This window comes from Charadrius vociferus, unplaced genomic scaffold (assembly GCF_000708025.1).
Source record: "Charadrius vociferus isolate BGI_N301 unplaced genomic scaffold, ASM70802v2 scaffold126, whole genome shotgun sequence".
Classification (NCBI taxonomy): Eukaryota; Metazoa; Chordata; class Aves; order Charadriiformes; family Charadriidae; genus Charadrius; species Charadrius vociferus.
This window is the reverse complement of record NW_009648894.1, coordinates 1,413,419-1,467,653: the sequence shown is the minus strand read 5'-3', so window position 1 is coordinate 1,467,653 and position 54,235 is coordinate 1,413,419. Positions and strand designations below refer to the sequence as shown.

The window sequence follows — 54,235 nt, the reverse complement described above, 5'->3', positions numbered from 1 at the left end:
TAAAATACACTGGGATTTTTAAAAACTCAGAGAGAAAAGGGGTTCCAGGTTAGTCCCTCATCAACAACTGCCCACTGCCCCCAAAATTAGTTCCAGTAGAGTAATTGACTGTATATTTTACAGTCTAGTTGTCCAAACCATTTCAATGAAAAATTTTTAAGTTCTGATTTTGTATAGTATTTTTTATTACACTATACTCTCTATAAGATTTTTTTCTGACTATTTAAGGCAAAGATAAGATAATAAGCAATTTCATTACGCAAAACTCACTACTCACTGGTTTTGGTTACTAAAATGTTTCCTCCCTAATGAATCCGAGAGCCCATAAATGGTACACAATAAAACGTAGAAAATAAAATTCTTCCATACCTTTTAACAGGATGCTTCAGCATCCTCTCTTACTTTTCTCTTTTCTCTGCCCTTAAAGCCTGGAGCTATCAGCACACTTTCTGAATCAGCTGGACACTTCAGCAATGGGGACCACCTGTTATTCCACTTATTCACATGCCACTGCTGCTCCAGGCTTGCTCAGAACTGTCTGTCCATCCCATGAACACTTAGAGAAAATAAACCTAAACCGATGCTACATCTCTTGAAGCCAGTGAGAAACACTAAAAAAAAACCCCATAATTTGATTTTATAAATTTATACACTAGTGAGTTCTGTAAGAGTCCTAGTTCTTTGAGCACCTTCTGTACAAAAATATAAATAAAATAAAATAAATCTTGCATTACACATTCATTACAATAAATGCTGAGTTTTATAGCAATGAGTCAAATCAGTAAGGTGCCTTGGCAGAAATAGAGCTGATCTGGATATCTGACATCCTGATAGAATTTTAATGACATCTGCCACTAAGACAATCAAGGTTCGAAGTTGTTTTTAAAGATTCCAAATCATAAAATTTACTTCCCTTTTTTAAAGTACAGAATGGTCACTTCATCTAGAAAAGAGTAGCCTCCTTGTAACTGCATCAAGACCTAAAGCTAAAGCCTTTTTCACCTCCTTTTCAGAAAGCCTTTGAGGATTTTATCACAAAAGATTTCCTTGTGTTTTTTTATTATTACTATTATTCTGTAATAGCACCTGGAGCCACACTGTAGACTTAGGCTATTCACTGCATATTTATGCAGTAAATTGGGAAGAACAGAAAGAGGTAGAAGCTTAGATTACTATCTGAAGCAGTAATGAACCTTTCCCTGGTGATACCACATCCCTTTTCTGCTTTGAAATAGACATTGACAAATCGGAGAATAATCAGAAAAGAGTTGCAAAGACTAGTCCAGATTTGGGAAAGCTATTTTAGATTGAGACTATTTTAAAAGTTTGTTTAATGCAATTTAAGCAAGCTTACAGTCCAGAGTAAACTGTCTAATTAGAAGATGTTCGACAGCAGAAAGCTTTCTGTGTTGGTCAAATGCTCCTCCAAAAAAAAGTCAACTGAGAAGACAAGCATGTCAGCATTTCATCAGTCCTTTTTGTGACCTAAGACTATAAAAAAGAGGAAGAAGGCAGGGAAGAGAGTGCAGTAGGACTTTGAGTAGAAGAGGAAAGATGAGAGACAGATTATTGGTCTTAATATGTTATTATAGAACGATGAATAACTATTAATTTGATACTAAACTTCTGCTTCTCTTATTAAAATAATCCTAGTATTTGATACAAGAGGGAATAAAATTGCTTATCATCTCCAGTATTCATAAGTCTTCACTTTTTCTTAAACTGCAGTTAAAGCACCAATCCAACCCACTTTCTCTTAAAACAATTGTACAGGGTACCCCATATAACAGCTCATCTTTTCCTGCTTATTCAAAAGCTGTCTGTACCTTATCTTTCTTCTGTTTTTTTCAGCCCAGTATGGGGCCTGCAGCTCATTCCAGCTCTGCTGCTGGGTGAGAGCTGTAACTGGGGAGCATCAAAGACACTCAGGACTGTAGTAAAGGAGGGTAAGCAGACACTGTCTTCAAGAGTTGAGAATGAAGTCCAGAGAGTCAAACATGTTGCTGGTCAACATCTGCTTTTCAAATGTCAGTTCATGGCAACTTTAATAACCTAGATGGAAACATACCAGAAAGCAGGATAACTTTCAAAGACCGGAAGGTTGCTGGAAAATGGAGGACCATAGGATGGAAAAGCCACTTTATACTTGCTCAGCTCTTCTTCTCCTTCATGGATATCTGTTACTATTTCTTATGAAAAACAGGATACTTGGGTGCAATTTTTGGTCTAATTCCATACAGTCAATTTTAGGTAGAATCAAGGAAAATATAAAATAAAGAATGGGAGAGACATTAAAATAAAATGCATAGATATTCCTGGGTCAACTTAACTTACACATTTCTCACCAGTTTCTTTGGCTATCTTTTCTCTTGCACCTTTAATGCTAAATGAGCTCCATACCAGCTAACTAATTTATTCCCTTTTCGATTTCCGAATGCTTTCATGAACACTGACTTCAGAGAACTGTGCAGCCCCTGGCTAGAGTGAATCAGCTATTGCTGTCTTCAGAGGGAACAGATGTAGGCCAAGCTACGGCAGCCGTGCTGAGTCCACGCCATGCCACATCAATCATTTTTCCTTGGAAAGAAAAGGAACGGAGATTCAGTACCTGCACTCCGCCAAGTTGGCCGTATTTTCTTTTTGTTTAATACATTCTTTTCCCTTTTGGTTCTCATTAAAGATCAAGACAAGTTTATGCAAAATGACTGCACACACTTGAGAATCAGCAGCACTGTTTGTCATGAGGCAAAGGAGTAATTTTGTGCCACTACAGTTACGTAGTTACACAAAGGAGAAAACAGGAGTTGTTCCTAATCAGTTCCTCATCTGTTCCTAATTAGAAGAGCATGCCTTTATGCAAAACATGTTGTAATTCTGAACTTCATACTTAGATGAGTGGAATATGTGAAAGTCATGGTAGAAACTTGATTCTTAGAAGTAACATTCTAGCTGCTGCTGTGTGCACCACTGTAGGAAATTTCTAGAGGCCTCTGTCACAAGGCACTTCATAACCCGGCACTTAGCATTATTCTGATGCTACAATGGTATCTCATAAAGCTAATTTTACATATAAGCGACGAAACCATTAATTACAGGCTTAAACAACTTATTATAGAAAAGCTTATGTCCTTAAAAAGCTTTTGCTCCATCATCTATTTTCTAATACCTATTTTCAAAAGGCACAGTGGTTTCAGAAACCATTGTCCTACACCCTTGTCAGACATAACAGAATACCAAAGGCCCAGGAGCTGACTCTTGAAAGACTTTTTCTTGTAACTTCTTGGAATAAATAGAAAACAAACAAACAAGCGCTAAGATTTCTTTCTTTATCAGCTTCAAATTTTGTCTTAAATCTGGCAATAGCTTAGGGTTAGTCTGTCAGGGAATCAAGTGTGAATTCCAGTGAATTCCATTTATGAAGTAAAAAAATAAATACACTGGTTAGAGAGGAATCTAACAAAGTTCAACAAGGGCAAGTGTAGGGTCCTGCACCTGGGGAGGAATAACTCCATGCATCAGTACAGGTTAGGGGTTGACCTGCTGGAAAGCAGCTCTTCAGAGAAGGACCTGGGAGTCCTGGTGGACAAGTTAGCCATGAGCCAGCAATGTGCCCTTGTGGCCAAGAAGGCCAATGGTATCTTGGAATGCATTGAAAAGATTGTGGCCAGCAGGTCGAGGGAGGTCATCTTCGCCCTCAACTCTGCCCTGGTGAGGCCACATCTGGAGTACTGCGTCCAGTTCTGGGCTCCCCAGTGCAAGAAGGATGGAGAACTACTGGAGAGAGTCCAGCAGAGGGCTAAAAAGATGACAAGGGACTGGAGCATCTCTCTTATGAGGAAAGGCTGAGAGACCTGGGTCTGTTTAGCCTGGAGAAGAGAAGACTGAGGGGGGACCTCATCAATGCTTATAAATATCTAAAGGGCGGATGTCAAGAGGATGGGGCCAGACTCTTTGCAGTGGTGTGCAGTGACAGAACAAGAGGCAACGGGCACAAAGTGGAACACAAGAAATTTGATCTGAACACAAAGCAAAACTTCTTTGCTTTGAGGGTGACAGACCACTGGAACAGGCTGTCCAGAGAGGCTGTGGAGTTTCCTCCTTCTCTGGAAATATTCAAAACCCGCCTGGATGCATTTCTGTTCCACCTGCTCGAGGTGAACCTGCTTTGGCAGGGGGGGTGGACTAGATGATCTCTGAAGGGCCCTTCCAACCCCTACCATTCCATGATTCTGTGATTCCATGATTCTGCGATTCTGTTCCTTTATTAAAGGTGAAAAAACTGAATAAGTTGAAAAGGATCAGAACATTGAGGGACAACGCAATTATATCAGTTTATTTAGTACATCTTTTGTTTTAAATCGCACGGCACTTGGGCTATTCATCCTCATTCTTAAGTATTCATGCTTCAGCTTGGCAATATATCAATTACCGCAGTTTAAATTTGAGGGCATAGGTTAAAGGTATAAATGGAATATCTACCCACTAAGTAAAAGAGAGGAAAATAAGATTTGTGCATCTACAGATGACTGAGCTGATTCAGGGAAAAAAACCCAAAACCAAACAAAACATTTTGAATCCTTGCACTAATGGACTTAAACTAAGTTGTTGATCAAAATAACAGCATATGGTTCTTCCATTTCACAGTATCACAGAATGACTCTGCCGGCGAGGAACACAGTGGCTGTAATGGTAATTTCTGCGGCTGAGCACTAGATTGAGGTGGACGAGGGGTGTTCCCAGAGCCAGGAAAACCTAGGGAAAAGCAGAGAGCCCTGCCAGGAGCCGGCAGCTCTCCTGAGCAAGGCTGATGTGGCGGCGTGGGCATGGCCAGAAGCAACCATGGGTGATTTAAATGGCCCTAGGGAGCATGAGTGACCAGGGCGGGCAAACAGGCCATGGCAGTCAGGGAGTGGCGCGGCTGTTCATGCAGAAGGGTGAGCAGGAAGGGCCCTGCAGTCTGCTTGTTGGTCCTCAGCCCAGGGAAGTGCTTGAAGTCTCTGCCAAAATGGTGGGCAGATCATTTATAAAAACATCGAAGAGCACTGGCCCTAAAATTGAGCCATGGGGACCCCCACTGGTGACCAGCCACCAACCAAATGTAACCTCGTTTACTAAAGCTCTTTGAGCTCGACCCGTCAGCCAATTGCTCGCCCAAAGTATTACGGATTTGTCTAGCTGTGTGCTGGACACTTTGCCCAGAAGGATATTGTGAGAAACAGTATCAAAAGCTGTGCTAAAATCAAAAAATCCCACATCTACTGGTTTCTCCTGATGACAGGCTAGTCATCTAATGCAACTTACCGCTTCAAGCACCGTCAATATTGAATTCAGACCTTCCTGTAATAAGTGGCCTCAAAGTCAGAAAATACATTCAAACCCACTTTTCATATGGATGGTACATTTCTAAATCAAAAGCATTGGCATCAAATATTAACAGAAATTCCATTCAGCACATCAGGACATGTACCTGCTCAGCAAAAGAAACATCCTCTTTAAACTAAAGCACTCGCAAGCTACCCTCCTTTTCTTTCTTCGAAAAATTAGATGAACTTGCGTCATTGAACACAGAGACAAAACATATATGCGGGCTGTGCCAAAATTTACCTAAACAATCTTAAGCAAGTTTCTGTAGTACCGCAAGAGCCCAGTTCACAGTAAGTAAAGGAACTAGAGACATAAAAACTGATAGAAAATGTTTCAATTTTGTAAAAATTGTTTAATAACAGGAACAAAGCCACCTACTTGACATTCTGCACCCAAATGTTTCACCAAGGCCCCATTGGCTGCAAGCCAGTTGTCAGACAACAGACAACTATCAATTGTTTTAATATGAGCAACTTCCTTTTCTAGCACAAAAAGTTTTTCTAGCCAGAAAATGTAAGGACTTTTATTAAAATAAAACTATATTTTCATTTCCCATTATAAACACTGGCATAGAAATCCAGGTTTTGAATAAAATGCCATTAAAATCCTTTTAAACTTCCTACTACGTCTTTACTGCTAAATATCCTGAGACTGTTCAGCGATAATGGAAAGCCCTTGTTCCAAATGGCAGACATGCAGGGCAATATGTAAATAGGAGTAGTGGCAGAATGCTACAATTACTCTCTGGAAAATGTGCAAACAAATAATTTATTGCCTTATTATCTAATTAGCAAAAAGCTTTTTGGCTAATAACTTAAACACTGAAACATAAAAGCAGCTATGCCAAAGCTGAAATTGCAAAGCTTTGTGTCTTTTTGCTGCATGTTTCTATATAAGAATTTTTCTAGGAATGTAACTCAAATATCTACTAAGCACCTTGTTGTTTGTAAAGTACAAAAGTCCACATATAAGTTTAAAAATAATCCAAGAAGTTCAGGCCAAATTAATCCACCCACTAATAGTCACGTTAACCCTTTGACTTCCAGCAAAATGTGCAAGAAACCTTACTGGATGATCAAACTGGTCCCTCTATATTGACCGTTATATTTGCAGTATCATTACAGAAATCAGTTATATTTTACTTGTGCATTAATTCCCATATTTTCTAAGCTATAGTGTATATTTATTGTCAGAGAAAATCTATTTAAGGCATAAATAAATAGATGCATTTGGAACGTTGCCCAACTCCCCTTAAATCCAATGAAAAAGTTTCTAGTTTCTGTAATGGATTTTTAAAAGGCCACATTCAGGAATTTTAAATCTATAAAAGCTTGCAGTCAGCACTTAAAATTAATCTTCTGGTCTGCTAGCAGCCAATGAAACCCAATATATGAGGCTTTGAGTAAACTGGTCTAGTGGGAGGTGTCCCTGCCCACGGCAGGGAGGTTGGAACTAGGTGATCTTTAAGGACCCTTCCAACCTAAACCATTCTAAGGTTCTATGATTCTACGATTCTAAGTTAAAGTGGAAGAAGGACTAAACAACTGGTCTCACTGCTGAATTTTCCAGTGTTACATGCAAACAACAAGCTGTTCAGATCAATATTTATGGCATATTTTGCAATGGGATCAAAAATTTATATTTATGTGTTGAAAAAAGGTTTCAGGATAGACATTGAAGTCCTTCAAAACCACAATATATTGAATACATCTCTCTCTGTAATAAAGGCACAGTAACAAGAAATTATTTCAAATTCTTGCATAAGAAATATTTGTTGTATAGAAAGTAATTGCAAGTTTTTCATTATGCAACATATTATCATCAATACGACATTAAGTTTAAGCCTGAGAACGTTGAAACCTGTGCTGTTGACAATGGGTAAAAAGTATTCTTGTGTGCTACCTGAAACTTAAAACCACTACGTGGTAGAGCATTTCACAAGAAGCTGCTTAATAGAAACTGATATCAGGCCCAGAGCAGAAGGCAGGAAAATCCTGAAGCATAGCTGACAAAATAATGCTTTGGTGCCTCAGACTATTGTGTAAATTACAGCAAGCAGATTTAGGCATTCTGTTCAGGAAGAGCAATAGGGAGCGTGAGTATGTGCTAGAAAAAAATCATTAAAAGAAAATGAAATAAAAGCAAATGAGAAGTACATATGTAAAAAGAAAATGTATGAAAAAGGAAAAGTTGGATGCACAGATTGTCATCAGACTGCAATTTAAGATCACATTTGGATGTATTCTGTGTGCTGCTGTTACCCTCTCATACAACATTGGAAGTGAAAAAAAATTTAAATGCCAGAAATCAATTCTAACCACATATCTCGAGGAAGATTTCTTCAAGAATAATCTTAATCATCTTCAGACAAAACATAGTCCTTGAATTCAGTAGGATTTCCTGAGCTGAGCTGATCTCCCACTGGCTTCAGTAGAAGGACTTGATCTGAAACCTTGCAAGACCCCCCTCAGCTCCTGACCGGACCCCCATCGTCCATCATCTCGAGCCCATGAGGAGCAACCGAGTGCAGCGGGCTGAATGCACGGACTCAATGTTGTGAACCAAGACAAAGTTTATTAACATGTGCGGCTATTATATAGTTACAGATGCGGATCTCAACTATGCAGCCAAACAGGTTGTTTACGTCCTTCGCACTCTTTGTTCGTCACAACATCCATTCCCGCGCAACCAATGTTCTGGTTGTGCTCTTTTCCCCCCCACACACACAGAGCTGTGTACTTTTTCAACTCCTCTTATGGTCTGGCTGAGATCCAGCTCTGCTTCTTATTATGTCTTTGTTAACTGTTTCTCAGGCTCGTTAACTGCTTCTCAGGCCCATCCATGATGGTGCTATCTGCCTTGCATTCCAAAGTGCTGCTACACCCGGGTGCTGCGGGGCCACCCCATGCGTACATGCTGACCAAAGCTGCCCCTCGAGGACTACTTTCCCTTGGCGAGGGGGACTCTCCTCTACCTGGATGACAGCTATTAGGGAAGAGCTGACAGGTGAACAGACAGTAGGGGGTTCAGCTGCTTAAATACTGGTGTCTAGTGCCATTTATACACCCTGAGCACCCACAATACCCCCACGGAACTAGCAGATGTGACCCAGGACCTATTGGACACCATTCGCTTTTGGAGTGGCAGCTAGAAGCCAAATGGGTAATGTTAAAATATTGAAAATGACACTGAAAGCTTTGGCAACTGAATGTAGCTGGCAGTGTGAATATTTAAGTCTTGTTTCTCTACAAAATCAGGCTTAAAAAAGAAGAAGAAATGTTTATCACATCAAGGAAGAAAAAAAATCTGAGGAGTACTAAACATTTCCCATCTGAATGAGAAGATAACCAATAATTTTTTGTATGGCCCATCAGATTTTTACTTTTTTAGATGAACATCAGAAAAGTAACAGCACAATCCATAGTTTTACTTTATCTTATCACAAATTTTTTTTACATGTCTGGATGCATTTCCAAGTAACAAATATTGTTCTATCTAGGTTTCAGCCCACTTTCGCTTTTTTATATGGGTACTTTCCTCTGAGGAACGACAACCATTTTTACTTCTTCAGTCCTCTAAAATGCAACATCATCAAATGAAAAACTAAGCTATCATTATCTGCCAGTTATCCCATCCAGTGATTAAATTCAAGATAAAAATAGCCAAATAGTTTTATATATGATAAAAATTGGAAAAGGCAGATTGCTTATAAGATAAAAAGAAGAAACTATGATAAGTCAATCACGAGCACAGGAGATGAGAGCTAGTAACACCTATTGGTGTAATGAAGACTGACATGCCTATTACCAAAGTGGAACAATTTTTAGCAGCAAAAAGATTAAGCATGATGGCATGAAATAAAAAATTGACTAGACTTTATAGAACATGGAAGTTCAGGGGCTTCAAAAGGATTATTAAAATCTGCTGTGAACAGAAGCCTCCATGAGTAAAAAGAATCATAGAGATCATGCTACTCCGAATGCAAGAAAAAAAATTACTAACTTATCTCTTCTACATCCATGCAAGATACAGAGAAATTATTTATAAGTAAGAAATAGTAAAAGAAAGAGTGAAAAAGAATAGTCAGCTGAAAATTACTGCAGAAGAAAATGACAAAAGTTTAAGATTATTGATAGGCAAATACAAGCCTCAGCATTGCCAATTAGCAATCTGGAACTTGCGGAAGATTCTTTTTGCCACAGAAGCACCAAATATTAATTTATGGGACGGTATTTTAATGCGTTAGTTGTGGACTGCTGATCATCTTATCAGGAGCTGCAACAGGTATTATTTTGCTTTTGCACCTCCATAGGCCTTTGACTCGTATTGATATTGGATGACATAGTGAGCAAAAACTCCTCTATCTATCTTCAGAGCAGCACTTGAGCCCTCAAAGGATAAATGACACAGTCCCTTCCGCGGTGGTACCATGCTGCAACAGATTTCCACAGCACTGTGCCTTTTGAGACAGTAAGTTAGCCACACACGAGTAGATGGAGGCAATATTAAGGGCTAAATTTAGCTTAGAGATGCATCCAAAATGAACGTTTACCATTTTGTTCATTCTCATTCATACGCTGAAGACAGCAGGGCTGAACCACTGTATCAAACACCACGATACTTACACCACACTGATGGTACCACTCGAGGTACAGACCTTTTACGCTTCTTTTCAGATTTTATACTTTTCATTGAAGTTTTACTAAACTGCATTTACAAGCCTTTTATCCTAATATCTAAGCAACCATAGGAGAGCCATCACTATTATCTTTACACTTTTAGCTGTCACCATTTACTTGTGTTAGAAACAACCTTACAAAGTTTGACCAAAGCCATACATGTATTAGAACTTGCCTCTTACCATGGTGCATGTGTGCAGCTTTTGTTTCAGGCATATTTAAAAGATAGATCATAAAAATGGTGATGTATAAATCTTAGAATTTATTTCAGGGGGATTATTTTAAGGGTGGGTGGTAGCAGTGAAGAAACGAAGGAAAAAATGAACCTGGAGTTCCAGATTGATTCCCTTTCTGCTTTTTGCTGAAACAAGTAGATATGCTGGAGGACTAATGTGTAGAATTAGTGAAGTTTGATTTGATAATTGTAAGCACATCACAAAATTTCAAAGGCAGTGAAAAAAGTTATTAATGAAGATTTAGAGACTGCAACGCTATTTTCAATTGACAACCACCTAACATGGTGTCATTAATATCTATGATGCCAAGACAGAAAAGAATTCCATTTCAATTACTTTTGCTTTATTTTTCATTTTACTTATGAAAGCACACCTGTTAAATGTATCCCCTAATGGTACCAAAGGAGATTCACAGAGCAGTTATCAAGTTTTCTGGTTTAGTACCAACATCGTGCACTGCAAAGAGAATATTTATTAGGTAATACTCTGTCTTAATAAAACCTGTAGTTGTAAATCAGGTATACAGAAATGCTCTATGCATTGATTTGCTGTTGCAGAATTGTAGGCTTTCCATTTCAGATCATGACCTTTTAGTATATTAATTTACTTTGTTAAATTTTCTGTAGTACATATCAATACAGTATGAGCATTTCACGATGCCCAAGGAACCCTCACCTGCCTTAGGGAATATTATTCCTTATAAAAAGATCATTATTTCCACCTTTTAAAAAAATCTTCAAATACTTAGGAGTTGTACACAAATGCAGTAAATGAAGCATCTTCTTTAAGCCTACCTATTCACAAACCAAAACAAAAGCATCAAAAATAGAAAATATACACATCCCTTCCAATGGGATATTGATTTAAAAAAACTTATGATGGTATAGGATGGGATTAATCTGATTTACTATAAATGTCTACACCTGAGCTAATCACCCAAGATTACCTTCAAGCGACACCTAGTAGATATAGTCAGAGGAGGGCAGGGAAATAATCGTGTCATCCTAATGCTGACATTGAACACAGGTCAGGTAAATCACATGCTACTTCTTTCAGCGAACTGCAGAAGGACCATAGTGTAACAATAATTAACAACGACAATTATTAATAACAATATTTAAGTGTCTAAATTTAGGAGCGATGAATCTCATCCACAATGTCTACCAGCCTTTTTTTGTTGTTGTTGTTCCTGTTTGTATAGATTAATTTATCCACTCTTCATTGCAGAGCTGTTAATGCCCAACGAGTGCTGTCGCAAGTAAGGACTGGTGGAATCAGAGTGAAAATTTGAGCTGTTCTAAAGCTCTTGTTAGTCACAGATAATCAGTGCTTGACACTTCCCATTTCTGCAGAAGTTCACTACACCCTCATGCCTGGGTCTCTAAGTTTAAAAACGTGGGCTGAGAGAGAGATCAAACTGCAGAGATATTGCCCACTGGATTTGAGATAGCACATAACTGTTACCTGCAGAAAGAACTTTGTGTTTTGCTGAAATGGATATTTAAACTATTTTTTAAATCACAGCAGTCTGAATATATCTTAAAAAAGTGAGATTTATTTCAAGTAATAGATATTAGAAACCAAAGAACAACAACATTAAAAGTAAAATATATATATATATTACTATAAGCAACAGTCCTTTTTATGAGATTTGTTTAATTATTTTCACTGAAGATTAGTAGCAAACTTCTGATATAGGTATGTCAGATAGTAAGAGTAAATAAGAAGGAACACCAGGAACACCTTCAAATTAGTAAAAATATTGAGAAAAGAAATTTCTCAGTTGCCAAAAGAACACAATTGCAACAGCTGTTAGTGTCCGATTGTTTTTTAACTGTCAAGGTTATAGTCATGATGATACTTTGATATGTGTGTGTCCACTGGTAATTGTGGATCTAATGAGCACAGTTGTCTTAAGAACTTTCATAAACCCAGTAAGAGTAGGCTGAAACAAGCAACAGCAAATACCTACACAAAATAGTGTGTTCTTTTTCAAGATTCTGAGTGAAGTAACAAATCCCACTATGTGGCCTTTTTTTTAAATGGTCCTGGGGACACCTACTGCCCAGTCATTGCACAAACACCAGTTTTTCCAGAGATCCATCAGCAGCGCGCTGCAGAGACCACTGCCATTACTGACACAGTGGAAGTGGTTTGCGATATTCCTCTTAGAAAAAATAAGCCTAAGAAAGTAAGAAGCAATTTAAGCTTAACTTCAGCAATGTAGCCTATGACTACTAAAAATAAAGTTGCCTCCTTTTGCCAGAAGGGGCATTAAGTCCCCCTGAGCCAGCTCCAAGCAGGGCTTCATCTTCTCTTCCACACCAGGCTGCGCTCACGCAAAGGAGTATTCCAATGCAACGAGGCAAGTACAGTCATATGCATAATAAATATGTTCATTCTAAGTAAAGACAAATTATTTTCGATTTGAACAGGAAAAAAGAATTTTTCAGGAGACTCTGATAAATATAGGTTCATCAAGATAAGATCTGGGCTTTAGCTCTTGCAGCATATATTATTGCGTGATACTCCCGACCGCCTGATACAAAACAGGGTAAGGCTAAATCATTCTCTCTGTTTTAGGAAAGGTATGATCTAAGCAGACACCAGAGGAAAAACATATAATTTTATTTCTTTACATAGTATATGTAATGAGAAGAAAGCCCAACTCCATTGTTTCCAAATGGGATGTTTATATTCAAGCAAGAATATAAATGTGCGTTTGTAACATACCAAGCACTTTTTTTTTTTCCCCCATAATTTATTACCTTAAGAAATAACAAGGTAGACGTTAGTCAAAGAACTGTAGTCAAAGAGGAGTGGCTGACAGGTATTTCCTGAGTAAGCCCACAGCTAAGAAATATAATTATTTTCTTTATGTTCACAGTAACTTTCCTATTAATTAAAGAAAAAAGAATATTAATCCAATTGGAACTGTATAAAGGAAGAAAATATCAGCTCTAGCTAATTTTCATTGACATTTTCAGTCATTTAGGAAACATACATTAGCATTTGGCATTAAGATGTTTAATAAATAACCTTTATCTATTTTTTTCTTTATTTTTTTTTCTCTGTTTTCAGAAAGGTTCTAAAGCTTTGGTTTGTCTCATTGCAGAGATTAGGGTATAAAACCTACATCACATCTAATACGGGTATCTGAAAGTTCTTTCAGTTCTTCGGACCTTCCTGTGATGCCTTTGACTGATCTGATGCAATAGTGTCTACTAAAATACATAAGAAAGCTAAAACTTGATAAGTACATGAAAGTTGTTTTGTTAAGACACCTTGGATTTCTCTCTTTCTCACATATAGCTGATGTCATTTTTGGAAAAATATCTGTAGTGTAAGCTCAAGATGCATGCAGTTACAGCAGCAGCATGCTATTCAGCATTACTTTTTGCTACCATCATGAAGAAAAAGTAATTTTAGCGTCATGTTGGCTGAAATTTTTCAGCAGTTCATTAAGCCAATAAGAATTCTCACAGGGACCTCTCTCTCTTCATGAGAAAAGAAATAAGCAAAAGTAACTTTTAACAGCACTAGCTTTGCAATCAATCCTCCCATTGATTTTGTGTCATGATCTGAAGATTGAAAAGAGAGAGTTGTTATACTACTGCATTATGTTGCTGGACGTCCTGAACATCTGAGGACCAGGATAGCATCTAACCTGCAAAGATGAGGGATGTTCCTGTTGCAAGTGTCACCGCTTCCTCTGGCTCTGAGAGGAGAAGGATGTGCATTCAGTGCTTCCATCTGGCTCATTTGGGCTGCCGCAGCCTAACCACGAGCAGGACTTGGGTACCGAAAGGAGCAGGTCAGACCTTTCACTGCTCCCCAGGTGGGTTCAGGCAGGAAGGTGGAATGCTAAGCTGGCAGGACAGCGAAGGCGGGGAATGGGCTTCGTTATTCTGTTTCTCATCCAGTGGCTCACTTTGCAATAAAATAAACCTGTCCTGTTCATATCAAGGCAGAGGACAAAAGAAGTAAAGAGCTTCCAAGGATTTTTCCTTTTAACACTGAAACGTCCGGGAAGGCCTTGGGATAAGCAGCCTCTCATGTCTGTGAAAGCTCCCGCATCAAACTTTGGGGAACTTCTCTGGGACAAAAGGGCATACCTAAACTACTTGAGATTTGATCAATGTTACATCTTTAACTGCAAACAGCAGGACTGAGAATTCATTTTCTTGTAAATGAACAGAATGAAAATTAAAAGCCTATTCAGTACCCACTAAAATGATGACTAAGTTTTATTAAGAGTAGCGGTGATGTAGGGGTTTCAGCAATAGATTCTGAGAAGAAAATAGCAATTGCAGCTCGGGGAAGACCGAATGAATAAATGCAATAATTCTCCCCCCCTCCCCCCCAAATGTTTTCACTACAGACTTGTACAATAAGAGGAGTGAGGTTTCTCTCCAACAGAGATTATGACAACCACTGTTTCAATGTTAACAATTTTATTCAGGCAGATCACTGATTCTGGAACAGGTCAGTAGATATACAGGGTAATTTGTAACCACTTTCTACTTATACACAGGTCAAAGCACAACATATGTTAATTCTAGAACCATGGCGCATTATGGACTGATGTACTATTGCTAGTGTGATCTTGAGGAAGAGGCTGTTGGGAAAGGTCAGAGTTGCAGGAAATGCTGATCAAAAGCAAACGGAAATGATAAACAGAAAGCAGGATGGGAACTGCATCAGACACACAATCTGGACCTCAAACACCTGATGAGATGTCACAGTTTCACTAAACATGACCCACAAGTTACCCGCAGTTTTGTCAGGGCTACTATGTTAGCTTACAGTGGTCCAGGGTTTCTGGGACATCTCAACAGCCTTTCTCAGACAGAACAACTATGCAATAGATTCAACTAGATTCCTGTTTGAAATGTGTATTTTCTCACTTTTTTTGTCAGAAAAAAACTGCATCTACAGTCCCAAAGTGCACATGATAATAGGAGAATAGAGATAGGGAGAGGAGGAGGGAGCAACATCTCTTGGGGTAGTGATGTTTTAGGAAGGAACATGCAGATTGGATTTAAAATCCCCTCAGCAGTTCTGCTGCACCTGTCAGCCTTAGTTCTCTCAGCAGTTTCTCAAGTATCATTATTCCCTATTTTTCAGATGGGGAAATCAGTCAGACAGGTGAAGCAACATTCATAGCCCAAGTCAGTAACACTAGTGGCAATAGGTACTATTACTAATATGAGGATTTTTAATTCAGTCATTACTGTAAATTTTTTCCTATTTGACTCTTTAGAAGGGATCAAGAAACTGTTTACACCTTTAATATTTACTTGCTGTTGAAAACCCTCTTGCTAGCCCAAGGGGAACAAAAACATGAGGAAAATTTATTTTAATATTTCTTCTTTTTCTACTACCTCAATAGCTATTCTTCCTTATTAGCAACAGAAATTTCTTAGAACAGCACAAAACACGAAGTCTTCAATGTGACATGTTGGGAAACAGCGTTTCAGCAATCTCACCTTGCATTCTGATTCAAAAAATTGCTTGTCTCTGACAAGCACCGGTTAGCCTTTAGCAATTTGGCTGCGAGCTTCAAACTAAAAACAAAACTCCGAAGATTTCCCTCACTGTGATTTTGCTATATGACAAAACATTAGGACGAGTTTTCTGAGCATCATGTTAATTTACAAGTTTATATTAAACATATAATTACAGACAAGCACTGCCTTGTGTGCTGCCCTTAATTTATGCAAAACTGCTCGTGACCTGTGGCGATCTATCCAAAGAGGTGTTGTATGACAGACAGAAGAGTTTATAAGGGCAGCCCAACCGTAGGACTCTTGCAGCCTAGCTGTGGCTGTTAGCGCAGTGCCCCGCTGGAGCGGGCGCTCTCTCACCATCTGAGGTCCCATTGAGCAGGGTGCGCTAGGACAGGGGAACTGGTTGAGGGCCCTGGGTGGGGAGAGCTTTACTTTTAGTGTGTTTGCAGATGTGAGGCCAGGCTGCTCGATTCTTTCAATTCTGACAGCCCATACCAGTCTACGTTTTCCAGTCTTTCATTCCAGGAAGGGAAGGCAGAGACAGCAAAGCCAAGAACTCCTTTATGAGGTCCACAGGCTAAGCCTTCTACAAAGGACTTGGCAACCTCCTCATGTTCATCTCTTCAGCCTGGTTTCAAAGTGAGAAACCTCTCCTCATTCACACAGCTCCCTCCATCACTCAGACACCTGCTAAAAACTCCTGCAGGCCATTCACAAAGACAGTCATCAGCTCCTTCTTCTATACCTCTGATTTTACAAAGTCCTCTTGCCATACCCACAACTCCAGCACGTATTTCCCCAGCACTCCGGTGCATATTTCCAGCTTTATGTCTGCAAGCCTTCCAAGCAGCCTGCTGTAGCGCTCTCACAGCGTGAAGCACCTCTGCTATGCCTAACAGGTGTTACATTAAATAATGGAAGCAGTGCAACACTCCTAGGAAATTATCCCACCCTGCTTAATTCAAGGCTTACGAAACAACACACCACTCCCGCCTCGGACATCACTGAATCCAATGAAAAAGTTATTTTGAATGGAGCTTTGAGTACAACTGTTTCAAATAACCAAGTAAGTATCAGAAAGGCTATATCATAAAATATTTACATTTTAAACCTCATCAAGTCAAATTAATGGGTCTTTTTTCCCTTTGAAGAATTGTACCTGTCTCCTTCTCTTCTTTTAAGAAAGATTTACATAATTCATTTATTGGTCTTTTTTTTCTACTTTCTGTTCTGTGTATAGTTCTATTTTCTTGTACTAATCCCTTATGCCCTATTTTCAGAAACTTCTGTCAGCTGGTTGTGAGAGAAAAGTTAGTCAGCCGAGAGCCTGTTTGTTTAACATCTCCATTTTACAGCACCTCTGTACTTTAAAACAAATAACAGTAAAAAAATTTTAAAAATCCCAGTGTCCTTTGATATGTAAAGATTACCTGTATGGCAAGTAATATTTAGGAAAGAAATAACAGTAGTTTTAGAAAGTATTCCCAGGGACTGATTCCCCAGTAGTAATAAGGGCAAATTAAAAAGTGTTGGTGAACTTCATCTTTTGGAAACTGGCGTGTTCCACATACCCTGTCTCCATTCTCCTACTTTCATTCACTCAAGATAAGTGGGGAAAAAAAAAAAAAAACAACAAAAAAAACCCAACCAAACCAGAACCCTAATTAAAAGTAAAACAACTGGACTCTGGGCTACAAGATATGTTACATTTTATGCAATGCAACAGCATGGGGACACTGAAGAAAACCAGGGTGGTTTGAAATTGTAGGTAATGATGAAAAACCGGATAATCTGGAAAACAAGGCTGTTGCACTGCAATCTAGGAGACAAATGCACAGGTTTAGGCTGTGGGCAGATTCAGGATAATGAAAATTTGTTACGTAGGAACTTCACTATAGGTGTTCTGCTCTACTGCACTTGTAATTGCCTCGTCTCTTCCATGGCTGACCAACGCTCGGGTAATGTCCTTGTCACTGTATCTTCACTCCTGGCTGCATTTGCCGTTTTCTGGCCCTCCTAAGCAGGGAGGTAATGGCTGCAAGGAAGAAACAGGCACCTCTGAAAGGGAGTCTGGAGCCAGTAGTGGAAAAGTGATGAAGGATAGGTAGTGAGGTACTAAATTATGCAGATTTTATGAGCATGTTGCAGACATGTCAACATGGCTGAGTCTCTCAGGGCTAGACCTCTGGGATCCATCCCACTTGGTTCAATGAAGGAAAGCAGTTTTCTGGTCTGAGGCAACTGCATTGTGACCAGATGCAGACACCTCACTCGGAAAAAGGGTAAGAATCTGCCCCTGTCCTAACCATTGGAGACGGCACATACTCCAGCCACAGCGGCTACTTATACATAATATAACACCAGTCATGTTCCTTTGCGTCTGAAATTCATCTGGTTGGCAAAGATAACAACCTAAATAATATTTGAACAGAACCTACAAAGTGCTGTCAAGCTAGTTAAAGGGACATTTTAAATGATGCCTTTCAAATATCTGTACTAGGCATACAAAGAAATCTATGAAACCAGTTGGCTTGGGATTATATCTGAAATAAAAGCCTACTCTCAGGAGGAATCTGATTGTTACTTCCTAATTTTACGTGACATTTTGAAGGAGATTTAATGTACAAAAGTAAGATAAGATACAATGAATAGATAGAACACTTCTATTTTACTGTTCCTTCTTGAGTGGTGTTCTAAGCTATGTACTTAACAAAGATAATAAAAAAAACATGACCTGTGTATACAACTCTGTAAAAAAAGGTACAATTCCTCTTAGGCAACACTTTTTTTTTTTTTTTTTTTTTTTTTTTAAATATTTCACCCTGATGATGAATGAGACTGATTTACTCAGAACTGATTTCATGGCAAGAGAAGCACATACAGGGCAGGCAGCCACTGAGAAAGCTTTTTCACAGTACTACTGTGCCAAACTGCAAGGTGGCATTGGCATATAGATAAATGTCCCCTGGGGACAAGTGTGCAAACTCATTTTAACTTGTGACCCAAGCCAGATGTGAATTCGAGCTGGTACCCGACTACACCAGGCTGGGAAAACTCCTCATACGCAATTCACTCCCCTCAGAGCAGCTTATTTCAGTCACATCAGGGAGGTCTTTTAAGCCTCAGTTGTGCCTGCAAATAACTCCTGACTGCTCTAAAGCCTTCTGATGCATAAGCTATATCTCCAGCCCTTTCACATGACATTTTCTTCACATTCTTTCATGTAACACTCGCTAGTATGAGGAAATGGTTGAATAAACATTTCACTGTGAGAAGTGAATGGAAGAGTAAGTAACCAAATTGGGAAAAGAAAATGAACTGAGCCATCAACATTCATACATAACTTCCTGAGCAAGAATTACAACATCACCAGTCTAGTCTGCTACTCCTTGTCTTAAGTCTCACTTACCAGGTAACAGTTATATTAAAGTAGTTCTCTCTTCAGAATAGGGATTATCTGTTAATATCTTCATGAAATACATCTTGAACATCCCTGTGCAGACTCAAAACATAATGAGCAATATTCATTGCTGATATGCTGGCTCTCACTTAGACATTTAGGAACCATCCAAGCAGCTTCAGAGACATTCCAGTGCAATACTTTCCCCATCCCTAGACCTACTAGCTTCCCCTAAGGCAATTGTACTCGTTTTAAACTTTTCATGCTAGGTCTCATGTTTTTGGTCAGGGTTGATAAAGACAGAAAGTCTTAATTTGCTCACAGAAAGTAGTGGAACCATTAATGTGTTTTAAACAAGGAAATAAAAGAATATCTTTGCAATTATCTCCTCCTCCTCTCTTAGGAGAGTGAAGAGACATAAACCTACAGGGAGAGACAGTAACAAAGAATACACATGCATACACAGCTGTGTTTGTTCATGATTTTGTTCATTTTTAAACACAATTTAAATTCTATATATTATGCATTTTTAAGGAAACATTATCCCTACAGATAGCAAAATCCGCAATCCCAAGAAGCTCAGAACAGCTGCACATAGTTGAAGCCACCACACATTTCAGATGAAGCTTTTTTTTACAGAAGGCACCCCCCATTAAGCAGACTCACTAGAGAGCATCCCTTAAAGCTATTCATTATACATTAGGTAGTAAATACAAGAAAAACAAACCCGGTTTTATTATTTGACATCTACTTAGTGTTTAAAAATGCATGCTTGATGTTTAGACAGTTTAAATGGCACTCAAGTTTCACACACTAAGTCAGATGCAGTACTTTTGCGAACTCCCAAAGCCAAAACACAAAAGCAATGTTGTTTGGCTCTGGTCTGTGTTTAGCAGAACCTTGAGAGTTTTAAGAGGGTTGATAACTGCTGATAAACATACTCTCTAGCTCAGTAAAGCATATTTAAGATACTGGAAGTAATGCAGCATATTTAATTTTCACAGGTTATATATCTCATCAACGTGACCTAAGTTTTTCAACAAGTGATAGAAGACTACACTGTGCTTTCTTCGTGAATCCGATTTAATTTTATTGCTTCCTGTTCACCATTATTTCTTTAAATAGATGGTGATAAGCAGACCATCTGCTGTGATATCTTTGGAGTTTGAATAATCTGGTATACAGTAAAAAATACGATTAGCTGACAAAGTAATTCACAGATTATCGTGGAAGATGACTGATCAGTAACACGGGTAAATATCTACAGCTTTAGTGGAATGGTTGTAAGAATTGAATGAAGTTTAGATTATTAATTTGAAACATTACGTGCACACAGAATAAACCGTGCAAATTCTGTCAGAAATCTCATTACAGGAGGGCAGATGTTGTCAGGGTATCTGCTGAACGGTGAATTCATTCTCAACTGAAAGAGGAGCTGACTCGGCATATCAATCACTCCTGCAATCCTTGCTCTACAATGGTGTGAATGTCTTTTACAGATGCTTGACATCTGTAATTTTCACGGTTTGTAGCAGGTAATATGTTGTTCTTCTAGCTTTTAAGTTTTATTGCCTCCAAGATATTCAATCCCAAAGTTTGCCAACTTCCAATTTGCAGAGTTGAAGTCACATATTGAGGCTAAATTGCTGGCCATTTGAAGGGTCTTTCTTTACTACTTTTGTAAGACCTATGTTGTGTGATGTTTTCAAAGCATATTTTGCGGTCATACATCTGTTGATAAAAATATGCATCTAATGTTAACTTCATTTGAAGCTGCATTTCCAATGGTATTGATATTTTTCACCTTCTTAAAGTCATGACTGAGAATAGAAACCTGAGGTTTTTTAACCATATCATTTTCATCACTATAATATTTCACAAATCTGAAGTAAAAATATCTGGTTTACCGTACATTGCATTATATAAATGCAATGAGGCATTTATATACAGAAAATGGTTTGACCTAATCTACACAAGAAACAGCTCTTCTATGACAGTACAGAGAGGCCTCTTCTTCCAGGGAACCAGTTTATAAGAAATGTTAACACCTCCTATATTTTGATGGCAAAATGGAACGAAAGTTGAGTGGGAAAAATAGGCTGAATTAAAATATAGTTAAATTTACCAAACATCTTTAAGAGTCTAAACTTTAAAATTCCAATGAAGCTGGGCGGCATTGCATAGTGTGGTATACTGGATGAAATAAATTGATAAAAAGGAACTATGTTTCTTTGATCTGTAGAGGAAGCGACCAAGATCAAATAAGAGCATGAATAATACCACCAAATAAAGTTGTTTAAATCTTCAGAAAGAGATCTTTTACATCACAAGTCCATCTCCTTTAAACTTCATCCAGTATATTGTGAGGGAAGAACAGAAGGTAGGACTGGTGCAGGCAGAAAGAATTTAAAATATGTATTGTCTATATTTGCGCAAGTCTCAGGTTATTAAGCACTATTTTATGTTAAGGAAACTGTTCAAATGAAAAATGCATGCAATATATAAGTAACTGATATTTTCTATATAAGAATGGCATTTACAGTTGTAATACTTGATGCTATTCAGATAGCCCAATTTATTAAGCTTATCTTCAGCTCCACTATAATACACAAGTCTTGAAAAGAAAACACAAATCTTCTGAGTTGATGCTTCCCTTTGAAGCATGGGAAGGAAAGGACGGAAACAAAGAAACCATAGAAAAAACATTCAGAGAATGACAAATAGGGGGGGGGGGGGGAGAAAAAAAAGAGTTCAGTCTCCATTTCTTTTTTTACATATTATCTATAGAATACCACATTGTAAAGCTTTACTGTACCTAAAGCTTCTCCTTTTGCCACATACTCCCCCAGCTCCACTCCCACTCCCCATTTCCTTTGACAATGTTGCCCTTGTTGAGATGAAAATCACAAGGTTTTGAATAACAGAAATGCAACATCTCGGAACCACAGCTGGTTGTTGAATTTAAAGTACTATTGCTAAAACTTGATCTCCATGACATTTGATTGTCCTATTATCATGCTATGTACTTCAAAAACATGATGTAGTGCAGCTGAAATAATTTTAAGGTTATTTATAAACAGCATAAAGCACTGAATGGCTGTGAGAGCAGATTTGCACATAGAATCAGAGTGAATGTGACAGTTCTCCATTGCAAGTTCAAATCTCCTAGAGGCTAAATTAAAGGTTTTTCTGTAACAAAGAATAAACCGAGTGAATACTTTGGCTGTCACTGAGCTTAATATTAGGCTATGGAAAAGCCGAGCAAGATCTGGGACAGGAAGGTTTTGTGAGGCTTTTATTTAGTAAACACGAGGGGTTGGATTTTACATGTATTTCTCACACCAGTTCCAGACTTAGAATTTGAGTTGAACTGTAGCTTTCAATGAGCTTTGAGAACACTACAACAAATGCTTGTTCTTCCACCACGCTTTTGCATAGGGCCTAAATTTGAGACGTTGCTGAGAAATGTACTTAACGCATTTTTAAATTTTGTTTTGGGGGTTGTTTCGGGAAGTAAAAAGAATTGAATAGCTTCTGATTGGGTTGTGCATTCTTTCAAGGCACAGCTTAGATTGATGAAATTTCCCACATGCTTAAACGCAAGAGGTTTCCTACATCGCCCACCTGCGTGTGCATCGTGGGGGGAAGGAAGAAGGGACAGTTTTTGCATTTGCAAAGGGGGTGCTGCTTTCCTGCATCCCTCCACCTCACTTCCTTCAGGACAGGCGAAGAGAGGATGTTGCTAACACCAATGTTGTCATTATTCCTGTTGAAGTCACTTAATGATTGATTTTTAGCCAGATCAGCTCCCTGACGCTCAGTGTGGTCACATGAATGCTCAAACTGATGCCCTGGGCACGCAGACATTGCGGCCGAAGTGGCTAACATGGACAAGCACCGGCACTTGGAGTCCAAAGAGGTTCAGACAGAGCCAACTGGACAAGGCTTTAAGCCCGAGTTTGAAGTTGGCCCTACTTTTGGCCAAGCACTGAACTAAATGAGCTCTAAAGGTATATTCCAGCCTCAATTATGCTATTCCAGTGGTCAGAGCGCAGTGCTCTCCGACTCAAGCAGACTCCCACGTTCCCTCGCCTGGGGAGACTCAAGGCTTTTCAGCACCCAAGGCCTTTGCTCTCCTCCTCTTCCCCTACTTGTTTCACCACATAGGCACCATCATTGTGGACTCCAACTCAAACACCCTATAACATAGCCCCCAAAGCAGACATCTGCTTTGGAACAATTACCAAATAAGGCATCAGGGAGCATGCGAAGCTAAGAAAATACTCTGAATATCCATTAACAGCTGAAATGTTCTGGAAACATGAAGAAGAACGAAGGAAGCTTAAAAAAGAACTTTCATTTCTGGCTACTAGAAGTAGGTTCAAGGAAGAAAGGAAGACAGCCATGGGACTTTTCATTTTTGCAAGCAACCAGTTCTGAAATAGCTGAGGCACGCTTTTAAACAGACAATATGAAGAATAAGTCAAGGCAGAAGGAGTCTGCAACTGAAGACTTAAAACACAAACATGTTTTTTAAAGATAATCTAGAAGGGATCAGATAAAAAAAAAATGGAGTATATGACAAAATGTGAAAGAACTAGGCTCAGAATTACTCTGTAAGGAAATAATAAATTTCCCAGTGAATTATCACTCAACTAGAGATGAAACTTACAATGTACAGAGGAATTGAAACCATTTCAAACATGACAAAATAAACCAAAAACCCAAAATGCTACACACACACCCCAAAAGAGAGAAAGATAAATGAAGCGGGACTTGCAGAGGTTAACACAGGAGTCAACATAAGACAAAGTTGCACAGAACATTAAATCGTGTGCCAGACTCACAAGCCAAGAATATGCCCATCACTTAAAAATAAAAGCAAAACAATAAAGAGGATCCCATGATTTCACAAGCAAATGCAAATATTAGCAGAGTACAAACAGCATGAGCAGGGCTGGAAACAGCATTATTAACATATTGAAAGGAATGAACAACATTGCAGTAAAAAGTGAATGGGCTATCAATTTTCAAGAAAGCAGAACATTAATTTCAAATTGGACACAGATGAACAATCTGGTGTTATCATGACACTGTAATTGTCGCTTTTGAGAGAAAAGCTGCAGGAAAACAGATGAAACTCAAATGTTATAATAAAGATTTTATTCCCAAAGAAGTTTATGAAGTAAATGAACAGAAAACTAAGGCAAGGGAATGGTACAACCTATATACAGTATTACCAAGGGGGGGTGGGAGGAGAAGTCTCAAACAGAGCAAAAGATGTGTCATGGTCTGTGTTTCAGCATTGGGAAGCCCATAAGAGCGGCATCAAGCCAAAACAGCCATGGGAAGAGTTTGAGGATATTCTTGAGGGAACCCCCTGAGAGAGCCTACCTACTTCATGCTCCTCAGGCACAGAGAGCAAGCGAGGCTTTTCTTGTGCTACGTGGCACTCACCAGCTGAACTTGGACATCTGAAACAAAATAGACATCTGTCCATCTTCTGACTGCCTACTGGCTCCTAAACCAGTGGATCGACCTTTTACCAATTCCCTATTTGGTTCAGCCCTGTCTGATCTGGCCCAAGTGCTTTTAACTTGTTTTTACATCATGATTCCACTCGTGATAGAAACAAGACTTACAGGGGTGCCCAAATACAAAAACCGTACACCAGCCTTTAACTACTCCACTTACCACAAAATGCAATTTTACAGTCAATGTTTTTTAAACAAACAAAATACAGAAATCCCATGATAGGATTCCACCCTACCACAAGTGATGACAGGTACATAATGACTACTTGGAATTGAAGGGCATATATCCACTATTTCTGTGAATTACTCCCATGGCAATTTATTTAATGTTTGTGTTTTTAAAAATAGTTAATAGGAAATTTATTTATAAACAAACATTATTCTGCTCTCAAAAGTTTTATTTAACAATTTTGGATGTATTCAGAATGCCAGTACCACCCAAAAGGACACAGTGAGGGGATAATTGACCTTGTCAGCTAGCAGCAGTCTACTCTTTTCCTTGGAACATTTAACTCATAGATGCAGTCAATTACCTTCAGGTAATGCCCGCTTCAAGGGTTTTATTGCTCTGTTCCTTTGAAATGAAATAGATTTACTAGCCTAAGTTAGATCTGTTTTGCCTGAAGTTCCAATGGCATTTTGGCATAATTTTAGCAATATTAAAAGTCTTTCTGATTCTAGTATTAGTCTTTTAAAAATAAAGCCACTGACATCTGCATTTCAAAGCAATCAAATATTTATGAATCTGCAAGTAATTTTTCAATAACCCTGAATTAATTACTATGTATATTCAAGTAGATTTATAGGTTCAATGGCTAATTTTTACTTGTCGTATTACAAGTGTACTGGACAACTTTTAATCTAAAATTCTGTCTATGCCTTATAATTGGTTGGGAGAGTCTGTGAGTCTTTGGCTTAAGCCAGAAATCCTGGCAGAGTGAAAACAGGGCACAGCAGTATGCCATGGTTTACTACTTTGTCACCGATATACTCTCTACGATTCCCGGGCAGAGACTTTGTGTTCAGTGCCGAGAAATCCCAGCTGACAAGAAGTCAATAGAACAACAACTGAAAAGAAAAAGGTTGGAATGTAAAGCCCATGGCTCACACATGGGCCCCTTGTCTAGTACTTGTTCAGCACAACTAAAAACCTCAAATTCCTTTCTCTCCCAAAGAAGCTTCTAAATTAGTCACACAGCAGAACGCAGACACAGATTCACATGGGCTGACCTTAGATGAGAGTACTTTTGCCCCCTCCTTATTTCAATTCATACATAGTTAACCTTTTTTTCTTTTTAGAAATATTTCTAAATCTATACATAGACGATCAGAAAGTCTTGACTGCACAGAAGAGACAATCAAACCAGCAACTGAATTAAGAAGGTACTGAATTTAATTGCTTATTATCCAGATATACACAATTCATGTTAATGTAAGATCCCATTTTCATTGCAGCTAAAAAGCAAAGCAAAAAGAGAAAAAGATTCATAGGAAGCAAAAGAAACTTTCTACAATACTTGCAGAGAATCAGTGTAGGCAATTGCAAGCAGTCCAATATTTTGTTCATTAACTCCTAATTAGATAGTTCTATAAAGAAGAATGAGCACTGTTGGATTACATACCCTACTGCAAGTCCCCAGACACTTCCTATATTGTGTTTATTTGCACAGAAGCAATAGGATTTAATTCTACAGTAATTACTTCCCAATTTTCCTCCAGAGCAGAAGTATATTACATTTCCTACTAAAACAAAAACTGATTCCATTAAGTATCCGCTGTCTTGCAACTTACTGATAAAAGAGCAAAGGGAAAATATTTTAAGAGTTTGCATTCATCTTCAGAACGTGCTAAGTCCAACAGCAACCTTCGGATGGGAAAAGCAGGTCTAAGAACAGAGTGTTTGAGCCTTTGTATGATCAATACTTATTTTGTTCAATATTCACTGGACATACTAGAATATGTATCTGCATCAATTTCCTTTACATGTAAGACACATATATGTCTCAAAAAATCCCATCAGTTATTCATATTTTCCTACAAAGTTTAACATTTTTCTTTCAATTGGCTTCTTCAGTCTCTATCTAATTGTAGTGTATACCAAATTTCTGGTTATACCATTTTTAAAAAATACATTCAAAGTTTTTCCCAACATTGGAATTTGAGTATTGGTGGTGACGGAAGATGTATTGTTGTTAAACTTTAAAGCTTGACCAAAACCCCCTTTTCTCAACATGGGATTACAATAACAAATCTCCAAGCCTAATGTCTGACAGCAACTTCCTTTTTGACTCTGGTCAAACTACTGAACTTTCTGCTGTAGTTCTGCTCTCTACAGAGTGGAATAGAACCTCCAAGGGGATGCGGGAAAATCATATAATGGTTTGGGTTGGAAGGAATATTTAAAGGTGACCTATTCCAACACTTCCTGCAGTGAGCGGGGAGATCCTCTGCTACATCAGGTTGCTCAGAGCCCCATCCAACCTGACTCTTGGTTGAAGCTGATGGAAAAATGATAAGCACTCAAATGACTCAGTGAAAACTCTTCTTAAAAAGTGCAATCTTGAAAAATAAGAGGCCAGAAACCAGAGTTTTGTTTTGTAAGGAAAATGGTCATGTTTTTCTTAAAACTGTCATAGAAGATTTTGACCAGTGTTAGCCAGTTACCAAGATTTTCTTCAGTAACTATCAGTTTTAGCAACATTATTTTTGAAATGTTTTCTGAGATTCTTTTAAACAACTCAGTAGACCTTTTCCTGACCAACAGCGCCTTATTGTTCATTTAATTCCAAAAGGTCAGTGGTTACATCTGAAAATTTGAACCAATACTTTCACTACATTTTATCTTTGTACCTTTCATTTCAGCTGCCGGTGTCTTCACTGGTAATCATGGCCATTTCTGGAGAACAGTGCAGTGAGACCGAAGTCAGCTCTGGAGGCAGAGCCACATCATTCTTTGTGGATGCTGTGAGTACACCATGTGCCACTGTACAGCACAGAAGCTTCCACGTAGGGCTTTGCAGACAGCTTCCGAGGGCTCGACAACCCAGCCACAGAAAGGGTATACCTATGCAATCAGGGTGTGGAGATCTACAGGTCAGCTTTCTTAAAAAGCATGTTCAAATCTTTAAGTATGTGTGGTTTTGACACAATCCTGTGCTAGTACCTCTATTTGAATAGCTTTGGGAACAGAATGGGACCTCACCCTAGAGAATCAGAGCACAGCTGAGCTAGGTGATGACTGGTCCCATCCACCCCAGTAGATGTCTGAACTTTTATCCAGTAAACTCTTTGGTACAACTTGGACATAGAAGTTACTTCTGCAACTAGCTGTGAAATATGCGCTGCAGAAACAGAAAGAAAGTGAATTGCAAGAAGTTCTTGCTCCTCACTTCATCAAAGGACATCCTTAGAGAAGAGCTGAAAGAAACTATGGTCTTACAGACTTCAGTCCCTCCCCAGGTGCCCCACACTGTTCACCACTTCTTTTCTTTCGCAGTATGGAAGATGAGCCCTTTGAGACCATACAAGTCAATTCCACCTGTAATGAAGATTGGCCAGCAGTAACTTTCACTGAGGACATAAAAATGAAGTGCTACTTATTAGGCAATACTCTTGTCAATAGCCATCATGTAAGTAGTTTTTTAAAAATCGTATAAAGGGAAATACACAAAATATGAGACCATGAAATATAAAGAGAGAATTATAACTTCCCATTTGCATTTATATAAGATTGTTTTTTCCTCTTGTGCATATTTCAAAGTATTTTACAGAAAATCATTAGAAATTCTGTCCATGTGCCACCTGGCTGAAGATTAAATATTGTTCCATGATTAAATATGATGACACTAGGCTTTGCAAAGTCATGAAGGAAAGATTTAGCAGGGACAAGATGACAGCTATTTTGCCGTCTTGCCAAAATTAACGTTGCTTCTACCTGTGAAGAGAGCACTAATTCTAGTCTACCACTTCAATTGCAAGGTCTTTTGGTTGCGCTGCTGCTGCCTTGTGCTAGGTTTCCTGCTTTCAGACTCCTTCCACTTGGCAGAAACTCCAAGTTTTAATCAAAGAGAATGAAACAGAACCAACGAGCCTGAATTCAGCTGGGTGTGCAAACAGAGAATTGGAAGGAGTGATCAGAAAAAGATGAACTGAGGAAATACAAAGCACAAAGCAATGGCAGAAACAGATGAGTAAGGAAAGGATATTTTCTTCTTCATGTGCAGCACTGCTCATCACTGAGCAACTGCATCCTATCACTGCTGTTGCTTCCCTGCACTCTCTTCCACCTTTGTGTCCATCCTCACTGCATACCATTCATCTTGAAACTCCTATGATATTGCCCAACAGTTTCAGTATTTTGGAAAGTGCCAAGCACATGAAAGGATACTGACTTTACACATACACGATGAATTAACACATTCACATGTACAGAGTGTGTCTTTCTAAAACTGTAACTAGACCACCAATTTTCCAAATATTTGTTCTTTCTGTGTCCAAAGTGGCCTTTTGGCTAAAAAGTTACTTTTTTTTTTTAATCTAGAATTCCATTTTCTACAAGAAGCATGGTTGAATACCCTCATTTCACCGCCATAAGGAGGTGATCGTGAACACATGTCAAGAATTCACACTAGCAACCAAGCCTCAGGTGCAACCCAAGATTGCCCAAATTCTACTGTCTTCATCAAAGTCATCAATAAGACACTCCTTAGTAGAAGCTGGCATCCTATTCTATCAAACAGCACTAGACCATTTTTTTCCTTAATATGAATTATCAAATCTAAAACAAATGCATACAGCTTTCTACATGACATAATTACCGAAGAACTGGTAGCATGACACGTCACCATGCTGTGCTTCCTTGCTCCGTTGTAACCTTTGCTCAGCAAGAAGCAGTGTTTCATCGCTGCAGTTTAATCTTTGTTCTGGTCTCTCCTCTCACCTCTATCCAAATTTCAGAGAAAGAAAAACCTTGCAGGAACAACTATGTCTCCGATACTTCACTTATTTTCACCTTGCAACATTTGGTGCCACTCTACATTACTCAGCTCTCTAATGTCATACATTTTTCAATAAATACCGAATCACTCAGCACCAATAGTACAGAAAAGCGAGAATTACCACTGTTTCAGAGGAGACATGCACTACATCAACTGCAACACAAATGAGATGGGCAACGAAAGATTGTTGGTGGTACTGCACATTGGGACCACTGCTTTTTTGAGCACTCCTTACCATTAAAAATTATCTAAACCTTGCAATGAATCTGCCATTTTACCTGAAATTAGCCTTCATATGCAAAAAGCGTACAGGAAAGACCACAGACCACCACCACAGTTAAACGCATAGCAAGGCATATTTTAGAGGTACAGCTGACAGTTCAAATGTTACAGATCCTAAATATTACAGACATCTGCCTTGCAATTTCTGAGGAGTAGTAGTACAACTTTGCAGAGCCTTAGAGTCTGTCAATCAACCAAAGCTCAAAACAAAGCATGTCATGGACAGCAGACAGATTATTGTAAAATGAAATATGTCAGGAATTGTATTCATTTTTTTGTTGTTGTTGTCTTCATTCTCAGATGGAGCAACAATAACAGGTGCGGAACATAATTCTAACCATAAATAACGAAGACAAAATGCTTTTAATTTACAGAACTGTTTCAAATTCATTCAAAACTCACCGTAAGCTTCCCTCCCACTGAAGTGATTCAACTTTCCTCTCCTGTGTGCTTTCTCCACCGTATCTAAGCATGGTCCCCACGATTTAGCTAGTGATATACAACTGCTGTGTTTTACCGGGCTATTTTTAATATCCCTCATGTTGATGCTGAAGCACAGAGGTGATGCAGGTTTGGCACTGTTAAAGTGATCCTTTCCTGCCATCTAGGGGACACAGACCAGTGTGCACATGGAGGACTGCCTTCACAGTTACATACAGGAAAACTTGCTATATGAAATGCTTATCTACCCAGCAAAAATCAACTTAATTGAAGAGTAGCACAAATAACAAGAAACAAACCCAACTGAAGAACAGCACAACTATTTTATCAGAGACCACACGCATACAATTTTAAGTCTGACACAATCCTAAAATTTTCTACAGTAAATTTCAGCTAAATGCCCAGCAAAAATATCAAGGTGATAATTTAAGCCTCACTTTTACCATGCACAGCCATGTCTTCTGAGCTACTCAGGTACATGAAAAGCCTTTTGATTTTCCTGGATACCTCAAGAGAACATGATCTCTCCTGCTATAAAAAGCATGTAACTGTCAACAGCCAACACAGAGAGAAAAAGGATTGAGGGGTCTGTGGTCCCAGAAAGTGAGGAAGTCAGAAAAAGCATAGTTGTATCACACCTGATAGTATGAAACGTCAGCTCAGTGTCAGAACTTGCTTTCCAATACACCATTTACATGAAGGTCTAACTTTCTCAGAACCTCACTCTCCTGTCTGCATGGTGGGCACACATGCTGTGTAGACATGATGCACCTCTCTCTACCTTAAGAAGCAAAATATAGAAACATTCACTGTCAAAAGATCATCAAGTTTATTTTAGAAAAAGTTAGAGGTCGTTCCAAGGTGCAAGTTCCTATTGCTAGTGTTGGCACCGTGGTCACATTTTTCATACTTGTTCTCTTCATTTTTGCCTTCTGGGCTTTTTCACACGGCAGACTCCAAAAGGAAAGAGCAAACTCAGCTAAATGCTAAGCATAGTCAAATGCACACACAAAAATCCAAACAAGTTTTTTTCCTGCTCTTCTGTTTGGATTGGTTTTGCTCCTACTTTGAAAGGGAACAGTCCACTAAAACAAACACCCTTCACCAAAACAAACAAAAAGCCATGCTTCCCATGGCTGAAACCATGTGAAAGTCTCTTAAGGATCAAAGCTGGAGCTTCTCCTGGGATGAAAGGAAGCAGGTGTCCAACTGGCCACAGTTGCACAAGATGTAGGTCCCGATTCTGTCTCAGAGAAGGGATTGAAGATGAAATGCTTTCCCTAACCCCCACACTTAAAGTGACAATGATACACTTCTTCGACACCTCTTCACCAAAGAACAAACACACCCCCCTCCCAAATTTAAAAGACCAACTCTTTAATTCATTTTTATTTTGATAAAAAAAACAATTTGAGCAGCTATACACAAGTCCTCTTCCCATTACTGTGTTTAAATAGCTGGAAAGAATCATTGGCTGGGGGACAATGAAGCTCTTTACCAACTTGGTAAGAAATTCCAAAAAATAAACAAACATTCATGTGCCAACCCACTTACAGCAGTATAATATAAATCTGTGTTAAGACACCTTAATTTCTTGAACTGTTTGCACGGCACAAACAGAAATTTGACACTAGAACAACACTGCTGCTGAAAAATAAAAAATCTGTCTCTCCAGATATTGTATTTATGGAATTTGTTACAGGAAAAAAAGGAAGGTCTCCTGCAAGATCAGGGTAACAGCACACATTTCAGAACAAAAATCCAAGTGGGGAATAGCGAGCCTCAAATTTGATACAGAACTGGCAAAGATTAAAACTAGAAAACCGCCAGTGTCCACAGGCACTGGAGGAAGCTGTGACACAGACCCCAAGCGTTCGCACAGCCTGCCTGGCTAAACTTCAGGAAATCTGTGCCCATGTACCGGACACTGGGTTCTGTGGAACATCCAGCTAGGGGACTCTCTAGATCTCCAGATAACATGCCAGCAATGCCTTGGAAAGGGAGACTACTTGAGGCTAGAGGATAAACATGAGCACAAACAGAGAGAAGGTACTTAACCTATGCAAAAAAAAAAAAAAAAAAAAAAAAAAAAAAAAAAAAAGAAATAAATAAAACAAAAAAAAAAAAAAAAAAAAAAAAAAAAAAAAAAAAAAAAAAAGAAATAACAGTAAAACGAGATTGGATTTGGCAAGGCAGCTGTATAAGTAAAATGTAGCTTACTTGGTAAAACCCATAGTGTATGACCACAGTGGGGTTTTTTGTGCAGTACCTCACATGCCTTTGTCAGCATCTTTAGACAAGACACTACAAGGCAACAATACGTCAGGGGGAAGAAGAAAAGAAAAAACAAAAAAAAGAAAAAAAAAAAAAGGACAAGGGGTCCAATGAGAGACAGGATGGAAAGGTGGAAAGGTAGTAAAGCGCCATCAAGACAGCTTGTTTCCTAAGCCTGACCTCCCATGGCAAGTACAGAGACTAAGATAAGGTACACCCTTAATCCAAACTGCCATGAACACTCATGAAAAGTGAAAAAAACATATGATACATATTCAGGGTCTCTCAAATAGACTGAACATTGCACTTAATGAACTAAATTATAAAGAAGTCACAGTCAGCCAAAAGGAGAACTTTTGTGCCTGTGAAAGCTGACATGTTCCAACTTTTAGCGTTCTGAAAACAAAGCAATTTTATGCCAGATTTGACTATCTACAGTGATATCTGTGTAGCCATACAGCAGTTCCGAACTACTCAGAATTCCGTAATTTGTTGGCTTGCATCTACAAAGTTTTCTCTTCATTTAACACATGCTTATCTTTCCATTAACTTAAGAAACCAAAGCAAACAAGCGTGTGAGGTTTCTGGCCTTTTTTTTTTTTTTTTTACACCTGATAAAAAGTATGATTTCAGGAAGGCAGCTTTACACAGTGTTTCAGGAGGTGTATTCCTACGCAAGAAATGCATCATGTCCTGGTAACAGCACGTAAATACAGGCACACACTTATTTTGCTACTCTGGCTCTTCTGCTTTGAGAAGAATCTTCAAAACCCTGTATTCTTTGGGAAGAATTTTGGAATTACTGAGGAAAAAGGAAACATGTTACATTAAGAAGGTCAAAATTAAGCAAAGACACTGAAAAAATATCTACTGCTTATAGCCTATCCTTATGAAATAGTGTTGGGATTGAACAGGAAAAAAAGGAATTCAGCTGGCCGTACTTCCCTCCCTCCCCCCTCCATTTTCACAGCTCAACACAAATTATTGATCTGTCTGTAAATATTTATCTACAAGTCATGTTTTGGCCAAAAGCTTTTTTTTTTTTTATACAGAAAGAAACCCAGAACACAAATGAAAGTACAATTTCTTAGAAAAATTACTTGAAGAGCTCAAAAATCGAACAGTTAAGTCATTTTTCATCAGAGCGATTTTCAACCCTAAAGCCATACTTTGGTATCTGTTACAGTATGTAAGTTTGACTGCAGAACTTTATTTTCAAAACTAGAAAAAAAAAAAAAAAAATCAAAATTGCATGTGTTAACAGAGGGCATTTCAGTTTAGGAAGAGCAAATGAACTTCTCAAAAATTCAATATATGAAATGGTAATAGAGAACATCTGAATATTTGCAAGCTTCAGTAACTGTGAACTGTAGGGTAAAGAAGGGAAAGAAAACTTTCCTTTTCAACCTCAAATGACCCACTTTAATGTGCTAAAAGGTACAAAAGGAAAAGCAACTTTTTATGGTCATAATTTTTTTTTTTCTTAGTAAATGATTTTCACTTACCATATATTATTGAAACAGATAAAAGTTAGGTGGACAAAAGCAATAGGAAGGACAGTACACGCCCTACTCAATTAGCCAGCTTATTTTTTTCTAGTACTTATTTATGCAATTCAGTCTTAAAATGATTAACAGGGAGGGAAACATTAAAATGATTACTGGTTCTACTTAGTAACAACAGTTAGCTTACCGACAAACACATCAGGGAAGGGGAAGTCTTATTGTAAAACATAACACCATTTCAGATAAACAAAACAAATTCAGTTAAGCAAAAGAGCTTAGAAGTCTGCAAAGATGACTTTCAAAAAGCCGATCCTGCCAACCTCATCCAAGCATGACAAAAATTGCTCAAAGGTGCCTGCTCATAGAGGCTGCTAAACAAATCAGAACTCCTGCTCTCATAACATGATGCATTATTTTAACACAATGGGTCTGATTTTCTAAATTAGCCTGTAACACGCATATCAATTACTTCATTACAGTATCCTATATTTTGGGTAAAATGGATTACTTGGGAGAAAAATGTTTTTGATATGTTACTCGAGGATGTTTTTAAGTGTTTCCTAACATTTGTAATTTCCACTGAGAAGCTGATTAATTGTTCTTTGTGAACAGTATACTAAATGCAGAATATTTTTAAGGGCAAAACTACCTGCAAGATATTTACTACATACAGATTGACAAAAATAATGCAGTGTTTGGCAGTGCAAAGACACACGCAGTGTTCTAAAGCGCTCCATTGTATAATTTATTTTAATCAAACAACTTTCATGCAGGCTCTGAAGGTGATTAAAAGTAAACCCCCCAAAATTCCACACCAAGCCTTTTTCAAGAAAACGAACCACAGCATCAGTGCTGTGAACAAACTGATACTATAAACAGAAAACTGTTGTAGAAAATTAAGTAGTAAGGTGAACAAGATCATAGCTATTGTCAAGAATGTTTCCTTCTGTAGAGGTACTCAAAGGTCTTAAGTTTAAGGAATTAAAAGAAAACTTTTAATTATTCTGATATTCCAAGGTCTACCATCCGGCCTTTTCCTCCTAATGAAAGTTAGATGTATTACCTCAGGTGAGACTGTATTTAGTAATCAAACTATAGATTTATGAATGGTTTTACCTTGTGTTGAGAGATATTAGTTTAGCTCAAATACGTAAGTTTGAATTAGAATAAGTTACTTCGGGCTATCATATGGTGTGATTTATGCTGTTTGCTTAGCTTTACTTAGCCTGAGTAGCTAGATTTGCTGAAGCCTTTAGGCTGCAATAGAGTTAATTTTCTTAGTACTTTTCCTAGCAGCTGGTACAGTGCCATGTTTAGTCTCTTAGTATAAGAAAAACGTTGATAACACACTGATGTTTTGGTATTGTTTTCCCTATGTCTGGGACTTCAGTTCCCCAGGACTTCTCATTTCCCCATGTTCTGTCAGTGAGCACAGGTGCACAAGAAGCATAAACCAAAAGATAAGGAGGCTCCAACGCTCAGCAGAAACTGCAAATCAAGAAGATAAGAGCAGTCAAGAGCCTGCCTGCACACAGACAGAGCATCCAATAAGATGTTAGAAGACCCCAGACCAAAAATCACCATTGGACTAAAAGACATGCGAAGAGCGCATGAAGGGCAGGTGTATAGATCGCAAGGGTACAATTGCCCAAGGATTTTTTTTTTCTTTTTTTTTTTTTTGAGGTCCCTCCCTTTTTCACCAGGGTCACCTGCTGGGAAGGGACCCTGGTCTGAGCAGCCAGAGACTTGGCTGGTGTATGAATGCTTGGGCAGCAGCTTGTCCTTTAACACCTGGAAAGGATTAAATACAAAATCATGCCTTTTTTTAAACCATCAAAGGGTTATACATCCAGATAGTGCTGTTTATAAATATTCCTGGCCATATTCTGAACTACATAAAAACAAACCTGAAAATAAATCTAAATTGCAAACTGAAATTATTAAGTCACCAAACATGAAACCACATTCACAGTATCATTTTATTTTTTTTTTCATTTATAATTTGCTTCCCTAAGAACAAAACAAATCTTGTTTTCACACATTAGAACAGCTGTTAGCATGAACATGGGCGCAAGAAGCTTTAGTATCAGATTTTAATCTTGCCTTGCACTGCTCTTTTTTCTTTAAGCACTACTTTTAATTGATTTAAATTATTTTCTGAGCATTTTGACTTGACCATCAGCATGGTCTGTCTCCTGAACGTGACTTCTGCTAACTGTCATTAATACCCGACTTCATTCAACCAATCACTGTTTCCACATGTATTCAAAGTCTTATTTTTAACATTTATGACAACATATTTGCTGATAATTTTGAAATTCATTAAGCCTTGTTCAAATAAAGATGGAAGCAAATTGAAATTTACAAAACAAAATTTTATTAAAGAAAACTCAGTGTGCTTGAATTATCAAAACAAGATTTAACAGAAACGTTTTGTCATTAAAGGTTTACAGTCAATTAGCAAAATGGTTCTAGTAACTAGACTCCACATGTTTTTTAGACATGCAAAAGTGCCGAATGGTGCTTCTGGAAAGCCTGAGAAGCATTTATGTAGGTTAGACACCTGACAGCTGCTGGGATTTCACTAGGAATTGGGTGTCCAGTATTGGTTTTGGTTTCTTTTTTTTTTCTTTCAGATTTTTTTGGGGCATTTGGTGGTTGGCTTTTTTTTTTTTGGTACCTAATGTTCTCAATTAACTTCATCCGTAGCTTTGGATTCTCTTTACAGATCTAACTTCATCCCCTTCAAATTGAATTAAGAGTTACTAGGTCCAATCTTTCACCACTTGTTCTTCAAATGGAAGCTCTCTACTTTTTTACCTTTCAATTCCTAAATTTCAGGTGAATTAATCTAACTTGAACACCATCACAAGTTCTTTGCTCCTGCAAAGACGACTAAAAACAAAAATTAAGGCAAAATACTTTCTCTGCAACAGAATCTGAAAACATATTTGCTAGTGGGTAAATAAATGTCAAGATTAGCTTCACTCAAGTCTACAGGTAAAGCACCATGATTTTGTTCTGTTTTAAATCTGGCTTCCCTTTTGATTTTCATTCATTTAGAAAACAGCACTCTCACTAAAAAGTGTGTAAGGCTCATGTATACAGTATTTAAAATTTTAACAGATGGCAGTAAGTCTACACATAATAGTGGCTGCCACGATTCCAAATTTAATTATCAAGAGGATTATTTTCAAAAAAGTATTCAAGTTCTAAAAGACCAAACCAGCACTCAATAACAAAATTTTTATCCTCTGTACGGAGACGTATTTTCAAGTAAAAGAATCATGTCCTAGAACTACTTACCACAGAAACTGAGAATGAAATAGATTTGTTTAAGGCAAAAGTTCAATTATGTATCAGGTTAAAAGCCACCACAATATTAACTATAACTAACTTGTTCAGCATTTAAAAATTTGCATTCATAACTAGTAACACACGTGCTGGCTAGAACTCTACTGATGTTCCAGGAAGCCCAGCTGGAGATATGGTTATCCTTAGAGGCTAAAGCTATGCCAGAGTAAAGTCAACCTACTCACTATTTTTTCATCATTAAACAAACTGCGCTCATTTATGTTAGTAAGTTATATAAACTATTTAGAAAGAGGAAGTATGAAATATCGACAATGACAAAACAGATTTTAAAAAGCTATAATTGAAAAAGTTAGAATACACATTCAGAGGAATTTCAATGCTTAAAAACAGATTCACATATGTTCATCCTGTTGAAGATTAGTGTATTAAAAAAGTTAGGAAAATACTTTGTGTTTCCGTTCAACTGTGCTTGATTCAAGTACAGCTTGGGGGTTGGCTGATATAAATTAAACATGGTCACTGCCTCAGCAGCCAGAAGTACAGAAAAATGTACATGTTCACAGGATAAATAGAAGTCTCTTCTTTTAGGGAGGAGGAGAAAAAAAAAAAAAAAGCTATCTCACTCCAATACGGGAGGTCATCCACTCCAAGCCTTGGCATAATCTGAAAAATAAGAGATGTTAAATTGGTAGTAGTTCTATTCTAACATCTTTGAAGTATTTTCTACTTGTTTTTCTGTTTAAAAACATCTACTTAAAATTAGAATGGAAAAAATCAGATGGGATTGAAACTTGAATAGAGTAAACAGTGTTTTAAACTAAGACTGTTTAGGGTTTAACCACAAAATGGTCAAGCACAGTATTTCATTGAAGCTTGGCACTCCTTCGATCTTTTTTCCTTGTAAATCTAAAACACACTCTTCTTAACACGCTTACTCATAAGTACATGGAACTGAATAATATTTTGTTTTTTCTACAAGTTTCCCATGAAAGGCTGCTTACTTGAAAGCTAGGCCTTTACATACCAATACTAAAAGACAAAGGACAGGTTACCCAGACTGAATTGGTCCATGAAAAGGCAGAGTATCAAGAATTCCAAAATCCCATTACAAAATTAAAAATGTTTATATACAACACCAAGATTGCATGGGATCTAATCCACTTATTCACCCAATTCGCACCTCTATTTAAAAGGCTCCCATTTCTTGCTTTTATTTTCTAGGGATCTAACTACCTAGTTTATGCCACCTTTAAGCTTTACCTTTGTAAAGTAAATCATGACTAAGCTATCCACGAGGGTTAGCTTCACTCACACAGGGCTAATCTCCCTTGACTTCTGTCAGATATTCCCAAGGAAGATTCAGATTCAGCTCAGGGATCTAACTCTGGGGATTTTTTATGAGTTGGTCTCACTACTGTCACAGTTTTAAGTATTATAATTGTTCTTTTTTTTTTTTTTTTAAAGTAAGAACGAGGCCACCTGGAATGGCCAATGTTTCTAAACCAAAGTTCATAATCATCAATTTCTACCTTCCTCCAAATGCCAACTTGTTTGAAAATCAAAGTTTGTACATAAACTGAATACTCAAAAGTGACTTTGGCAAAACTGGTAGGAGGAAAGCATAGTTAACTCTTAGAATAGAACACAATTCAAAGAATCAAAAAACCCATTTGTTCTCACTAACACATCCCACCCAAAGGAAGTGAATGCTACCAATCACTCTACAAGACATCCCCATAACATTAGAAAAATATTTCATGCTCGAACTGAGGAAGATGCTTTTACTTCCCAAATACTCCGTTGGATTCACTATTTTTGATGTCACAAGACCACACTATTGAAAAAACCCTCTAGCTACTACACATAAGACTGCTTTAAGAATCAAGATGAAAAATTAGCACACTTCAAACCACATAACCAAGACACTATCCAACTTGTTACAGGCATCCAAAAATGTTTTTTGACCTTTCTAGACAAAGGATCTAAGGAAAGCTCAGCCTTCCATTTTAGTAATTGCAGGCATAAGGTACACAAATTTCAAAATTAGCTACATCACCCAGAAATAAACAAAAGGTTTAACACTGGTAACAATTTTGTTTTATGCCAGATCGATGTACCTTTTCATCAAAACTATGTATGAATGCTTATCAAAAAACCCAAGCAACCCATCCCAACCCTCCCCTCACCTTAGAAGTTTACTGTACATCAGAACGCAAAAGACGACGACAGTAGCATATTTATTTAACTACACAAAGACCCATAGAATGAGAGGGTAGTGCACAGAGCCAACAGCTACGTATTTGCAGGGGGTGGTGGTGTTGGGATTTTTTTTGGTGTTGTTTGGGTTTTTTTAACAATAAGTTAATAGACTTTCATACAAATTTGGAGTTTGATCTATGAAAAAAATCTACCAGGTTCAATAAAGAAAAGGAAAAATTCAAAATGTCCGTCTGACTGCAAAGATCAGAAATTTTGTTCTTTCAGTAACTCCACATTGGTGTCAATAGGCTTCTAAATCAGTATTCTCATTTACCATGTACTACTATACTAAGCAGTAAGCATTTACCCTTCTCCTGTCAAAGCACAACAGGACTGAATGTGCCACGGATGATCCTTTATGGAGCTGAGGGTGAGGTATGTAGATATCTCGGCAGCTGTCATGCAACCTTTCATGTCCTGCTTGTTTGCAAAGATGAGAACTGCAGCCTTCCGTAAATCCTAGAAGCAATTTAGAGGATTCATAATAGTTACTATAAAGAACTAAAAGGCTATTGCGTTAACTGAATTTCTTAAAAGAACTGTATTCAAGCTAATCTACAATTACACATCAGCATGCAGTTTTAAGACTTACTACACTAAAAATTAATTACATAAAGACTGAAGAAACCAATCTATTCAGAAGTGTTCTCCACCGCAGAGAATCAAATTATAATGTATTATATGACTATGCTTTCAGTGTTGACCACACGTTCATACGTTAACTATGAAAGTCCTGTTAAAATATATTTCATAAAGCTCCAAGAAATCCAGCCAGCAAATTATCATTGGATAAACATTCCAAAATCTACATTAGATACTATTCAAACAGAAAATCCTGCTAGGCATCGTTCCCTTGAAATTACTTGCAATTTAATTAAACAAGTTCTGTAGCGATTAAAGTAGCAACAATTTAAGAAAGCTATCTAAATTTTTCTAAGTTGCATCCTATTGTTCCTAAAAGGGAGCTCAAATAATGCTGCAGCAGTTTTAGTGAAAACAGAAACTAATAAGAAGTTGGTTTGTTTCTGTACGGAAATTAGGATTCCATAGCAATGAGACAAGAACTGGGATGTATGGTTTTAGGAGTGCAGAAGGGTAAACAAATGCGGTACTCAGGAAGCTGACAACTGTAATTAAAAGTGTTTAACATATTTCAATATCTATTAAATTTTGAGACTACTTCTCCATCAAGAGGAAAAAAAATCCCAAACCCTTATGGTCCAGAGTTGAAAATTCACTCCTACAAATAGCCCAGTCTAGGCCTACCAACTGTTTTCAGGAGATGGTAGATCAAAATCTCGTAAGAGTTTATAACACTGGAAACTAATAAACTACATGGGAAAATTTCACCACAAAAAGTTATCTTCCCCTATTTGTGGTAGTGTTTTTGCTCCTTACCACCAGACCCAAACTACATTAATATTAACTGCGAAGTAAAAACTCACTCATTTGAAACAATGCAAATGTCTCAGAGAAAGGAGCTCAACAGAATTACTTGCATTGTACTAAATCCTTTTCCTTGAAAAATGAAGGAAGATATTTAGATTTAAAACAAGCCTAATTTAGTTTGAAAGCGATCACAGAATGTTTTAATGTACTTCTTGTACATAAGAATGCTTAGTACATTAAAACATTCTTTACATTTCTTATACTAATGTATAAGTGGTTCATTAGCTAATCCAGTGTAGATGTTAACTTAGGATGTTTGAGGGAGTTGACCCAATGTTGAACAGTCCTCAATACAACACATAATAATAAAAATACAAACAAAATAATTCAGAAGGAAACTGAACTGAAACTAATTTATCCATTGTATCATACATGCTCCTTAATTTTTAGAAACAGGATTAAAACAAACAAGAACAAGAAATTGAATTGCCAACTTTCTAAAATAAAAATGAAATAAATAAATAAAATGTTTCTTGAAATTTTAAAGATTTAACTTAAAGAGAGATAGTGGTGCTGAACAATACCCAGTTACATTAATATGAAGTTTAAGATATTTTACAAGTTCAAAATTTGCAAAGTAAAGAGTGATTTGATTACAATCAAGCAAGCCCTACTAGAAGTGCTTCATAATAATTTTCCTGCGTATTTATAATTTACATGATGTTAAAACATGATCAACACGCATACACATTTGGGCTCAGAAATTTTTTTGTGACAGTATAATTTTTGTTAAATTAGGAAGCTTGTAATGTTATTTGACTGTTCACAACAAAAGAAAACTATTATCCCAACTCCCCCCATACCTCATGAGCCAGCATTCTATAAAGTTCTTCTTTTGTAATAGAAAGTCGCTCTCTATCAATGCTGTCAACAACAAGAATGATGAACTAGGGGAAAAAACAATAGTACACTCTGTAAGTACAAAGTATAAATTACAGAAAGCATGTTTTCAAGAGACCACTACCACAAGTCTTCCTATTTAAGAGAGACCTAGACTTTCAGAGCACACTGAAAAATAGAACAAGAGGTTTATTGATACAGTCTTTTGCTAGACCCCTGGGAATCATACATGAAGATTATAGTTAAAAAAAAATAATTATCGTGCTTGTACATTTCAGCACTTCTACTTTCTTGCACTATGGTTAAACCTTTTTGGTGGATTTTCAGATCCTACATCATAAGCAAAATAGTGATGCAGCTACCAAAAGCACCTACACATACACACTACAACATTTACAAATAAAAACAAAAATGTAGAATGTGGATGACAAACTTATTACACAGTTATCAATGAAAACAGTTACTACTGTCCACTACTACCTTCATATTTAGAAAATGATAAAACTGAAATTGAAATTCCCTATTTTGATAGAAATATTTTTCACAATTCAGCATCATCTTACTTTCGATGCTTAAATGTTATTTCAAAGTAGATTTCATCAGACCTGAGAAAGCTATATACCTGTAGGGCTTAGCATTATGTTGTTGCACAACACCTTAACCTTTGTAATGCAAAGGGCCTGTGCAGTTGGCCTCTCACTTACGACTTCCGCACCCTTCCGCCTCCAGCCCTTCCACCTCAGCACTTGGAGACAGCTACAGCAGAGATTTTACCCTTCCTGCTCCTGCCAGGCACATTATTCTCACGGCCATGCAGTTCTGAATCCTGAGACACTGCTAGGTCTCGTACGCCAGGTCTCCCATGGCAAGCAATTGTCACTGGAATGAAAATTACTCTCTTTCACCCCACTCTTTGTGCCCCTTGTTTTGTACTTTCCATTTTACAGCCTTGCACTAGAGAGGAAAAAGACAAGAGTATTACCTGCTATGTAATGCCAAGTAAATGCTTGTAAGCATTACGCAATAGTATGTGTACACAAGCTGTAACAGCTGATCAGTGTTCAACACTTGCCCTGCCCAGAGTGTGCTCCAAGGAGTGCTAACAGCATCGTAAGTGGGAACAACCAGTAGGGAGATCAAGCATGTTTTGATGAAAATTATACAGATACTATATCTATTTAAAAAAAAAAAAGTTACAGGGAGCACATACTGCATTGGAGAGAAAAACAAGATGACATACATCTGAGAGACTCCATCACTTCTCTGCCCAGATGGGAATACATTAAAAGAAAAGGAATGGAAAAGTAACTCTTTTTGTTTGCCCCCACCCCCAATAACTTAACTATAACAGCTCCCTCCCCTTTTATCTACCCCAAATCTTCTGTCTGTAAGCCTGTCTCCACATCCTTTCTGTAAAAATATGATCTGACTCTTAAAACACAATTGCAGAATTAGCGATATTAAGTTGAAACTAATTAGGACAAGTATGCATTAAAAAGATTATTTGTGGAATTTTTATATTAATCCAGAACCTTTGCTTAGATTGCTTCTATTTACATGTAAGGAAAGAAAGAAGAGAAAGATAGTAACAAAAGATTAGAAGTCACTGCTATAATTATCCAACATATGCTCCAAATCACTTTCCCTTATAAAATTAAGGAGATTCATCACCCATTGAAAATGACCACAAAGTATGAAAAACTAAGCCAATTTAATGCTGACGTGACTTTGAGATGTCTAGTAGATGAGGAGGAACAGTAAAGGAATTATTCATATCGGGAAGGCTACAATTAGCATACTAAAGAGACCCCATTTCTTCCTCAACTGTTTCCAGCAGACAAGGCTTCTAAGTAAAGAGAAAGTTCTTCTTTCCAAGTGCTAGAAAGCACACTTACTAGCCAGAATATGTTGAGAAACATCCCGAAAGGATCAAAAAAAAGAACCAATACATGCATCTCCCCAAATCCCCAAATCAAATATTCTTAATGGACAAATATCAAGAACTTATTGTTATTGTACTAGACAATGCTAGCAGAAGTCGCTTCACCCTCATGTGTACGTGTCTTAGATGTAGCCATACTTTTCTAGACAAAATCAGAGATGAAGGTTGAGATATCATCACCAGGCCTTCAGTAGATAAAAAGTTTCTGCACACCTGGGGTGGATCGTCCTAATCTCCTCTATCTCAAAGGGGGGGCATAGGGCAGAAATCCTCATTTTACAGGAGGATGGAATGCTTATATAATGAGTAATACCTACAAGAGACCTCTACTTTTAGTAGAAACGGTAAAAAATGAAGTCTAAAATCTTTTACTTCAACATAGAAGTCTCAAAGTGAGGTTACAGAGATTTTATGTGCATGTTGCATCTATAACCTTTTGGCATCAAAAACACTGGCATAAAAAAGAAACTCCCAAAAGACAACTTGTTGCTGAGTTCTACTTCAGCCTTTCCAGCAATGGCAGCTCTACCAGTTACCTTATGAGTACTGCACAGCTACACTTTCCTTTATTATCTGGATAAAAGCCACAAGCCGACGAGCTATTTAAAAACTACTGCCTAAAGAAAGTTTCATTCCTCATCCTTAATTATCGTTACCTCAAAAGCATTTCAGACTAGATGTACAGAATTTAACTACTGCAAACCCTCACCGAATTTGCAAAGTATATTGTAAAATTTTCTTTTTAATCTACTTGAAAAAAACATGCCAAAACCCTGTTTGATTGGGAGTGTATTTTGATATCATTTAATTGTCTAGAAGAAAGTCTAACTTCATAGTTTATATCACAGATCAAACAACATTACTGTAAAGTAATACTTCAAATATTACCAGAAAATTGGCTGCATACCAGATACACCTTGCACCTTTTGGGTTTGTTCTTCCTCAAAACCATTTAAAAACAATACAGCTGCAATCTTTATAAAAATCTACCGATATGCATAATAGATAAATAAATACAATTTCAAACAAACTTATTGAATTTGCTGATTTCAAAGCAATCTCTCATACCTCTGTGTTTGAATAATAGGTATTCCACGATGACCGTAATGACTCTTGTCCTCCAATATCCCACATTAAGAAATGAGTGTTCTTCACCACTATTTCCTCTACATTGCTTCCTATGGTTGGAGAAGTATGAACCACTTCATTCATTAAGCTAAAGAAAAAAATATCACATTGTAAAGACTAGGCAGTAAAATCCACAAGGCTTGTCACAGCTCAATTACAACAAATTTGTTGTAGAAAAAAGTAAATATGTGTAATTCTGCTAAAAAAAGATTGAAGTAGGCATATTTCAAAAAGCTAAACATTTGAATTTTTATAGAAATAAAGCAAATATTTAAGAGCAGTTCTTTAGTAAAAAGTTCATTTCAATCTCATTTTAGACTAAAAACTCTTGCTGACATGCTTTTGTAGCAGAGACTGTAAACATGCTTAAAGAAAACAGCATCAAAAATAAGCACATAGAAGGCTTGTAACAAATGGATAAGCATCTGCATTTTAAGATATTTCTCTTTTTAAAGGCCCCTCTTTAACAGATACTTAAAATGCACTTGTTTCCAAGTAGAAACCGCTATTATAAAGATCCCAAATAAGGGGAACACTAAACTATGCAAAATATAAATCAGGATGTAATTTTTTCAGAGCACTCAACTTAGTAATTCAATATTAAAACAAATTCCTAAGAACTGTTTGTTTACATAGCTGAAAACTTCTCAGTTCTACCTTTAGCTTTGTCAAAAGTGCTTAGGAAGAAGTGGTGTTTTTTAAAACATCCTCTGCTGCCTTTCTATCCAACTATATGCACAGTCATTTGGCTACGCCCTCCTCCTTTTCTATGATTACAATAGTAGTTATGTTCTTGCCAATAGTCTCGAATTTATCAGAGATATGCTTATAATGCTGGCAAGATTTGCATACAATGATGCTATTGAAAATACTTAAGGTAGTACCTAGGCAAGATGAAATACTATCTTGAGGAATCTTCCATCACAAATTTTAGACACTGAAATTGAGACACATTTGGAAACATTTATGGATTTTTGCACAGTGGCTAGAATTTCCATTAATTTAGAAATCACTCCATTCTCTGCAATCCTTGGCAACAGGATTATTTCTAGGCTTACAAAGAAAGATAGGCTTTGATGGCAAAAATTCGCAGTTCACTTTGTGCTTGTATGTACAATTTTTATTCTATTTACAGTTCATTTTTAAAACACTGCAGTTCCTTCACTATCCTTTTAATATTTACTGTTTAGAACAACTAATACCATTAATGTACAAACTGTGATCCAGAACCCTAGAGATTCCGCCAGGCTGCAAAGCTGAATTTTCAATCAATTAAGCAGTGACAAATACTAAAATGTAAACAGAAAAACTAAGTAGTTCATATACTTACAATTGGTAAAGAATAGTGGTCTTTCCAGCATTATCAAGTCCCACTATGATTACTTTGTGCTCTGCATATATGCAAAAAAGACAAGAATAAATTAGTAGAAACAGCAATAATTATAATTCTGGTTAATCGCATTTCCTTCCTGAAGGATGCAACTGCTTGTCTTATTTAAACAGACCACTGGTGACTGCAGGACGGGGAAGGGGGGGAAATCCACAAAGACTCATCTTCTCTTAAGATTACAGTTTTCAGGAAAGTCCATACTGGAAGTCTTCATAAAGGAATGGTTATAATATGATTACTTCATTTAAAAAACCTATCTAGTTTTAGAAAGAAAAGTACAGTGAAAAAATACAACTCGTAGCAGAACATCACCAAACATCCAAAGACTGAACAAAATATTAGCCTAATATTCAAGGCTCAATAATAACCACTTGTTAAGGGACCACCATCATTTGCACAGTAAATACTAAGAGGAAGCTTTATTTTGAATTTATCACAAATGTCGACGTTAGAATTTCTGAACTAAGAAGTCACAGAATGACAGAACATTTGAGGTTGGAAGACACTTCTGGAGGTCATCTGGTCCAACGCCCATGCTCCACCAGGGCCACCTAGAGCCAGTTTTTGAGCATCAGACAGCGTTTGAGCATCTGCAAGGATGGAGATTCCAAAACTTGCCTGTGCCAGTACTCAGTCACCCTCACAGTGAAAAAGTGTTTCCTGATGTTCAGAGGGAAACTTCTGTGTTTCAATTTATTCTCACTCCCTCTGGTCCTGTCACTAGGCACAACTGAGATGAGCCTGGCTCTGTCCTCTTTGCACCCTCCTTTCAAGTATTTAGATATGTGAACAAGATACCCTCTAAGCTTTTCTTCTCAAGGCTAAACAGTCCCAGCTCTCTCAGCCTTTCCTCATATGTGAGATGCTCCAGTCCCTTAATCATCCTTGCAGCCCATCACTGGACTCTCTCCAGCATGTCCACATCTCTGTTGTACTCCGGAGCCTGGAATGAGACACACCACTGCAGGTGAGACCTCACCAGTGCTGAACAGAAGGGAAAGATCATCTCCCTCCACCTGCTGAAAAGTCCAGCTTATAGAAGAGGGATCTTCCAAATGTTGCAATGTTATTTTTCCAGGAACAGGAGAGAGAAAATCAAAACCAAACAAAAACAACAAAAAACCCCATGTGCCCATATGAACTTATATGCTTCTCTGTAATTAATCCTTCTAGAATTTCACATACAGCATCACAGACAATTAAAATAGTGGTTCATTTGATACGTGTGTGAAGTTAGAAGATACCGATCTGCTTACTGACAAAAAAGCAAATCACTTGAGAGCAGAGAATTTACAACTGGATACTAGAAATAAAATTTGCATTAAAAGTCTGTGAATAGGCTCTCTTTTGAAGGGGTAATATTCAAAATTCTAGGGCACCTATTCCAAAGCAAAACATGGTTCACAACTTAAAGATTTCCTCTAAAATACCACATTCGATATACAAGACTTATAACAAATTACTAAAAGGTCAGAAGATCTATCATAAATATCAAATTGGTGGGTTTAGGCCTGCAAGTGGGCGGTCTAAGGAACACAGTGTTTCTTTTTGATTTAAAATCTATTTAGATATATAACCACCTAAGCCTTTTCATAGTGAAAGTGATTTTAATAAAACAATCTCTTGGTTGGGACTTTTAGAAGATTGGCTATGAGATATGGCCCTAACAAATGTTGAAATGTACTTTCTTGTATCAGTTTCCCTACTACTGCATCCTGCCAACACATTCTAAGGAAAGAGCTTTTCCTGGCCTTAAACGCAGTAATACTTTTAGCCCCATAAGAAGCAGCATCAGTAACTAATAACCTTTCCCAATACATAAATGGTACAAAATCCTCTCTGCTTTCAACTCTAATAAACCATGCCACATAGCTAGCCTGTCCATCTCTTCTTCAAATTCAGTTGATTTTAAAGGGCTTTCAAAATTCAAACACATTTTTTTCCCCCCCCCCCCCCCCCCCCCACAACAGCCATGTCATCAACTATTGTCTGGAAGATGGGTCTACTTTTGCAACATTCTATTTGAGCTATTTTCATGGAGGAAAAGAAAACGAATGCCAGTCAGGCATTATATTGCTTTTTCCCACCTTTACATCTGAATACAGAATCTTACTTCAGAATGAATGAGAAAAGCATTGGATGAAACAGTATCACGCTACTTAAAGTAACGAAAAAAGAAAAAACAAACCCAAAACCTGCATTGAGATGACATTTTGAAAGCCAGTAAAGCATGAATGGTTCAACACCAATTAATGTTGAAAAAAAAGGCACAACTTATCTGTGTTACTCCATAGTCAAATGGTATTTTATACAGTAACTGAATAATCACAAACAAGAAACAGCCACAGAAGTGTTGATTAATGCTGATTTGGGGATGAAAATAATAAGATGAAAGCATCAAATAGCAGTTTCCACCTTTTATTAATGGCAGTCGCTTTCAGAACTGTCATCTAAACTCCTCACTTACAAACATATTCAAAAGTTGAATTTCTGTCTAGTTTGGTTAGATTACGTGATTTTTACTTGTGTATGTGCATTAGAGGAAAAACATGTGAACTTTAAAACTGCCAAACTAAGCCAGAACAAAATTTTAGCAAGGCAAGTAATTGCTAGTAGAAAAAAAGATGTTACTTCTAGGAGAAAGGACAGTTATGGAGTAAACCATAGGCAGTGATTTATGCTCATATTTGTGTTCGGTACTTATAGAAACTCAAGTTTCTCCCTTTCACTGGCTGGTATTCAAACTCAGTTTGGGTTGTATTCATTAATATCTTCCCAGTCCACCATGTTCCTGGCAAAGGAAGAAGAAAATCCACAACAGGGATGCCAAAGCAAGAAGAGCAGACTCTTTATAAATTAGGTAGAAAGAGGGCAACAAAAATAAGTAGAAAAAGTAGGCAGAGGAAAAAAAAGACGGTATTAGACTACCGTTTAAAAGAATCCAAAGAATTCCGTTATATCTATTACATCAACCATTCCTGGCAGACTGTTTAAAAAAAAAAATATATATACATAGTATTGTTAAAAAATCTCTAGCAGTCTAGTATTGCAGAATAATGGGACTGAGAAGATGATCTTGCAGATGTTAGAAGGAAGAAATAATAGGCTCTTTTCTTCACTTACTCGTCTTTATTTGTCTGTGGTAAAAGGACCCAAACCTGAAGATTTAATTCTCACAACTCTGCCCTTTCCTCTTTCTAATTTTCAAAAATTAAAACTGAAAATAATAATAAAAAAATTCTAAATACTTTAATGATGAGCAATGCTCTTCCAACATATTCGAAAGAAGAAATGAATACTGGAAGGGGTACTGATACTTTTCCAGGCTGTGAAACACAAACCCCACATCTAGTTCTGAAGAACAACAATCTTGGAGGCTTCAAGGCTGAAGACAGAATGCAGACAGAAGTTTGCTAAAAAGGAGGAAGGAGGAATAGCATTTTACTAAAGTTCAAAGACATTTCAATATAAGGATTCATTATGCACACTAAAAGCTACCTTAGAGTCTTCTTTTAAACACAAAAGAACTGCTTAAACACATTTGTATTTCCAGAGTTGATTACAAGAAAGTAAGAGAAACTGTCAGTAGCGTTCAGTAGTCACTGGAACCAAAATCCATTTGGTTTTCCACATAATGGTCTCTACTAACCTGACTATACAGTCTGGGAACTGTCAGCAAGACTAAGTGAAGTAAACTTCAAGTACCTTGACTTAGAGCTTACCATTATTTTTCTTACAGCAGTGTTTTTAACACCTATAGCATTTATTCAGAGCAACCTGGAAGACTTTAATGACTGTCATTCAAAAAAAACCAAACAAAACTGATTTGAGAACTTCTTAAAAAACTCTATCAGCCACACACACACAAAGGAATAAGACATTGACAACTGTCAGAGTTGCCGACACTCACTTCTGTCTTTTCCTTATAGATTCATTAAAGGCAATCATGATAGTATTGATGGAATGGTAAGTCAAGAAAGTTTTATTCAGCTATGGGTTAACACATGCAGCAAGTTAGTTGTTCCACCATTTATTCCTATTACTACACGTTGCTCAGACTGTGCCATTTGAGTACTGAATCAGAGCTTAAGCAGGTCATTTTTGAAGTCTGTTTTTGTTTTAAACATACTTTTAAAAGTTATTTTCAAATAAGTGTAAATTCAATCTGAACTTATGACAATTTATAACCTGACTTTAAATGGCTGCAGGGCACAATATTTTAAATGAAAACAACACCTGAGCAATGTTTCTGTCAATTTCAAAAATAAACAAAAAGAATCAGGAAGCCATCAGTAAGTCACCTAGAAGAAAGACAAAAAGGTCTGGGTTTAAGCCAATTGTTTCTCTTGTAAGTAAAGTATCTCTATTTCAGTTTGCATTGTTCAATTACTACTTGATTAAGAGACAATAAATATTGAGAGCTGAAAGACATACAAATGCTTATTGTCCTCCCTCTTTCAGGCTTTAACCTCTGCACTGAAAAGGCATGCAGACCAGAAAACAAGATTAAATAAGGCCCTGGAACAGTTTTGTCCACCACCACCCAAACAAAAACAGCCACTGTTTGAAGACTACTGCAAAACTCAAACTGGAAATGAACCCGTCCAAACATACCCACAGAACTAAATAGATATTCCGTTATGGACTGTGCTCAGGGCAGGGACTGTCAGCCTTTCTCTCTTCCACTAGTCATTGACTCAGATCAGCACAGGCATCACCCAGTCTCCCTAAACTGCCCTGCACTGCAGCTTTTCTTGTTCCATAATCCCACATATCAGATTTGGAGAGTAGATGGTGCACTGCAACAGAAAAGCAAGTGCATTCTTCCAGGGGAGCAGGAAAAAGAGCTAAAGGCTTTCCCCTTCAAGGTAAAAGCCACACAACACTTAACTTGCTTCTTCCACCATGAGCCAGTCCAGGTTTGCCAAAATGGGCTAACCATAATCAAAATGGGCTGAACCAACCAGAACAATTTGTGCTGCAGCGAGTTGAAACAGAACTGACAGATTCAACTCCCTGGTAGGAACACATAGATGCTCCCCAAGGCATAGGGCAAAACCAACTGAATACTAAGAAACGCTGCTGGAAGAGGTCAATAGGTAACTTTCGTCAACGGACACTTATCCCTGAATGTCTTTAGAAACAGACTAGGTCAAGCCTCTCGACCTTCCTTCAAGTACCAGAATCAAATTGCAAAGGAGTAAAGATGATGAGTAAATTAATAAAATTATATCCAGTGCTTTAGTAAGATCTAAGGTACCTTCACTGCAATGTTTTCCCACCACACAGAAGTCACTCTGAATGAACTCAGTTTTCCGTACATTGTGCATTTACACTAACCGCACTGAACCCTGAGGCACAAAAATGCACAGGGTGTATTTTAAGATGTTAGTTATCTTAAGATGTGCATTTTTCAGGAAGCTATGAACAGATCTTCTTCCTGTAAGGTAATGGTATTAGATCCCCAGTAGATTTTTTTTTTTAATGTTGTCCAGACATTATTGATCAAATACCTTTCAGATTTGGCATTTTCAGCTAGGCTATTATTCACATTTGTGTAAAGCGAAACTGCAGTGTGTAATTAATACTCAAGTGAAATGCCAACAATTTTCTGTTCTGTATCTTCTAGCACTTAGGCACACCTCCTCCCCCATGCTCTACTTGATGGAAGACAGATGGCACTTTCTAAATCTTTGCTTTGTTTAACCTTTCATTTTGCCAGTATCAAGTGCTTCAGACTATCAGCACAACCCACACGAGCCATGATGAACTGATGATATGCTCCACACACATGGGGGTTTATTTACATCTTTGGAATATTCCCCCTGGACAGTCAAAATCATTGTGTAAGCTACTGTACTAGTCTGCTCGATAAGCAGTTTCATGGGACAGCCTATGAATTCTCCAAGAAATGGTTTAGATCTGATATAACTAGAAGACCAACCAAAATCAACTCAGTAATTACTACCCTTTATTATTAATAATAATATTATTTAGACGAAAACAGTCATGCAATTAGAGAGTAAGTTCCCACTAGATGGGTCAAAAATTTATGTTTGAAGATAATTTTCTAGGGTGGAATTTCAATATTGGCTATGAAAACTCATCTCCTTCTCTTTGGTCACCACAAGAAGCGGGGGCAAAAAAAACTCAACAAACCAAACCAAAAAGAACCCCAGCAACAAAGCAAGATGAGAACACACCCCAGAAGGCTCTCATTGGGATAAAAGCCAAATGGTAACTATTTCATGGTACTGCCTCATTTATCTTCATTTGTGATAGTAATTTTCATTAACATTTTAAATATATGAAGAATAACTTTCCTTTCAGGAATTAACATACGGTAACAAAGAGGTGTTTTCCATTAATAAAATGTAATCAATGTAATCTAATGTTGTCATGTACTAACAAAAAAAAAACAAAAACAAAAACAAAACAATGAAACAAGATAAATATTGACATCACATGGTACCATACAGACAGACAACACTAAAAGCCACCAGAAGTTATCTCCTGATCAGTTCTCTCTTCTGGAGCCCTTCAAGGAAGGGAAGGAGTCGCAGATTGCAGTATTTGATGAAAACCAAGACAATACTTAATAGTTTTCTGGAGAACAGGGGAAACCTTGAATCTTACCAAATGGGTTTTCCAGTTCAGACAAATAAGAATCTTCAAATCAACAACAATAACGATTTCAGAAGACTCTGTTAGAAGACTTCAGGAATGATGTGGTGGGAAAGATAAATGGTCTGGACTTCGCTCCCACTCCCATCCCATGAAAAGATGGTTTGATACATAGATGTTAGTATGTGCACACACTGAGACTTTGCTCTGGTATTTACAGAATTAGAATGGGTTATGTGCACTGACAGTGACAAGACTCTTAAGAGACACCAGGTGTACATGCCCCCCAAAACTTGCAAAATTGTATTGGCAACAGAGTGTTGGACAAAAAAGTTTAACTATATTATTAGTAACTTTAAAGTGGAAATGAAGTGTGCATTTGGAAATCTGATGAGAGAACAATAACATTAACATCAGTTCGCCTCCTCCAAACTCAAGGCCTCAAGGAAAAACAATACAAATGATAAATTCCTTGACTATTTTATTTTCTAACCAAAGAAGCCTAGGTAAACAAGATTAATTAAAATAAATTAATCGATAAAACACAATTTTACATTTTTATGATAACTGTCTGAGCTAAAGGTGGTGGGAGCCACAAGTTTTGAACTCTGGATTAGAGCATGAGCCATTATTGCAGGGCTGGGTGCAGGAGAGACCAGAAAGCTATCCCCTTCCGACCTTCTCATTCTTGGCTTGAGAAGTGATTTTCTTGGGTCACTAACTGTATTTAACCAGAATCTTTGCCAAAACACAAACAGATCTTTACCTCAAACGCCCCCAAGTTTGGCGGGTTCTTTTTCTTGATACTAACAGACAACCCCAGCCGTGATTTTAATAGCAGACCCCGACTTAAAAACGGAGGGTCTGCAAAAACAAACAAGACCTTCACCGTCCATCAAAGCTTCAGCCGCTGCAGCGGTGAAAAAAACATGTCTGAGAGGCGGCGGCGTTCACCGCTGCGCGCTGTCGGGAACACGCCGCTCCAAGAGAGCTGCCCGGCACCAACCGAGTGCTCGGAGCAGGCCGGGAGGACCGGGGAGAGGAGGGGCCCCCCTCAGCCACAGAA

At 37.6% G+C, this 54,235-nt stretch overlaps 1 protein-coding gene across 1 annotated transcript; it reads right to left on the bottom strand.

Annotated features, from left to right (window-relative positions):
- Nucleotides 1–37,714: 37,714 nt before the first annotated feature.
- On the bottom strand, nt 37,715–46,586 carry ARL5B (ADP-ribosylation factor-like 5B). Its single transcript, XM_009887130.1, has 5 exons — nt 46,486–46,586; nt 45,096–45,243; nt 42,049–42,132; nt 40,104–40,255; nt 37,715–38,200 (listed from the first exon to the last, which is right to left on the bottom strand). Exons 2-5 carry the CDS (start codon nt 45,237–45,239, stop codon nt 38,152–38,154), a joined length of 429 nt encoding a protein of 142 aa, XP_009885432.1. The 5' UTR covers nt 45,240–45,243; nt 46,486–46,586; the 3' UTR covers nt 37,715–38,151.
- Between the last annotated feature and the right edge of the window lie 7,649 nt (nt 46,587–54,235).

Excerpts from the sequence above, each read along its gene's own strand:
- ARL5B (XM_009887130.1), bottom strand. The coding sequence starts at position 45,239 with ATGAATGAAGTGGTTCATACTTCTCCAACCATAGGAAGCAATGTAGAG. Across the intron at positions 42,133-45,095 it reads CCTATTATTCAAACACAGAG|TTCATCATTCTTGTTGTTGA; the intron begins GTATGAGAGATT and ends TTTTTCCCCTAG. Across the intron at positions 38,201-40,103 it reads TGTGCTTTGACAGGAGAAGG|ATTATGCCAAGGCTTGGAGT; the intron begins GTAAATGCTTAC and ends CTTATTTTTCAG.